Genomic DNA, 71472 nt, shown 5'->3' with positions numbered 1-71472 from the left:
TCCCTTCGTGAGAAGGTTATGTATGAATCCCATGCTCCTCCATATGTAGGGCATAAAGGTATTCAACCTACTCTCCGAGGAGTAGAGAAGTATTTCTATTGTCCTACCCTGAAAGTGGACATACAAGAGTATGTTTCAAAATGTGTAGTATGCCAAAAGACCAAGTATGATAGAGGGAAGCAACCTGGATTACTCCAGCCATTGCCTATTCCAAATTCGCCATGGGAGAGTATATCCATGGATTTCATCTTTGGATTACCCAAGTCTATCCATGGGAATACAGGAATATGGACAATAGTCGACACGTTTAGCAAGCAAGCACATTTTATTCCTGTCAAAAAGACTATTAAGGCACATCAAATGGCAACTCTCTTCATATCTCAGATTTTCAAGCACCATGGATTACCCACATCCATCGTGTCAGATAGAGATCCTAGAATGACCAGTAATTTCTGGAAAGGTCTCTTTGAAAATCTAGGAACAAGATTGAATTTCTCTTCGGCCTATCACCCACAAACGGATGGCCAAAGTGAGATAGCCAATCTTACGATACTCGATCTACTCAAGACTTATGTTATCGAAGTAGATCAACGCTCACAATGGGAAAAGTATTTACCTCTAGTAGAGTATGCCTACAATAATACTGTCCATACTTCTACGGGGAAAGCACCTTTCGAGATCATAGAGGGAAGACCTAAAAGTCCCTTGCTACTCAAAGTACATGGGAAGATCTTCGCCGCCGATGAGTATAGCCGTGACCTACAAGAATCTTTTCAAAAGATTAGGGAGGCTATAGCCATCTCTCAACAAAGGCAAAAAGATGCTGCTGGTAAGCACAGAAGAGCCTTAATGTTCAAAGAAAATGATTGGGTCTTACTCAAGTTTCCTAAGGCTCGATTAAGGCAAACGACGGGCAAAAATCCTACGGGCCATCAAAAGTATTATGCTAAACTAGCAGAAAGATACTATGGTCCTTTCCAAATCTTGAAGCCCATCAATGAGACGGCTTATCAATTCAAGTTTCCCAACCATTGGCTTATACACAATGCCTTTCATGTAAGCCTACTTAAGCCCTACAAAGGAGAGCCACCAAGTCAACCAATTATTGAAGACCCTCCCGAAGTTGAAGACCAAGAAGAGGTGCTACAACCCGAAGCTGTCCTTCGGCATGAAGACAAGGTACTACGACATGGTAAGATAATCCGACGGTATCTTATTAAGTTCAAAAATTATCCTTTTGAAGATGCTAAATGGATGCAAGGAGTACAACTTAAGGATAGTATGAACCTTGTCAATGCTTACAATGCTACATTAGAGTAAGCAAATGTACAACTCTCTTTTAAATGACTCATGTTTTTGTCTTATAAGACTAATCCTCTTTTTAATTGTGCACAAATTTAACTAGTATGCATGCTTAGAATCATGTTTGTGATGACGACGTCTCTCAAACACCAAGTAGAATTTGTCACTCTACTTTGGGAGAATGAAATGGACTAAAGAGTAGACATGCTTGCGGCAGCTATGTCTCCCAAGCACCAAATGGATTAGTCATCCATCTTGGAAAGATGTCGTAGGGTAAAAAAAAGGGATCCTCTACCCGCTAAGTACGATTGACTAATGACTAAGGCTTTATCTCTTCTACCTCATAGTCGAGGACGACTATGATTTCAAGAGAGAGGTAATGTCATAAAATCTAATATCTAACCAACCCAAATGATTTTCTCATATTAAATTGATCACTTAATGTGGGAGAATAAACGGGAACAAGTGTTAAGATATAGATATGTGCTTATAGATCTATCTCAACACGGGGCCAATAGTAAAAGGGCCCAAATGGGAGATGGTCTATCAAGAGCAAGGCTAACCAATGGAGCATAAGACCTTAGGGTTAGCTTCATTGAAGACCTCCAATAATGTGTGTAAAAGTCCTTTGACCTTAGGTAAGATAGGGTTGAGCTTAAGGTGGGAACCCGGCCCAAGCTCGAGGTGTTTGTCCTACTTGAGGTGCTTGATTAAGGTGCTTGAGGTGCTTGACTTACTCCATGCTTGAGGTGCTTGACTTGCCGCTTGATTAAGGTGCTTGAGGTGCCTTGACATGCTTGCCTGAGATGCTTGTGGGAGTACCCCCTAGTCCACCTAGTTTTGGATGTGAACTAGGATGAGGAGAGAGAGAGAGAGAGAGAGAGAGAGAGAGAGAGAGAGACGTCATGCTTGATGACTAAGGTGCTTGAGCTCCTAAAGTCAAAAGCATCCCTACAAGAGGGGGAGCGAGCCCTTTTCCTAGGGATTAGAGAGAGAACACACACTCACACTCACAAGGGAAGCCCCAGCTTGAAGAGGCAGCAAGGACACATGTCAGGTCCCTACCCATGTTACCTTCATGTGTTGCTTGAAGCCTATTGGCTAGGCTTCAAAGGGGTCCAATGATAAATTACTTGAATTATCTAATTGTTTTTTGCATTTATCAAGTCCTCTCTCTCAAAGGGGAAAGGGGGACACTTGTCCCAAGGCTACCCATGTTGCTTGTAATGGCTCCTGCTTGTGATTGGCTAGGCCTAGAGGGGTCCAATGAGCTTCAAGCATGAGCTACAAGGGGGGGTCGACCCAAGCAAGCTAGGGGGGTGCTTAGGGGGTATACTCACCCACACACACTCACAAACACTCTCATTGTGTACTATGCAAAGTGCAAGAGCTCCCTCTCCTTCTCCAAGCACGTAGAGGTTGAGAGCCTACCACTACAAGAGGTTGTGTGCTCTTGTGACGCTGTTAGCGACGGAAATACACTGGGTTTTTATAACCCTCGGCGTCGCTAAAACCGTCGCTACGAGAGCGTCGCTATATGCGTCGCTATATAGAGACGCTCATAGCGACGCTTATAGCGACGTTTACACTACAGACTATAGCGACGCTACAAAGCCATAAATAGCGACGGTTATAGCGACGTTGGAGAGAATTTTTTTTTGGTGGCAGGGCATTGAATGCCCTGCCACCCATCAACCATATTGTACTTGATTCACTTTTTAAAAAAAGTGCAAGGGTAGATAATAGACCCAAAATAGTCACCCACAAGACGCATTGTTTGCAAAATTGACAATTGTACACATCATAGGCAAAATGAATTGATTGGCAAATGTAATAATGACAATTGTACAACATCATAGGCATAAAGAATTGATTGGCAAAAGGAACTGCGGTGACAAATGTAATAATATACATGGTTCAAAAAGACGTATAAAATCCGTCTCATGATACATAAGCTATGAGAAACCCTAAACTAATGCTATCTAGCTATGGCTAAACTGACGTCGTCTAGTCAGACGTCTCATCGCGTCCAAGCGGCGTATCTGTCGGATTCTGCAAAAAAAGACAATAAGACAGCTTTCAGTAAGTATAAACATATAACGACATTTATAAAACAATACAAAAAATAAAAAAGAGTAAACCCTAATACTAACCATGCCGCCGTGAGAACTGAGAATGTCCATCAGGGCGTTTAAGCCCTTCCTGCCTGCGTACTCGCGCTCGTACGGTGTGGGATCACGTCCTGTCATCGACCACTGTCAAAACATACAAAGATTTCATTATGTTAGAATTAAAAAACTCATAAACCCTAAACTATCGAACATAAAGAGCAATGTGAAAACACTTACAAAATCGGCCTCAAATGATGCCCATCCACCGCTCCCCAAGTGGTGAGAGCTCCCTGCCTCTACTTGCGCTCTGGCTGCATCCTTTTGTTGCTTCCACTTGTCGGGATTCTCGCGCGCTGCTTTCTTCGCATTCTTCCAATCTTCTTTGGCCAGCCAATCTGGCCTGTTCCACCCATTCTTGATTGCTTTTTGCACTTCGGAACGCTTGTGTTTGCAGTATTCGCGCATTCGAATCTTCATCAGGTCTTCATTGAAGCGCTGATCCCGTGTTGGAATGGGAAACTCATCATGAAGTATGCTGATGACTCTGTTTTTTAAATCACTTGGTACTTCACTCCATTTGTTTAGTATGTAGTGTCTAAACAGCTGAGAGCAAAGACCACGCATGCGCGAGATCACCTTCTTGCCGTCATCATCCATGATGATGCCGCCGCTGAAGTCGATGGAGTAAGACAAGCCCTCTGGCCGGTGACGCGTGAACCTGGGTGTCCCGGCAGGGGTCTCTAGCGGCGTGTCGATGGGGGTACGGATGTCAGGTGTCTCCACCGGCGTCTGGGCCCCGAAGCGAGGAGTGTCGAGTGGAGTGGCTCCTGGCGGAGTAGGTAGAGGTGTGTAGCTTCTAGGAACAGTCAGCCGTGCAAAACCTGGAGTAGATGGCGATGCTGTGGCTGGTGTGGGGGCGGGCAAAGAAGGGGAGGGTAAAGAGCCTCGTCGAACACGAGGCGGTGTGGAGGCATCGGCAGCGGAATCCCCACAACAACCGCCACCGCCACCACTAGAGCGCCGGTGTCTAGACGAGTGTGAAGCTCGTCTCGTCGACGCCGAAGCTTCGGAGCGCGCCGAATGCTCCGAAAGAGAGGGAGATGCGGATGGAGTAGGAACGCGCGATGATGCGCCAGAGCGATGACGCTCCACGTACCACTGTCTCTGCTGCGGTGACAAAGAAGAAAGAAACTCCTCATCATCCATATCTGCATTAAACACACGAATATTTAAACTTAATATTGAATGAATAGAGTAGACAATGACGCAAAGACCATTAAATACAATGACGTAATGACGCATATAAATACAATGACGCAATGAATTGAGTGATAGAAGAGGCAAGTCGAAAACTCAGAATTTTCAATCAAAAGATGTGAGCGCGAGTAGAAAAGAGCGTTATACACCATGGAAGGTACTTAGAGAGCCAGAGCTTTTACAACACGGAGCAAAATTGTTCAAATACAATATTTGTGGCTTTAAGAGATCTCTCTCTCATCCTCGCATAACTCAGCATAGCTTCCTATATCTATATAGAGCTCTCCGTTTAAACACATATCCTCTGTTTCATTTTGTAGCTCCTTTGCATGCACCCCATATAGAGTAGTAGCATCTTGATGCTCATCTGGCACCACCGCAGCGGCTTCTGATTGAGCATCTTCTCTGATCTCCTCCATTGATGCCGTTGTGATTGGCACATGGTAGCCTTCATACATCCTTGCACTACGAGGGGCTACCTCTATGAGGTACCACCAGTTTGACGTAGACTTTGTAGGATGAAATATTACCTGCCAGAGCCACATAACTTACATGAGAGCTTTCAAGCACATAACTTGTAAAAGGGGGATGTTAACTATTTACATACTTACTTGTTCACAATGCTCGGGTAGTACGAAAGTGTCTCTTAGGTCAGTCCATTTCTTAGTAGAATCCACCTCAAGAAAACCAGACTCTCCTCTACGCACAGTAGCGTTGCGACCCTCCATGATTATCTTGAACCATTGCACGTCGAACAAGTCGACAAAAAATCCTCTGTAATCGATCCTCAAAATCTCTTGCAGCGTGCTGAAGTAAGTGAGTTCCGCCACCACAAGATCTGCATCAGAGGAACGTCGTCGACTAGACTGTTCAAATTTTGCCATGATTCCACAATCTTGAGTAAAACGCTTTTTGTCGATTCGTTCCACCCTAAAATGTCGACCTTTACACCATGCTGCTGTGTATGACTTATACTACAACGAACAAAGATTATGAGTGGCTGTTCAAACGTTTATAAATAAAGTCACTTGCTAGTCGTACATTGCAAACTTACCTTTGTCGCGCAACCCCGAGAGTACTCCCACTCTTCCTCAGTCACTTCGTCACCGTATTGTTGTGCACTTTTCAATTGGTTGTGCAACCATCTTAAGCTCATGAAGGTTGGTAGGCTCTCCAGAACCGTTGGATAGTGCATCGGTGGTTGTCTTCCCCGTCTCCACTCGATTCGTGCCCTTTGTCGCTCTTGCTTTGCATCCTCATATTGTGAAATCCACTTTTGCATCACTGGATTGTGAAGCATGCAAAATCCGTTGATTTTAGCCTCTAGATCTTCCGTCATCTTCTTCTCAACACCAAGATTGCACATGACAATCCCAGATATGCGCTCATCATCTACGGTTCGCCATAGCGTGTCCCGGGCTTTATCAAATCCGTCTAGCCACTCTCCAATGTACACTAGGGACTCTGATACCAACCAACCTTCTGCCATGCTACCCTCCGGACGTGCCTTTTGACGCACATATCCCTTAAGCGTTTTCATGAAACGTTCTAAGAAGAACATCCATCTGGAATGAACTGTGCCAGCTATTTCCACCTCATCAACTATGTGAACAATAAGATGCACCTGAATGGTTAGCATTGTAGTAGGAAAATGTTTCTCAAACATGCACACAAGCTCCGCAGCATTTAGTTTGGTGAATGGTATGGAGTCTACGTTGATCTCCTTTTGTGAGATCCATTGCACCAGCTTTGCAAGTTTGTAGATTGTGTTACGGATGTCGAGAGACAAACATCCCTCAATGGCAACCGGTAAAATAAACTGTAAAGTGCAGCAATGATATTAAAGTCCACATTTTATGCAATGATATTAAAGTCCACTATGAACGTACCTGACACATTTTATGCCAATCGTGTGACTTCAAACCGGTAAGCTTTCCTTCTTTAGTAAAACACGTTCGGAGCGAGTGCATTACGCCAGTGGGGGTCCGCAAAGATCGAATGGTCTCTTTTACTTTGCGTTCTTGGGCTCCTGTGAAAATCCATGGTGCTTTAGGGAGTTTTATCGATCCATCAAACGCTGTTTGCGGCCAATATTGCTCCATACGATCCACATTTCTAAGGTCAACTCTGGCTCCCAAAGTATCTTTCTTGCCGGCCAGATGGTCCCATAGTAGATTACCCACATTCTTGAATATGTGCATTGGATCGAGCAAGTGATTGATCATGAGTCGGGGCCAGTATGGTAACTCGTACCATAGAGATAGTCTCTTCATCCCTGGAGGCAATCCGTCATCGCACATCTCCTTCTGCTCTAACCATGCTTGTGCAGACATCCTTGGTGGCTCTCTTCCCAAAAAGCCGTCGCGTAACACATAATTCTCTGGAAGATACGCTTGATGACCTTCGTAGATTTGCTTCTTCAGTGAGGGTGCCCTACGTGCATTCAGTCTAGGTCCACATGTGACACATGCTCTGTATCCGCTTGTTTGAAGCCCTGCATGTATACACATGATAATAGATCAACTATGGGAAAAAACAAGATTTACAGTGTCTGAGTGAGGAGTGTCAATAGATCACCTGAGCATTCTGTTAGCCCGGGATAGTCATGCATGGTCCACATTAGAATGCCTCTGATCAAAGCATTCCGTCGTCCTGTGTGTCGGCTCATATCCACCACCTCTATGCCAATCCACAATTGTTGTAGCTCTTCCAATAGTGGACGAAGATACACATCCATATTCCCCACTTTATATCGCCCTGGCACAATCAAGCTTAGCCATAGGTGCCCCTTCTTCGTAGTCGACCACGGGGGAATGTTGTAGTTGACGATGACAACGGGCCATACACTGTAAGATGTTGATCTTTGACCAAATGGATTTACGCCATCCATAGCCAGGCCTAAGCGCAAATTTCGAGCTTCCCTGGCAAAATCCGACCATGTTCCATCTATATGTTTCCAGGCTGCGCAATCTGCAAGAATTCGTAGCACACCATCCGAAGATTTATTCTCCTCATGCCATGATGCTAGGGCGGCCATGGACTTACATTCGAAGAAATGCTTGATGCGAGGAAGCAGAGGAAAATGTCGCAAAACCTTTTGTGGAATTTTTGTCCCGTGGAGATCTACTCGATATCTTTCGGAATCACATTTCGGACACTTCTCCATGTCTATGTATTCCCCTCTGAAAAGAATGCAGTCATTAGGACAAGCGTGGATAGAATTGTAATCCATCCCCAAGTTTGCAAAATCTTTCTTGCTTCATCTCGGGAATCTGGCATCACATTGTCAGCTGGTAGTATGTGCTCTTTCAGCAATCTACACAACATAAAAATATGATACAGTCGTGTAAAAATCTATCAGATCATTATACATTTAGAGTTTTATTAAAGTAAACTAATTGTAATAGATCACCTGAAAAGCGCTGTGACGCTAGTGTCACTCCATCCAAATTTTGCCTGCATGTTGAGAAGAACCAGGAGTGCTTTCAATCTAGACATACGTGCTCCATTATACAATGGCGTATCGGCTTCACTTTTCATATCATCATAGATAAGCCTTTCTGAATCCATGATCGTCTCGATCATTTCATCAATCTCGGGCTCAAACATTGCCTCGTTGGGAATGTGCTCTGCATGATCATCCCCCGAGCTGTCAGAGGCTACACTTGTGGCCTCACATATGCTGCTTGACCAAAGCGCCTGCGAACACGTCTATTGGGTTGCAAGATTGCTACTTGTTGGCCAGCGTCAGAGTCCGACGAGTTATAATTGGCAACAACTCGATCTATAATAGATGGATCGAACTCGCCAAATTCGCGAACGTGCTGCAAAGAAACACGTCTTGTCCGTCGCACAGCATGCTTGCATTGATTACAAGGACATAAGACCCTCGTTGAGAGATAGGTGTTTCGGTTGGACGGTCCCACATCCTCGTCACTACTCATAATGAGGATAAAAAACTTATAACCTGGACAACAAATTTAATATTCTATTGGCATTCTTCGTCTTATCTCTCTCTCTTTCTCTCTCTCTCTCTCTCTCTCTCTCTCTCTCTCTCTCTCTCTCTCTCTTTACGTCACATTCTCTAGTCATGTCCAATCCCCGCACACCTCGGTCTAGAGGTGCACGGAGATCAGAACCACCGGGTTATAATCTCGTCTTTATTGGTCAATACCTATATTTGTGGGTACAAGAAATCTACACACCCACGTCTACATGATACTGCATATAGTGGACAAAACCCCTTTGCCTCTTCTCTAGCTGTAGCACTTCACAACATCTTAACATCTTTTCACAGTAGATCTTTTCACTGTTCGTCTAACTCTAAACCCTAAACCGTAAGTAATTCTTGCGTGGACTTGATCTAACGTAAATAAGCGTAAATCTAAATAAACGTAAATCTAACTAAAAATAAACCTAAATCTAATTTAACGTAAGTCTACATCTAACTTAATCTTTAACGTCTTTTGGGATAGTTTCCTACGACGTTAAAACTCTCTTCTTCTTGTGTGTGTGTGTGTGTGTGTGGGTAAACCTAAATAAACCTAAGTCTAATCTAATATAACATAAATCTAAATCTAACGTAAATTATGTTATATTAAAAACAAAGAACTAAACTAACAGGGATTATAAGAACCTTAAAACTGATTTAACACATAATTTTTCACATAACTCGGCAAGAGTTGGCATTCTCATCACTAAAGATGTGAGAGTTAACTTCCGGCGGTGACGCTGCCTCATCTCCATCCACATCTGACGACAGCAATTGGCCCTTTAGACCGTTCTTGCTCTTGTTACTAACTTTGAAGTTGCTGTTGAATGACTAGAGGTTGTCTAGATGGTCATTGTGTCGGGGATGTAGTGACTCTTGCCGCCCTGAAGATCCACCTTCTTCCCTATCTTCTGAAGACATTTCACCAGTACTTTTGGATCGACGAAGCCCACCATGAGTGAAGGCAGCAATACCCTATATTCCATTGAGGGCTTTCTTCACCCGCTTCATGCAGGCATCGCAGTCTATGGAGACCTAAATCTAATATAATATAACGTAAATCTAAATCTAGCGTAAATAAACGTAAATCTAGTTAAAAATAAATCTAAATCTAATTTAATGTAAGTCTACATATAACCTAATCTTTAACGTCTTTTAAGATAGTTTCCTACGACGTTATAACTCTCTTCTTCTTGTGTGTGTGCGCGTGTGTGGATGTGTGTGCCAATAAAAAGAGATAAATGGTATAACCTTTCTATCACCCATGCCAAGTATGATAGATTGATTATGCCATTTCCCTCTTGAATAATAGGTCTTGAGTTCAACTCCTCGTCGGCTAGATCTTTAGGTCTTTTAATTTTAATTAGTTTCCTACGACGTTAAATTAGTTTCTCTCTCTTTCTCTCTCAATGTGTGTGCGTTTTTTTGGATCGTATGCATGTTTTCTCTCTCTTTTCCTCTCTCAATGTGTGCGTTTTTTTTTTATGCATGTTCTCTCTCTCTTTTCCTCTCTCAATGCGTGCGTTTTTTGTTTATGCATGCTCTCTCTCTCTTTTCCTCTCTCAATGTGTGTGTGCATTCTTTGTTTATGTATGTGTGTGTGCGTTTTTGTTTTTGTTTGTACTCTCTCTCTCTCTCTCTCTCTCTCTCTCTCTCTCTCACTCAAAAACACTATGTGTGTGTGTGTATGTGTGTGTGTGAGAGAGAGAGAGAGGGAGAGAGAAAGAGGGGAAGAGAACATGAGAATGAGGAGAGGGAAGGAGCATACCTGGCTCTCCTTCCTCTCCTCGTGTGTGTGTGTGTGTGTGTGTGTGTGTGTGTGTGTGTGTGGAGAAGAAAAAGAGAGAGAGAGAGAGAGAGAGGGAGAGCATTACCTGCTCCTTGCTTGAGGGCGCCGAAAAACTCAGATCTGAGATCTGAGTTTTTGGGCGCGCTCGGTTATTTTTTTAGCCTAGCCGGCGTCGCTATGAGCGTCTCAAATTTCTTTGTAAATTTGCGACGCTCATAGCGACGCCGGGAATTTTTTTTTTAGCGTCGCTGTGTGAGCGCCGCTAATATGAATAGCCTCTTGTAGTGTACACCAACACTCTTGGCTATGGAGTGCAAATCCATCCAAGAGCCATGCTTCAATGCTTGAGCTTGCCATCTCCTTCTTCTTCATTACTATGCTATTATGTATGCTAGCAACAAGAGTATGATAAGTGAGGAACTAATTCTTTCTCTTACGAAATGTTTCTTCTTCCTCTTCCCTGCCCTCATTCCCTGCTAGCTCTCTCCACCTTTGAAGGTGTTTGAGGTCTTGGGACTGAGGCTTGGGATAGTTAAAGCTTTCTTCAAGTTTATGTTATGTTTGTGATGCATGAAGCCTTCCATCTTCATGGCATCACCTAGGTCACAAGGAACACAAAGACTGTATTGTAACAAGTCTCTCTTTATGGGAGAAATCATAATACAAATGCCTATTGGAGGGGGGACCGGCTCCACATAAATCCGGTCCTCAACTGTTGTCATGTTCTCTAAACTCTCTCTCTTGCAAAAGTATTGTCTATGCCAAGTTAACTAATTGCTATGATTATGTTGCTATCTTCAATTATGTCAATCCGCTATGCTCACAAAATCATTTCTTGAAAGTACTCTCATTAAATTCCGCTACTCTCAAATTGAATAGGCAAATTCCATTACAGTGTGTAAGTAGGATTACACTAAATCTAAGTTCTCTCGAGCGTTTAAAGACAAATTAGAATTTCTGAGGCAAATCTCAAAATTTTATAAGGGGGGTTACACTAAATCGAATTGAGGCATAGTGCTTTCTCCTAAAAACTTACAAAACTTGCATATGAGAAATTTTAAGGGTAATTTGATCATATTTGAAGGCTTTTACACTCAATTTCTCTATACTTTGTAGGTTTTCTCACCTTCAATGTATAATTTAGAGATAAATTTCAAAATGTACAATGGGATTACATCTATACTATATATGAAGCAGCTTAAAATTTTCAAGAAAGGAGAGACCCTCCATGTGTCACATTCTGCTTCATTTCAAAGAGAACCTTTAGAAAACATTTAATTGAAAATGAAAAAGTGAAGAATAAGTACTAGGATGGTAGATCCTCCCAACCTTAATTTATGCACACTTTGACCCCGAACATTTTTGCAAGTACACTATATTTCTATCAAGGACCCATCTTCTTCTTCTCAGCAAGACGCTTCCTCCTCCTTGATGAAAGCCATTTGCAATTAGAGATAAATCTCAAAAAATTTAGATGGGATTATACTAAACCTAAGTTTTTTCCTACAATCGTTGTGGGTGTCCTAACATTCAAATTAAATCTTACGAGTATGTGGCCCTTTCTATGAATGGAGAGAGAGAGAGAGAGAGCCTTTTCTTGGCACCCAATCCACTCTCTTTCTTTCTTTGCCTTGGTCCCCCCCCCCGGGCCTTCCAAGCCCTTTCCTTATGTGACATGGAAAGGGTCTCCAAGGTACATTAGAGATAATTGAGAAAATTTGTAGGTGGGATTATACTAGACCTAGGATTTTCTTGACCACTGGGGTACACAATAGATTCTGCCATTATTCAATAGTCCATTATCTATACTATTTATAATGGAGTTTGAAAAGTTAAAGGAAGGAGAGACCTCCACATGTTGCTTTTTGGTTGATTTGCATGGCCTGATGGATCAACACCAAAATTGATTTGTTGAGTCGTCCTCCTTACCATAAACACATTAAAGAGCCTTTGAAAATTGAGTGAAGTTGTTCAGATTCTATGTGATTCCATCATTTTTCAATGACCTGTAATTGTGAAAATTGTACGCATGACAACCTGTTGTCAGCCTCTGTGTGTGTGTGTGTGTGTGTGTGTGTGTGTGTGTGTGTGTGTGTGTGTGTGTGTGTGTGTGTGTGTGTGAGAGAGAGAGAGAGAGAGAGAGAGACCGAGACCACCAGACTATGAAATTCACCATTTTTCCACAATGTGCAGATTGTAGAAGTGTGTGTGTGTGTGTGTGTGTGTGTGTGTGAGAGAGAGAGAGAGAGAGAGAGAGAGAGAGAGAGAGAGAGAGAGAGAGCTCTACCACTAGCAAGTATACATAGAAAGAGAAAGAGTGAGGTGGGTTATTGGGACCAAGATCAAGACAAAGAACTTGATCACGATAGCTACTAATGATTATGTAGAGGTAAATAGGAGACAAGCACTGTCCATTGGTGGGGAGTGCTTGGTAGTAGAAGATGGGTGCTCAACGCAGTAGGTGTACATGGGTTTTCTTGAGCCATCAAGAGTTTGGTATGGTAGCAAGAGAGTCAAGAGATAATGGCATAGGTGGGAGCAGTTGTAGCCACAACTCGGACAGACTGTGTGTGTGTGTGTGTGTGTGTGTGTGTGTGTGTGTGTGTGTGTGTGTGTGTGTGTGTGTGTGTGTGTGTGTGAGAGAGAGAGAGAGAGAGAGAGAGAGAGAGAGAGAGAGATGTAGGAGCCCATTCCATTGACCAAACTTAGGGATGCATTCTTCTCCATGCTCTCTCTCACCCCGCCCATCGGCAACGATGGCACTTCCGTGTACATTAGAGCACTGTGGGCGTTGACATATTGAGAGATTTATTTGCAGGTTATGATGGTGATGTAATAATTGAAGCAAAAGGTTAAAATGGGTCCTTTTCTTGCAATGGTGAATACAAAACTACCTTTATTGGGGATGCAAGGATGCAGAGCATCTTAGGATTGGATGCATTTGGGCTTCTTCTATGGCTAGCAATGTTGTTTTAGCTTGTAGGATCCATTGCCACCGACTACTTTAGCTTCACATATTGGGAGAAGTTGTAGATGTTTAAATCTATCCCAAGGCATGTGTGTGTGTGTGTGTGTGTGTGTGTGTGTGTGTGTGTGAGAGAGAGAGAGAGAGAGAGAGAGAGAGAGAGAGAAAGAACATGATTTTAAATAACATAGGAACAATCCAAAAAAGGGATATTGATGTGTGTGGGTATGTGTGTATGTGTGTGCATGCCCACGTGTGAGGAGAATGAAATTGTAGTCCTTGGAATCACCCTAGGAAGATAACAATGCCTCTCTCTCTCTCTCTCTCTCTCTCTCTCTCTCTCTCTCTGACTTCGTGTGTGTGTGTGTGTGTGTGTGTGTGTGAGAGAGAGAGAGAGAGAGAGAGATCCAATAACCATGTTTTTTCTTGTCGTAGCAGCGCGTGGGTCACATACTAGTACACATTATGCCCCTTAGAAACTTAAGAGCATGAGCATCATACCCTACGTAAGTGCTCAAACTTTGATCACATCAAACTTGCTTTTCTTACATTTTAGCCCGCCAACCCATGGCCTACATTTCTTTCTCTTGCAGAAACTTCATGGATTCATTTTGTCGATTGTCACCATTATATCCATAGCCTTCAGGCATGCTACATATTGTATTTGGTCCCATAGGTCAATCTAACCTTTAAGGACGATGACTCTCTCTCTCTCTCTCTCTCTCTCTCTCTCTCTCTCTCTCTCTCTCGAACTTTGTGGTCATTGTGATTGTTTTTACAATATTAAAAATCCCACCCTCCTCTCCCTCCTTGAGAAAGTATGCAAACATGTAAGCACTTGCATTTAAGAAACAAAATTTATCGGCCACATATTTTAGGTCTCTTGTGTACTTCTTCTTCTTCTTCTCTCAATGCATGGACATGAGAGCTTTCTTCTTTCTCTCAATCTCTTTAAAGAAATACAAACTTGGATAAATCTCTAAATAAAAATATCAATATTGGTTTTAAAAAAAAACCTTTTGAGAAGATAAAGCCAAATATTTTTTCAAAAATATTTTTCTATTAAATAACTAAATCTCCATTAAAACCTCCTTTTTTTTTTAACGTGCATTTACACTCAATACATTTATTCTATCTAGAGTAGAAAGTCTTTTGACTTTACATTGTCAAAGGTTTTTCATTTCCTACAAACTTATGGTGACATCTGAGGTTTAAATCTTACCCTATTCTTGAAACCTACAAATGCTTCACTTTGACACAAAATCAATGACAATGTCCTTTTTCTCACTAGCTAGGGTAAAGGGGCCAATAAAAAACCACCCCCCTTTAGGAGGACTGTCGGGGCCAGTTTTTTTGTGCACTTTCGGCCCATTGTGAGACACAAATGGGTGAGAGTTGGGGTGGACAATGTAGCCAACTTGCAATCGTGGCCATTAGATCTTGGGTTCAAGCCTTGTTGGCACAATCGCTCTAAATGCCCCCCCATTCTGCTTTCCTATTTACACCCATTTTTTATACACATAAAAAATGTTGTGCGGGCGTTCTTCGCCTGTATAAATGCAACTTGATTCCAGATTTTTGCTGCTGGTAGAGACGATCTAGATCTTCATTTTGAGCATCTAAGCACTCGATTCTATTTAGCGTGCTTTCTGGAGTGTGTGTTTCCTCTTAGGTGGCCTTAAGTTGGCCCCTTTACCCTAGGAGAAAAGTTTTTGAAAGTTTTTGGTGAGCATTTTTTATGACTATCACGATATTCTAGGGTCGCAATGAGTCAGACAAGCCACGACATCAAGTAACACAACATTAAGGGGGCAGGGTGGGGGAGGGGATCAATGACCCGAAAGTGCACGCATGAAGGCCAAGGCGGATTGACCCGAAGCAATACAAAAATCATGGCAAAATTAAACCCTGGAAACTCAAAAAATGTCCCCTCTCATCATCTGGTTTTGAACCTAGGTCCTCACCGCCTAGGACTTGCGACACATGGGCTAGCCAACTAACCTACGTGCACATGTTGTACCCCTACCCATTTTTATAATCCTTTATTGTAAGCCAACATGTATTAGTTTTAAAAGCCATCTCACGTTTGTGATCTCCTTTGTCGTTGTGCATGGACTTCGCGACCCTTGATCCCCTTATCCCCCCCTCTTTAATGCTATGTGTCAACATCTGAGAGGTGGGAGACTTTTTTGGAGGGTGGTTGAACCACCCTACAATCAAGGGGCTCTTTTCATGTTGGGGGCCCTTGTTAGCAAGCCTAGAGGTTGATCTTTTTGAAATGGGGGATGTATGTGCCTAAGATTATGAAAAATGTCTTCATTAAAGAGAATCTAAGTGAGATCTTGTGTGGCCAACGATGAAATAACACTTGAAAGGAGAGGTGGGACCATGTGGACCGTCGAAAGGTAATTGAGAGATGTCAATGAACAAGGAGGCCTGCAGACAGCTCACGAGCGCTACAACGCAAAGACCACATACGTGGGAATTGGTTATTGTGCAGCAAGCATGCCGGGATAATCTTTTCTCATTACCATGGCTTGAACGTTGCAAATAAGCTGGAATTGCGGTTCATTTACACGAGACAGTGGTTATATATTGGGGTGCTTGCCCCCGTGGCAAAGCTGGTTGCTAGTCTAGCTGAGCAGACAATAGCCGGTTAACTAAACTGGAGGTCAATGCAGTGCTCATACGGCTCGATCTCGGCACCCAGGTGACAAGAGGTTGATGCTCTACCGCTACGCATGCAAGCACGCACATGCTGCATACCTTAGAGCTATTGTACATAAGGTAACTGAAGTGCTTGCCCCCACCAAAATGTGTGTGACCGACCCACTCGGTCACCTGCACCTACACGGGGGCAAGCACCCCAATATATAACTATTTCCGTTACACGAGTAGCAGAGAAAGCCTAACTTCACCAGGCTAAGTTTGATCCCTGCTTGAGGCACGTCACGCTCAGGGGCGAGTTTGATTCTTCTCCAAACCTTTTACAAGGTAAAGTCCTCATAGGGGGAGCGATGGGATTGGCAGGAATCTGTGTAGAAATGAATAAAATAAGGAAGTTGCTAGGCGCAGATGCTTTTTTGAGGGCACGAAGGCAGCCCTCAAAGCCTTCACACTATCTTGCACACGAATAACTTCAAACGGGATCGACGACTGAGGTGATTTGGGCCGTCAGATGCACATTTGTAAATTCGGGATATTTGGTAAAATCGGAGAGAAAAGTAAATTCAGGTAGGCTTGTAAATTCGGGTCAATCCGCACCCATGTCTTGAACCCCTGACCTCTCCACCATGAGCCATGTGCATTAACCACTATGCCCTCACGTGTACATTGAAATATAGGGAATTCGAGTATGTCATATCGTAAATGTGAGCCGATTAGTAAATTCGGGGCAACATCAGATCTGACGGCCCATGATTGACACGCCCCGTGTTTTCCTCCTCCACCATTGATCCCATTTGAGCATGCCCATGCAGCGTGAATACAACCCTAGTCATTGTCGACTAATGGGGTGATAGTCATAGCAGTGATAGCACCTGGGTGGCTCACCTCGACAGACGACTGGCTGCCCTATTGACATAAAGTGGACAAGGAGTGTTGGAACTGGAGCGGGGCGATCGGGGTTTGTTGTATTGATGAATTAAGTGCTGCGATAACCACCAGTTCCCGTTGGTTATCTAATGAAATGGAAGGTTCCTGCAAATTCAACGTTCTTCTAGCTCTGAGGGTTCTCTTCCTACCCATCACCCTCCTGGTAAGTTGCCTGCAACTCTTCAGATTCTAATATCTGTTCCTTGCTGCTATGTATTCAATTATCTGCTTGCTCCATCCATGGCTATTGCTTATGCAATGCAGGGGTCTGCAGCCTTGGTGGGCACCAACCCTAGCAATGGTTTACCTGAGACAACGGAAGTGGCCGCCCTTCTCACGTTCAAAACTCAATACATCTCCAAGCAAGCTCAGCGTCTCTTGCACTCGTTAACACCACTGCCATTTGTGATTCATGGCTGGGCATTGTCTGCTCCGAATCTCGCCGCCACATTCAGGAGATCAACCTATCTGGCGTTGGGCTCTCCGGCACCATCGCGCCACACATCGGCAACCTCAGCTCCTTGTCCACTCTTGATCTCTCCAATAACTCCTTCTCAGGTAGCATACCCCCCCAGCTCCAGGGCTGCTCCTCGCTCAAAGTGCTCGATCTTCGGATTAATTTGCTGCAAAGTCCCATCCCTCTATCCCTTGCCTCCATTCATTCTCTCCAATCGTTAAACCTGTGCAAAAACAGCTTCAAAGGCCCTATCCCACTTGCTTCCTTCATGAATGGCAATGTGACACGTCTGCAGTATTTGGGTCTTTGCCATAATGCATTCACAGGCTCTATGCCCGCCGATATGGGCTTGCACTTACCAGACCTACAGTTTCTGCTCCTATGGCAGAACAATCTCACAGGGAGCATTCCCCCGAGCTTGGGCAATTGTTCACAGCTGATACACATTCAAATCCATGCCAACAAGCTCAAAGGACCGATCCCTGTCCAGCTAGGGAGATTAAGCAAACTTGAGTCTCTCTACCTCTATGAGAACACACTTACAGGGGCCATACCTGCAAGCTTAGTCAATTGCACTGGCCTTACAGAGCTTTCACTGTCAAGCAATCATCTCACTGGTCGGATTCCTTCGCAATTGGGCTTACTGCCAAACTTGCGATATGTCGTCATGTTCATGAACAGGTTAGAAGGGTCTATTCCACCAAGCTTCGGCAATTGCACTGGCCTTACGGTGCTTTCCCTTCCAGAGAATCAACTCACAGGACATATTCCTGCCGAGCTTGGTTTGCTTCCCGAGCTCCAATTGCTGCTTCTGTGGGCCAACAATCTCACAGGGCCTATTCCATGGAGCTTAGGAAATTGCACTTACTTATCTAGTTTGCAACTTCACACAAATCAGCTCTCAGGTTCCATCCCAAGCCACCTCGGTTCGTTACGTAGAATCCAAGCCCTATACCTGCATGAGAACAACCTCACTGGAGAATTCCACCGAGCTTGGGAAACTGCACGAACATTACCAGCCTTCAACTCAGCTTTAACCAGCTGACAGGCCCCATCCCAGCCGAAATTCGGTTCATGACCCAGTTGAACTACCTTAATCTGCCCAAAAACCAGCTTTCTGGCGGCATTCCGCGGGGTCTTGGGAACTGCACACAGCTTGCTGTTATTGGGCTTGCCTTCAACCAGCTTTCTGGTTTCATCCCTGAAGAGCTCGGCAACGGGCTAAGTAAACTTCAGGCTTTGCATATATATGGAAACAACCTCACAGGAATGATACCATCCAGCTTGGGCAATTCCACCAAACTTCTTAGTGTTGATCTAGGTTTTAATCAGCTTAGTGGCACTATCCCTGCTGAGCTCAAGAGTTGGAGTCTGCTTGAAATGCTTAGCCTTCCGTGGAATTACCTGTCCGGCCCTTTAGAGATTCTTGATTTCAGAAACTTCACCCAACTCTATTCAGCAGAGCTACAATTCAATGAAATGAGCGGCTCCTTGTCGAAAATCGCCTTCACAAGATTACGACAGCTTCAATACTTGGATGTCGGCAGCAATCGCTTCACAGGTGAGATTCCATGGGACGCCATCAGTCTTTGTAAGTCTCTCTTTAATCTGTCACTGGCTAACAACCATCTCACTGGCAAAATTTCGATGGATTTGGAGAAGCTTGAGAACTTGAAGTACTTGTACCTGCAAGGGAACTTGCTCCATGGTGGGATTCCTGATCTCGGAGGCACCAAGTTAAAATTACTAGAACTAGATTTGTCTATGAATCAGCTGAATGGCTCGCTACCTTTGAACCTCGCTTCAGTTGTGAGTGAATTAGCAGGTGCTTTGTCTCATAATAGGTTCTCTGGTTTTTTACCTCTGTGGTTGGGGCAGCTAGTAATGGCTCAAAGCATTGATCTATCCAATAACCACTTTTCTGGTGCCATACCTGAGGGTTTGGGTGAGTGTATAGCACTCACCGTGCTTGATGTTTCTAGGAACCAGCTTAGTGGAGAGTTGCCCCTTCAATTAGGCAATTTGGATTATCTTGTTACCTTAAACATGGCCTTCAACAATCTTTCAGGGGAGTTGCCATCTTTCCTCAGCACCAAACTACCCCGCCTACGACACCTCAATGTATCATTCAACAATTTCACAGGCTTCATCCCTCAACATGAGAAAGGGGTCTTCAGGTATCTCAATGCCAGCTCCTTCTTAGGGAATCCAGGACTCTGTGGGCCATTGCTTAACAAGGAATGTAGCACTGTGTCTTTCACAAGAGATCGCCACCGCAGCGGTATTTGGCTCACCAACTGGAGGGGAATTTTTTTGATGACTCTTGCTTTATCCTTGGCCTTGGTATTCGTCCTGATCCTCCTCGTGGTAATATGCTATCGCAGATCTGCGCATGCGGAGACACAGCTTGTCGATCAAGATACAGAAATGTCTTACAAGTTCTCAGTCGGAAGTGTTGCGGCAAAGCGATTTTCAGCTCAAGAGCTCTTCAAAGCAACGCAGGGCTACTCTGAGGTTAACCTTCTGGGGCAAGGTGGGTCTAGTGTAGTGTTTAAGGGAGTACTTGAAGATGGGAATTCTGTGGCTGTGAAGGTGCTCAAGGATGTGGGCAAGGGCAGCTCTCATGAGGCATTCTTGCGAGAGACGCAAATTCTGAGTAGATTGAAGCATCGAAGCCTCGTCCGGATTCTGGGGTCTGTCCGCAACCTGGATGTTCAAGCGCTCGTGCTCGAATACATGGGAAATGGCAGTTTAGAAACCTACTTGGACATGCACCGGCAGCATATGAGTGCAGATGATTACATGATACTCAGAGGACCATTCACCTATTGGGAAGCACTGTCTGCAGTAGCCATGGATATTGCTGAAGCCTTGAACTACCTACATCATGACTATGGTGAACCCATCATTCATGGAGATGTAAAACCAAGCAACATTCTCTTCGACGCGGATCTGAAGCCTCGGCTTGCAGACTTTGGGCTTGCAAAACTGGTGAAGAGAGAAGAGGGAGCTCTCACGTTAAGCTCAAGTTTCAAAGGGTCCATCGGCTACATGGCACCAGGTCTGAGTATACTCTATGGATGTGTGAGTATACCCTGTGCATACATTTATGTGGGCTTCAAGAGGCACTTGCTGATGGGTCTTTTGTTTCGATGGCATGTTTTGCAGAATATGCATATGCGGCTCGGATCACAACGAAGGTCGATGTCTATGGCTATGGAGTTGTTCTCTTGAGGATGCTGACCGGGCTTAGCCCTACGCACAGCAGTCTAGATGGGCAGACTCTTCATGAGTGGGTCAAAATGAAGCTCCCGGTGGATCAGGACGGCATTGCAAACATTGATGCAGAGCTGCTAGATGCAGCTCTGGTGCAGGTTGCTAGTGACACATGCACAAAATTGGTAGACCAGCTTCTGAAAATAGGTTTGGCATGCACAGCTGATCGTCCTGAGGATCGTCCCACCATTCACCAAGTCCTGGATCTCATCACATCCTACCAGTACCAAAAGGATCTCTCTCATGTGAGAGACCAAAAGAGAATCAAAGCTTGAGGAGGTAATATGCAAAATCTATCCCATTGACTAGAGTAATTCTCTCTAGGCCTTCTCAAAGAGGAAAATTATAGAAAGTTGACCAATTTTTTTCACATTTTTAAAACTATTTTTATAGAATTCTAGGCGGATAATTCCCCTTTTCTCTTACTCCTTGAATCGGCCTTGTTGAAGTTTCAAGCGGCACAATTGTAAGCTGAGAGACTTTTCCCGAACACTCATTTCAGGTTAATGTCAAGGGGTTGAGGGCCTCCCTATGTGATGCATCATATGCCTTTCTTTTGTTGGCACTGCCTTTTGAGAGAAAGATAGTGACTATATCAGAGCCCATGCAAAGCAGATACCAAATTAAATCTTTTAATTTCTATTTGGTAAGATGCTGGTATAACCTGTCTATCATCCAAGTGTGGTAGATTGGTTATGCCATTTCCCTCTTGAATAACAGGTCTTGAGTTCAACTCTCCTTGTCGGGTAGATCTTTAAGGTCTCTTGGGATAGTTTCCTACGACGTTAAAATTCTCTTGTTCTTCTCTCTCTCTCTCTCTCTCTCTCTCTCTCTCTCTCTCTCATGGATTCTAGTAGTAGGAGTATTTTTGTTCTAGTTCTTTTGTACCCTGACATGGTATCAAATTCACTATTTTGTAACGGATTGGTCTCATAGGTCATTTTGGCCTTTTGAAGACATTAATATAACATTTCATCTCTCTCTCTCTCTCCAAATGGAAAGGCAATGCCACCATATTTGCCTTGTTTAAGCATGCAAAGGGTCCCTCTTAGATTTAATGGGCCATGTGAGTTTCTCATGTTCTAGAAGTCCCCACTCAAGGGTTCACCTTGTTCCGTTGTGCTTTGTGTTCCCTTAAACCTCAAAAGGACACAAGGCTCCCTTTGTTATTTCTCATGTTATAGAAGGCCCATGTTTTCCTTCCTAAACATTAGCTATGAAGCCAAATCAGTCGTCTTTAACTTAAGTTTATTATGAAAACATAAATGTGACAATTAAGCTAACTCTGATCAACATGAAATTAATGAATTTATAAACGCCGCTAGTGTATAAGAGGGTCAGATTTTTTGATGCAAGGAAACTTTCTTTATTCTTTTGTGGATCATAATTACAAGAATGAGAATCAGAGATTGTGAAACTCAAGTTTGGAGTCATCGAAAGCTCGAAGTCGCCGGTGATGAGCTCCTGGACATACCATCAGCTTGTCCATGGAGCAAGGCTTCCAATGTTTATTCACTGGCAAGATAAACGAGCAATTATTGATAAATATAACATAAGTTGCATATTTTAGTATTTACCAAATTTGGTCTCAACCACTCCTACTTCCCATGACTCTCACTTGTGAGGCTCAATTAGACCCTATGCAACATAGATTGATTTCCAACCTTAGTATTAAAATCAAGCCTTTTCCCCTTTTTTTTTAGTGCATAGAGAAATGTTTTTACTCAAAAGCTTTCGAAACTTCTTTACAAGGCTTTTCGCAGATACAGAGCATAGCCTACTAGTAGAAGCTTGTAAGCTAGCCTTGGATAACTACAACCTTTTCCCTTGCTCCTTGCCGTCACAGTCCAGGGGAGGGGGGCTGCAGATCGCGGCCGTCCGTTTAGTGGCAATTAAAATCCGTAATGTTTGCCTACAGCCGTTGGATGAGTTACACCTCAGCAGCCTGAATGCAATTTGCTTTTTACCAATCATTGGCACCCACATCAGCTCTCGTAATTTTAAACGTCGTTGTCAATTCCTGTAATCTGCCTGCAGTTGCTGTCAACATCGTATAATCTGTCTGCGGTCGCTTTCTTTGCCCGTAATGCTCACGCAGGTCGCTGTCTCTTGCCCCCCTCCCTTGGACGTGTGACGGCCGGGAATGGTCTCCTGGAGACCATTCCTCTGTAATAACAGTTCCCACAGTGGCTCCCGGCCTCCGCCGGTCGCCACGTGGTCACTGTTATTACAAGGAATGGTCTCCAGACCATTCCCTACACCTTATTTTTTGTTACACCATGTAAACTGTGCTTTGAATTGTGTGTGTGTGGGGGAGCAGGACCAATCACCATGCACAAGCTGTACACAAGGTCGCTCCAAGCACGGGCCAGCTGCTACCGACACACTGCACATATTGAGCTGATGAAAGACTGCACACAAGTTGGTGATAGTTGCATTTTCCAATTTTGTTGACATGCCAACCACTGATTGTCTAACAGTCTGTAAATTACTTTCGTTGGTGTGTCGGCTGCTCAGCTCGTTCCGTTCATTGACTCGGCATTCACAAGGAGCTTTGGACGGCTTACCATACGGCAAAAAATATATAATTGCTAGATATTTTACTAGTTTCAATACACACATCTAGTAAAAGTGCAAACTAGTAAGCGTGAGACAACTCCTAGATGCTTCAAGTAGCAATCCTCTTACCATATAGTAAGTTGAATAGCTACATGGTAAGATAATTGCTAGATGAATCAAGAGAGTTCAAGCTCACTTGCTAGTTTGAGGTGTATTATGAAACTAGTAATACATCTAGCAACTCGAATATGTAAAATAGTAATTCATCTAGTAACTTCAAGATGAAAAGTCCTAGCCCTACTCGGCGTGTCTCCCGAAATTACCTCAACCTACTTCTTGGTGAAAGTACTCATCATGCTACCTATGAAAATATATGAACTTTCAATAATCAATCAACCCACGGCATTTGGAACAATCCACAACAAGAGACTTGACTCACAAGTAACCCAAAACCCTACACACCCGCACAAAACTATAGCCAGATGTATTGTGCTTGGTTCACAATTACCTTACAAAGCATGACCTTACAAAATAATCTTCATATGATAAACATCAATCCAACATGACTGCCACAGGCAATAGTATAGATCTGCAAGAGATATCCCCATCGCATACATCAACCCACCATGTAAGCTGCAAGTTCCACCTGCTTCTCCACAATCAAACCACAAGGGGTTACCCTTGCCTTCAGTACAATTTGTTATGGTCTATCTTGGAGCAATGACTTATGCGAGTACTCCAAATTCAGCTTCACTATGCTGCTTCGCTCAGCACTTCACACTCATCCCTGCACTCTTGCAACCCTGCATCCATATATATAAGCAATCAAATAAACACAACGTAGAGAATCCATGATTATTTATTTACATAAGAACTTTGAAAACAAACTAGTTACATCTTTGTTGATAATCTCTCCAATACAATGTGATTCTTTCTAACGTTATCTCAGAAGTGGGATAACACACTATGATTTGCAGGAAGAGCAGCAAACATTCAAGTTGAGTGGTCTCACCTGGTAAGAGCCAACATCAAGTAGGAGTGCTTAATAGTAATGATTGTCACAAATTTTAGCTTAAATAATTAATTTCATTACATGACGATAATCACACATCTTTCAAGCTGTCCAAACAAAGAGATTCCAGCAAGGCTATTTTCTTCAGCTAGGGAACTGCAAGGAACCCACAGCAATGACGAAAAGAAATCCACCTAGGGCACCTCAAGAGGGAACCTAAGACACTGACGAAATGAAATGGTAATGGGTGGGTAGAGTACAGTATAAATAAGGGAACCCTTTGTAAGGATTTGCATCAGAAAGTCCACCACTGCCATCATATGATCTGGAAGGAAAATTTGTTGGATACAGTCAGCCATGCATCACCATGACAAAGCTATTCTTATATATGCTTATAAACCAAGCTGTGCCAGGGCCATAAAAATATATACTTATATGCACAAGAAATTAAAACCTCCTACGTACCGTTTCCATCTTTCCATCTTGCTCTAATTGCCTTCACTCCTTGTTGTGTTGTTGCATTGGGTTGTAGAACTTTACAGGCCTTGTCTCATCTAATGTAATTGAGGAGTAGTTTCATAAGGTAGAGGCATCTCCTCATGGTTACATCTTCCTATATATAATGTAGTTAAATTATGTCGAAGGTAAGCCTCAGAATTCATTGTGTAAACCCTTAGACACAATCACACGATCTACTGTCAAACTCAATCAATGCCTTACTTTCGTGGCTTCTGCATTAGAAGTGAATGTCATCATATGATCTATAAAGGGAATTTGTTGCATATGGAGAGCCATGCAACACCATGGCAAAGCTATTATTATATATGATTATAAACCAAGCTATGCCAGGGCCCTTCGAATTTGTGAAAATATATACTTATATGCGCAAGAAATTAAAAGCTCCTACATATCGTTTCCATCTTTCCCTCCTAATTGGTAGAAGCTGCTAGGTTTATTGTTAACCCAAAAACAGAAAAAAGTGACAATAGCCTACCGATCTTGGATATTTCTCCACAATCTCACAAGCAGCGTCATTGCTCAGTTTGTATATAAGCAAACTAGAGCTAGCACTATTTGGCAGAAGACGCAGCAGGAGCTTCCCACTCAACAGAAAACTTCTCAACAATACCCCCTCATACCATCTAGCATTTTTGCATATTCACCCATCCCTGGCGTTTTTGCATCTACACCCCAGCCTGGTGTTTTCTTTCCACAGCTTCAGCCATCGCCATTGGAATTCTCCCTTCTGGCCTTAGCACCCCAGCAGATCAGCATCAACCGTAGCGTTTTTTACCAACAGCAGCAGCGTTTTTGAGCCTTGGAAAGCCTGCACTTCTCAGCGTTTTTGCAGCCAACTACTAACGCTAGGATTGCTGCCATGCCAACATTTTTTATCAGCAAATTCAGCATTGAAGAAACGCAGGTACTCACCCTTTAGCGTTGGTGGCGTTTTTCCACAGCTTGGCACCACAGACTAGCAGCGTTTTCAGCAAGTATAACAGCCCATAAAAACGCAGCCTTGACTTAGATCCTCAACATTTTTAGCTTGCGAAAACAGCCCATAAAAACGCAGCCTTGATCCTGGTTGTTCCAACGTTATACTCAGCCCTAAGTCCGTCGCCAAAACACGGATTTTCAGCCGTGTGAAGCAACCCCAAGACCACTCAGAACCATCAGCAGTTTTCCGCCTTTGGACAGCAGATAGAAGTAGACCAATTCAGCCCTCAACAGTCCAAGAATACAGCAGATAGAAGACCACAGGTTTCAGCCATCGAGTCGTCCTCGTCGTCACTGTCGTCCTCATCACCGTTCTCGAGCTTCTGCAGTATTTAGATTCTCATCAATTTTGCTAAGTTAATATATAAGCAAACCCAAGTTAGCACTCTCTGGCAAAAGAGGCAGCAGGAGCTTCCCGCTCAACAAGTCACTTCTCAGCAGTACCCCCCCAGAGCCTAGCATTTTGGATAAAGACCTCAGCCAGCGAGTCCTCCTGCAGGACCGCGGCAACACCAGATCCCCCGCATCCTTCCCCCCTTGCATCATCGCCAAGACCATCAGCATTGTAGCGTTTTGGCTCACCAAACCTCAGCACCAACATCAGCATTTCAGCCTATGCACTAACGCCAACACACATCAGCCATCCAGCGTTTTGGTGGCGTTTTTCCACAGCTTGGCACCACAGACGAGCAGCGTTTTTCAGCAAGTATAACAGCCCATAAAAACGCAGCCTTGATCCTGGTTGTTCCAACGTTTTACTCAGCCCTAAGTCCATCGCCGAAACAGGGATTTTCAGCCGTGTGAAGCAACCCCAAGACCACTCAGAACCATCAGCAATTTTCTGCCTTTAGACAGCAGATAGAAGTAGACCAATTCAGCCCTGAACAGTCCAAGAATTCAGCAGATAGAAGACCACAGGTTTCAACCATCGAGTCGTCGTCGTCGTCGTCGTCACTGTCCTCGTCATCACCGTTCTCGAGCTTCTGCAGTATTTAGATTCTCATCAATTTTGCTAAGTTAATATACAAGCAAACCCAAGTTAGCACTTTCTGGCAGAAGAGGCAGCAAGAGCTTCCCGCTCAACACGTCACTTCTCAACAGTACCCCCCCAGAGCCTAGCGTTTTGGATAAAGACCTCAGCCGGCGAGTCCTCCTGTAGTACCGCGGCAACACCAGATCCCCCGCATGCTTCCCCCCTTGCATCATCGCCAAGACCATGAGCATTGTAGCGTTTTGGCTCACCAAACCTCAGCACCAACATCAGCATTTCAGCCTATGCACTAACGCCAGCACACATCAGCCATACAGCGTTTTGGTGGCGTTTTTCCTCAGCTTGGCACCACAGACTAGCAGCGTTTTTCAGCAACTATAACAGCCCATAAAAATGCAGCCTTGACTTAGATCCTCAACGTTTTTAGCTTGCGAAAACAGCCCATAAAAACGCAGCCTTGATCCTGGTTGTTCCAGCGTTTTACTCAACCCTAAGTCCCGGGATTTTCAGCCGTGTAAAGCAACCCCAAGACCATTGAGAACCATCAACAATTTTCCGCCTTTGGACAGCAGATAGAAGTAGACCAATTCAACCCTGTCCACGAATTCAGCAGATAGAAGACCACAGGTTTCAGCCATCGAGTCACCGTCATCGTCATCACCATTCTCGAGCTTCTGCAGTATTTAGATTCTCATCAATTTTGCTAAGTTAATATATAAGCAAACCCAAGTTAGCACTTTCTGGCAGAAGAGGCAGCAGGAGCTTCCCGCTCAACAGGTCACTTCTCAGCAGTACCCCCCCAGAGCCTAGCGTTTTGGATAAAGACCTCAGCCGGCGAGTCCTCCTGTAGTACCGCGGCAACACCAGATCCCCCGCATGCTTCCCCCCTTGCATCATCGCCAAGACCATGAGCATTGTAGCGTTTTGGCTCACCAAACCTCAGCACCAACATCAGCATTTCAGCCTATGCACTAACGCCAGCACACATCAGCCATACAGCGTTTTGGTGGCGTTTTTCCTCAGCTTGGCACCACAGACTAGCAGCGTTTTTCAGCAACTATAACAGCCCATAAAAATGCAGCCTTGACTTAGATCCTCAACGTTTTTAGCTTGCGAAAACAGCCCATAAAAACGCAGCCTTGATCCTGGTTGTTCCAGCGTTTTACTCAACCCTAAGTCCCGGGATTTTCAGCCGTGTAAAGCAACCCCAAGACCATTGAGAACCATCAACAGTTTTCCGCCTTTGGACAGCAGATAGAAGTAGACCAATTCAACCCTGTCCAGGAATTCAGCAGATAGAAGACCACAGGTTTCAGCCATCGAGTCACCGTCATCGTCATCACCATTCTCGAGCTTCTGCAGTATTTAGATTCTCATCAATTTTGCTAAGTTAATATATAAGCAAACCCAAGTTAGCACTTTCTGGCAGAAGAGGCAGCAGGAGCTTCCCGCTCAACAGGTCACTTCTCAGCAGTACCCCCCCAGAGCCTAGCATTTTGGATAAAGACCTCAGCCGGCGAGTCCTCCTGCAGTACCGCGGCAACACCAGATCCCCCGCATCCTTCCCCCCTTGCATCATCGCCAAGACCATGAGCATTGTAGCGTTTTGGCTCACCAAACCTCAGCACCAACATCAACATTTCAGCCTATGCACTAACGCCAGCACACATCAGCCATCCAGCGTTTTGGTGGCGTTTTTCCACAGCTTGGCACCACAGACTAGCAGCGTTTTTCAGCAAGTATAACAGCCCATAAAAACGCAGCCTTGACTTAGATCCTCAGTGTTTTTAGCTTGCGAAAACAGCCCATAAAAACGCAGCCTTGATCCTGGTTGTTCCAGCGTTTTACTCAGCCCTAAGTCCCTCGCCAAAACAGGGATTTTCAGCCATGTGAAGCAACCCCAAGACCACTCACAACCATCAGCAGTTTTCCGCCTTTGGACAGCAAATAGAAGTAGACCAATTCAGCCCTGAACGGTCCAAGAATTCAGCAGATAGAAGACCACATGTTTCAGCCATCGAGTCATAGTCGTCGTCATCACCGTTCTCGAGCTTCTGCAGTATTTAGATTCTCATCAATTTTGCTAAGTTAATATATAAGCAAAGCCAAGTTAGCACTTTCTGGCAAAAGAGGCAGCCAAAGCTTCCCGCTCAACAGGTCACTTCTCAGAAGTGACCCCCCCAGAGCCTAGCGTTTTGGATAAAGACCTCAGCCGGCGAGTCCTCCTGCAGTACCGCGGCAACACCAGATCCCCCGCATGCTTCCCCCCTTGCATCATCGCCAAGACCATCAGGATTGTAGCGTTTTGGCTCACCAAACCTCAGCACCAACATCAACATTTCAGCCTATGCACTAACGCGATCACACATCAGCCACCGTCCATCGTTTTGGTGGCGTTTTTCCACAGACTAGCAGCGTTTTTCAGCAAGTATAACAGCCCATAAAAACGCAGCCTTGACTTAGATCCTCAGCGTTTTTAGCTTGCAAAAACAGCTCATAAAAACGCAGCCTTGATCCTGGTTGTTCCATCGTTTTACTCAGCCCTAAGTCCCTCGCCAAAACAGGGATTTTCAGCCGTGTGAACAACCCCAAGACCACTCAGAACCATCAGCAGTTTTTTGCCTTTGGACAGTAGATAGAAGTAGACCAATTCAACCCTGAACAGTCCAAGAATTCAGCAGATAGAAGACCACAGGTTTCAGCCATCGAGTCGTCGTCATCGTCACTGTCGTCGTCATCACCATTCTCGAGCTTCTGCAGTATTTAGATTCTCATCAATTTTGCTAAGTTAATATATAAGCAAACCCAAGTTAGCACTTTCTGGCAGAAGAGGCAGCAGGAGCTTCCCGCTCAACAGGTCACTTCTCAGCAGTACCCCCCCGAAGCCTAGCGTTTTGGATAAAGACCTCAGCCGGCGAGTCCTCCTGCAGTACCGCGGCAACACCAGATCCCCCGCATCCTTCCCCCCTTGCATTGTCGCAAAGACCATCAGCATTGTAGCGTTTTGGCTCGCCAAACCTCAGCACCAACATCAGCATTTCAGCCTATGCACTAACGCCAGCACACATCAGCCATCCAGGGTTTTGGTGGCGTTTTTCCACAGCTTGGCACCACAGACTAGCAGCGTTTTTCAGCAAGTATAACAGCCCATAAAAACGCAGCCTTGACTTAGATCCTCAGCGTTTTTAGCTTGCGAAAACAGCCCATAAAAACGCAGCCTTGATCCTGGTTGTTCCAACGTTTTACTCAGCCCTAAGTCCCTCGCCGAAACAGGGATTTTCAGCCATGTGAAGCAACCCCAAGACCACTCAGAACCATCAGCAGTTTTCCGCCTTTGGACAGCAAATAGAAGTAGACCAATTCAGCCCTGAACAGTCCAAGAATTGAGCAGATAAAAGCATCTGCTGACTGTTAAACAAATAAATTGCTAATGAGACATTTTCTCACTCAACAACTAGCATTGTAACTACCTCTCACCTGTTATCATCAGTGTGGTCCTCGGCTATCTAGAAATCACCTCCTTTTCATCATATTCGAATTTTGAGCTTCAGATTCTTTTGAATGGCTCCACATCTGCCAGAGGCAAGGAGAATTGCAAAAGCATCATCAACGTCACAAGCTGGCTTGCGTACTACCACATATACATCTTTGAAGACGATCATGCGATCCCACTCACACACTCAGTAAGTACATAATCGGAAAGGCAATAGACCACTCCATCATCAATCAGCACCACAGCTTGGCGTTATCTCTTGCACAAGATGGTCGTCCATTGGCTCCTGCGTTGCTGAACTGTCCACCAACGTCATGAGCCGCCGCCTTGTCTACTCCTTGCCACCGAACTCGACAAAGGCGTTCAGGTTCTACCGCAGCTTGTTAAGGACATGGAGCAAGTGGCTTTCCCATTATTCGGTGACCTCATTTCCTGGCTGTCATGGCCTGACATACTTCCAAAGCGGCGCATGCGTTATCTCCAGCGTTGCGACTAGCATCATTGCCAAGCGCAAGCAAGCCATGATGAAGGATAATACTCCCAAAGATGACCTTCTCCATGCCCTGCTCAACAAAGAAAGCGAGGGCTTCATCACCATGGATGAGGTCAAGAGCATTGTAATGGTGCTCTTTGCTCCCATTATATGACAATGCATGTTGCCGCAAGATATGGCATCCATGATTGTTATGCACGCCGTCACAGTGAATTAAAACATCCCAAAGCTTCCTTGTATCAGCCATGGTGAGCATTTGCTACAATTTACAGGCTCCACATCAACAACCACAACTGTTTTCCTAAGGGCAAACAAAGGAAACGAAGGCAAAGCTAGGAGACAAGGGCCTCCTCCAGTGTTAATTCTAGATCGCTGCCATTGGAGGAATTCCCACCTCCACGGTCATCATCATCTTTGTTCAAAGAATAAAAGAGATAGTAGCCAACACCACCAATAGCCAGTATAAACAAAGCAATTGAGAACAAGGACTGCAGCAGATAAAAGGACCCCACAATGCCAAGGATTGCTACGTCTGCTTGCACCACAGGCCTTGGCACCGACTCCTACATTTACAAGGTACCAGCTTTGTTCCTGGAGATTTCTGAGCAACAATCCGATGAGAAGGAAGCGGCGTTCGTCTTGAGACCTGCTTGCATTGAGAAGACTTCCGAGCTCTACTCTGTAACGAAAGTGGTCACGACGGAGAACGAGATGGCAGAAGGGGGTAATGCAGTACGTGCGAGACACACCGGCTTGCAACCATTTTTTTATTGTAGACCTACATCTCTCTCTCTCTCTCTCTCTCTCTCTCTCTCTCTCTCTCTCTCTCTCTCTCTCTCTCTCTCTCTCATACACATACACACACACACAGACCATAATAGATTACAGTACTAGAGGGTTTGCGTGGTTGAAAACATCATGTGTGTTATACAAGGGAAGCAGGGTAGGAGACGGGAGGGTCAGGCAGCCACCAAGGACCGTAGCAGGGCCCGGCACCACCCCACAGCCCCCACCGCCCGTTTTTAGGCTGGAATGCAGCCATATTTTTGCAAATTCTGCTTACGCAACGACAATTTACCTGCACCGGATGCTTGACACACCTGCTTCGAAGCTGGCGATGACTCTTTGCAGTTGTGCTTGCTTGGGCCGCACCTTGCACGCCCGCTGATCTCCATCCATCGTGGCGGGATTTCTGGCCACAGAGCTTTTTGAAATTTTGTGCATAAATACCTTTACCTCCAAAGATTTTAAAATTTGAGATACACAGTTTAACCCTAGAGAAACATGGTGTAGAGAAACATGGTGTAAAAGCAACGATCCGCAAAAGGAGCGTGACCACAAGGCTAAAGCCCCTGTCACACTGGGACAGGGAATGAGCGGCCAATCTGAGGTGTCCGACAACATTGGCAAAACAAGAAGGCGAAAGATGGCCTTCAGCCCGTGTCTAAGGGGCGGCCTCACCCCATTGGCCAACTTTCCAAAATATGTGGCCAACTACAAAAGCGACATATGATTGAGGAGGAGTGGATTTGAGCTTTGACGACCAGCACCGAAAGCGGACACTCTACCACTTGGCTATGCACGATTTGTTGTCCATGTGACAGCTACTGCGTGGCCATGCTCAAAAAGCTAGGGGGACGGGCGCCCTAGTGTGATAGGGGCCTAAGTTGAAAGAAGAGGAACAACACAAAAGTAGCAGTGACGGTACACATGATAGAAGAAGTGAATGCCACAGTCGAGATGACGGCAAAAGTTAAGGAAGTGATGATAATGGAGATTGTAGCAGACATGATTACTATTGTAATAGATTGTAGCAGAATAACTCTCTCTCGGAGCTATTTTCAAAGTGAGTGCATCTCTCCAATGCATGTGCAACCACCACCTATGCTTGCATCTTGAAGGCATGTGGCATCTTGAACTTGAGCTATAGAATTTCACGAGTCATGGATCATGGCTGCTTTGTGCAACTTGGAGGCTTTCGTGATCAAAAGGAAAGAATTGTACCTGTGTCGCAAATTGCCACACTATGATTATTAATACAAAAGATGTTGTGAAGAGATCAAGAGGTATTAATTAAGGTTGTTTCTAGTCATTGCTCTAGAGATAAAGGGTAGAGTCGATCATAATGGAACCTAGCACTAAGCAAAATCATAAGACACAAAAAATTCATCTAGCATGGATGACATAGTATATGGACATTTAAACATAAAAAGAATTAAAACCTATCAAGTATCATGGTCTCTTCAACTACACCTTCTCATGTGTCAATCATGTCTTGTGCGATCTCCATCATCGTGTCAATCATATTTACTATGTCTAATTTTGCAGGACCATCTTTTAAAATCTTTTGATACACTCAATTGTCAATGTAGGTGATCAAAAAAACATGAAGCATAGCTCGGTGCATTGAAGAACTCTTGTGTGCACATTGTATGGTGCAAGTTGCATTGAAGAAATAGGTTGCAGAGCATGGAAATTTCCAAGGTCTTTTTGTCACTACCATCCACTTATTACATGGTTATATAGGTTGTGAAAAGCATGTGTAAGAAAAGTAGTAGGTTAATAAATCGATGGTCAACATTGTCATCATAAAAGAGTTGTACGAAAAACAAAAGCATATATTTACCAACAAAATATGGGACTAAGCGTGCTAAATGAGTAATAGGACTTATTTATAGGTGTTAGACTAGATCTCTTCCTGAATGTCCACTATATAGTTATTACCACAATAACTTGGCTTGATAATTACTAGTTCTTGCCCACTGCACTATTTTTCTGCTAGGGTCTATTTCCAATGTCTACAACCTATATTGAGTAACATTTGTAACTACAACCAACATTACCTATATTACCCATAAATGTACCTATATTGAGTAACATGCCTAGTTATATAGTCAATGCACAACCACTTTGTACAAAGTAAGCCTAAAATCTAAAGTAGGCCTGACTGTATGGTCTTGCACAAAGTAAGCTCCCTTAGGCATATCCTTACCATTTGGAATCCTAGATGTAAGCTCTGAGACAAGAAACTGAGTGAAGCTACTTTCAAACTCGGGGAGTTAATAAGGTATCTCATATTTCTACTCAAATATACACCATATCTTCTAGTGTGTCATCTTAGTGTACTTTTGTGTGTTATCTTGTAGTTTTGTGAGCTCCAAAGAAATTGAAATAGATGCTCTCTTTGCTGCACATTCGCTTGCCGTGGAAACTGTGTGTGCCATTTAGGAAGCATTTTCTCGATCCATTCTTCTTAGTCAAATCCACCTCTTGGTTCATGTTATAAAATCTAATAACTAACCAACCCAAATGATTTTCTCATATTAAAATGATCACTTAATGTGGGACAATAAACGGGAACAAGGATTAAGATATGTACATGTGCTTATAGGTCTATCTCTACATGGGGCCAATGTAAAGGGGCCCAAATGAGAGACGGTCTATCAAAGAGCAAGGATAACCAATGGAGCATAAGACCTTAGGGTTAGCTTCATTCAAGACCTCCAATAGTTAGTGTAAAAGTCCTTTTACCTTAGGTAAGCTAGGGCTGAGCTTGAGGTGGGAACCCGGGTGCTTGAGGTGCTTGTCATGCTTGATGACTAAGGTGCTTGATGATTGAGGTGCTTGAGATGCTTGAGGTGTTTGATGATTGGATTCTTGAGGTGCTTGAGATGCTAGGGCTGTACTTGAGGTAAGAACCCAGCCCAAGTTTGAAGTGCTTAAGGGCCAAGCTTGTGGTGGGAACTGGGCCTAAGCTTGAGGGGCTTGAGGTGTTAAAAGTCAAAGGTCCAATCCCCACAAGGAGGGGGTGAGCCCTACAAGGGGAGATGAGAGAGAACACCCACACACTCACACAAGGCATGCTTGGTACAAAGAAAGAAAAGGGAACACTTGTCAAGTTCCTCCTCATGTTGCCCTCATGGTGTGCCTGAAGCCTATTGGTTGGCCACCCAATGGGTCCAATGATAATTTAGGAGATTTAATTCATTGGTTTTTCATTTATCAAGTCCTCTCTCTCAAAGGGGAAAGGAGGACACTTATCCCAAGGCTACCCTTGTTGCTTGTAATGCCTCCTGCTTGTGATTGGCTAGGCCTGAAGGGGTCCAATGAGCTTCAAGCATGAGCTACAAGGGGGGGTCGACCAAAGCAATCTAGGGGGTTGCTTAGGGGGTATACTCACCCACACACACTCTCATTGTGTGCTATGCAAAGTGTAAGAGCTCCATCTCCTTCTCCGAGCTCCTTGAGAAGTTGAGAGCCTACACCAACACTCTTGGCTGTGGAATGCAAATCCAACCAAGAGCTATGCTTCAATGCTTAAGTTTTCCATCTTCCCCATCTTCATTACTATGCTATTATGTATGCTAAGCAAGAAGAGTGATGATAAGTGAGGAACAATTTCTTTCTCCTATGAAATACTTCTTCTTCCTCTTCCCTATCCTCATTCGCTGCTAGCTCTCTCCACCTTCGAAGGTGTCTGAGGTCTTGGGACTGAGGCTAAGGATAGTTAATGCTTTCTACAAGTTTATGTTATGCTTATTGCAAGAAGGCTTATGGATTATTGCAAGTAGATTAATTACTTAATGCAAGTAGATTAATTGTTATTGCAAAGTAGATTAATTGTTGCTTTGGGCACAAGTTGATGCATAAAAGTTTACATTTTTGTGCATTCGAATGATTTAGGAAACACAAGGGTTAATGGTGTTCACAAGTTCTTGATTGTTTTCAAGCTAAGATTGATTTTTGCTCTTAAGCAAAAGCTTGGTGTATGAAGCTTCCTTCTTCATACCGCCAAAGAGGTCTCAAGGAACACAAAAATTGTATTGTACCAAGTCTCCCTTAATGGGAGAATCTATAATACAAATGCCTATTGGAGGGGGGACCAGCTCCACATAAATCTGGTCCTCAACTGTTGTCATGTTCTCTAAACTCTGTCTCTCTTACAAAAGTATTGTTCATGCCTATTTAATCAAGTGTTATGATTAAGTTGCTACTACCAATTAAGTTCACCCTCTATGCTCTCAACGTAATCTCACAAAGTTGCTCACTCTAATTCTCTTAATTCCGCTATTCTACAAGTTATTAGTCCATTTCCATTACAGTTCTTGTGGTTGAGGAGACCGCTATATGTGGAGTAGTGAATGCTAAAGACTCTCAAAGATTTTGTGCGACTACGGGCCTAGCCAGAGGCATGCATGGCCGAAGGATGAATCGTGCAAGAGGCATTTGTTTACATTTTTGAGTATTTGGCACAAGTTGATCCCTCAATGCCTCGCATGTGGTCAAATGAGGAGGATTCAAGGATGACTGCATACCTATCAAGTAGAAAGGGGAAATCATTTAGCATGGGCATGGATCTACGTCGAGTCATCAACAACTTTTGCATCCTTAATGCAAAGGTTATGACCAAGGGGATTTGTGGAAAATTGCAAAGGCAAGGCGTTTGCAAGAGAGGGAAGCATGGAAGCAAGCTCATGGAGGTAGGAGGGCACTCCCAGTTCCTCGACACCTTGCATGTTTCCCAGATCTTATTAGTGCCGAGTGGATCCATGCAAGAGTGGCCGAAGCAAAGGCATGCAAAGAGGACATCACCAATAAAGAATGGGAATATGCACGAGGTTGTGTGTCAATGGTATATATAGTACTCATATATATCTATTTATCTACTTCTTTGCCCTTATTTGCTTGTAACATAATACCAATGTCACTCATTACTGTATATCCCATCAATCCATCAACCAAAAATTTGGTTCGTAGTTCTTGTAACACCTCGGGGAAGAACCATTTTTTCCACTAATGAAGTAGAGACGGTCTTCGATCCTCTCCCACCTACGTAACTTTGGATAAGGGTGAGACAGGGGACGGAGAGATTGATGATTTGAGTCCCAACTTCATCAAAATATCAGCGAGGATGATTGCCATGATGATGATGACATTGCCCCTAGGAAGCTCTACTTAGTCAATCATCAAAGTGGCCTGCACTTTTTCAAGAACCTTCCTCATTCTCTTGTAAATGGGAGGGGACATGGAAACCAACATTTCTTAGCTAATTAGCACTTGCAAGGAGCCCTTTGCCTTCATTGTCATATCCATCATGTTTTTACACTTTGCTATCATGAACTAGCCATTTAGACATGTGATCAAGGGCTAGGTTAATTGGAATTGACTCTCGATTTGTTAACTTGTTGTTGCACATTGTTGCAAGATAGAGCTTGAAGAAACTAACATACTTGCCACCATGTGGTAAAATATGGTCACATTTCACAGTCTATCTTGGAGGATGTAGGTAGAAAACGAGAGGTTCCACTTGTAAAACAGGCTTTGTCTATGTTTTGCTATAACAAGATGAATCGACTACTTCAATTCGTGAGAGCCAATCCAAAACATGATGGATGTCGATGTTGTGGAGGTCGCTCTTGTGGGCATATGCGAAATCCAAGAAAGTAGTGCCCATGCCTCGACAGAAGATGTCATCCATGTTGTACTTCTCATCTCTGACGGTGTATATATCTAGGTATATATATATATTCATCTAGGTATATATCTATATTTGCTTTGCATGTTGAGGCGCATGCAGAACTTTGAGATGGAGCTTCCTCTTCATATTTTCATGTTTATCCATCTACATAGCTATTGTTTCATGTTTTAATCTCATTTTTTTTTCATTTTTCAAAAAATTGAAATAATGTTCTCTATTCTTTTCATAAACAAAATAGTGGAAACTCAAAAATTTGAACGTTTAAGCGCAAAAGCGAGGTCAGTAATCAGAACGGCAATGTGTGCGGCAATATCTACACTATTTTCGCGGTAATATTTGCGGTATGTTCGTGGTAATATCCGCGGAAATACTTGAAATGGAAAAAATTGTGCTCCCGTCCCCCTCTCTCTTCTTTGATCGTCCCATTTTGGACTCTCTCTCTCTCTCTCTCTCTCTCTCTCTCTCTCTCTCTCTACAAAATGCGGTAAAAGGTCGCAGTAAACGTGTTGAGAATTTCATAGTGATTACTATATAGTAATTGCATTGGACTTAGGATTTGCTACTTCTAACTAGCAAGTCAACATAATTACTGTATAGTAATTGTGTTGGACTTGGGATTTACTACTTCTAACTAGCAACTCCATGTAGTTGCTATATAGTAATTGCATTAGACCAAGGATTTACTGCTTCTATGTAGCTACTCCACACACTTACTATATAGGAAATCTAGAGGTACTTGAAAGTTACTAGTTCCATCTAGCAATTATGGACCTATCGTATAGGAAGCTATGACTTTGCTAGTTCAATCTAGCAAAAACCTCCTTATTTCCTACTTAAATCTAGGAAGTACATGGAACCCAAAGCTAATTTCTATTTGGTAACATGTCAAAAGCTCCTTGTGATTGTATGAGTGGAGGTTGCAGCAGTCGGCCATTCTGGTTGCTGACGTGAGGCTTGTTGTAGCGGCATATTCTGCTAAGTAATGCAAGCGTGTTGGACAACTGAGATCTCCTGCCCTGCGACCCCCGACCCTGACGAAGCGAAAAAAGACGTTTATACTCAACCACGAAGTTTGTCAGCTAATGCTAATAGTTTTATTGGTGGCACATTTGCGCGCGCGCGCGTGCACACACACACACACACACAATTCAATGCAACTAACGAAGCACAGTTTACATGGTGTAACAAAAATAAGGCAAGGAGCAAGGGAAAAGGTTGTAGTTATCCAAGGCTAGCTTACAGGCTCCCCATGGCTCCCAGCATCCGTCGGTTTCACAATTAATTTTTTGTACTTCACTTTAGGGATTCATTCCCTCTATACCAATGCAGATATGTTGATTTGTGCAAGTCTCAACAAAACATTGTGCAATTAATACACACACACGATTATATCTACCCATCTGGTTTTTATAAGGATGATAAATGAACAAAAAATTCCTTCACCTCAACCTAGAAAATACACACATTTCTGTCTTTTCAACGAAATTGTCGAGACAAGAAAAATAAAAATAAAAATATCTATATATGTATGTATGTATGTATGTGTACCTACACACACACACATATATGTGTGTGTATACATATATATGTATATATGTGTGTGTGTGTGTGTGTGTGTTAGAGAGAGAGAGAGTGATCCATTTCTACTACTACTTCTTTGTGGAAGAATTTGATAGTTGTGTAATCATGCAAGGATAATTGTAAATATAAGCATGTAAAACAAATATGCACATTGTGTGTGCTCTGGCCGTTCATGTGATAATGTGATTATTCCCTAATGGGAAGGGCACGATCAACGATCATTATGTATTGTACCTTGCAAAGTATGTGTGCCAATGGTTTAATGAAAATACAAGTTGTAAGATTTTCTTAATGAGGTCATTGTTGTTGTATATTGTTCCATTCTTATGTATGAAAAAAGTAAAACATCCACGTTTCTTCACACTGGGGGAGTTTTCACGGTCCTCCCCAAATTTTTATAATATGTGGAAACGTGCCATTCCCAAGAGAGCATACAAATTTTAGCACATTCGTTCATTGTGTTCTTAGTTTTGAAGAGAAAAATATGGTAGTGTTTATTCACTACACATTCAGATGTGCCTCGTTGATACTCTCGTCTTTGATACCTTGTGTTTGTCTCGAGTCTTGAAAGAATATATTATCAATGTGGGAGTTTGTCATATTAATTGATACAAAAAAATTTCACAAGCATGTATTATTCTGCCAATGCAAAATTTGCCAAGAAAATTTTGATGTGCATTGAGATCGCAAGGGCAAGGTGCTAGTAGGCAAATGGCAATTGCAATGATCCACATAGATTAATTGTTATAATTTCCAAAGGAATTGTGCAAAAATGCTAGTTGGATCGCCAAAAGGGCAAGGGAATTTCTTGCAATTACAAAGGAATGCAAAAATGTTATAGCTGGCTCACCAAAAGGGCTGAGCCTAAGAGTGAAAAGGCATTCTACATTTCCTTTGTCATTTAATCAAATATTCATATTTGCTCTCCCCTTCATCTACCATCGGCTAAGGTGATCACATTGAAAAGGCCCTTCACAACCCACTCCCAGGACACGAGATAACAAGGTTCAATGGTAGTATCTTACGCTACAGAGTTGTTGCAAGACGTTGATGTGGGCCTAGTGGGAATCCTGTAGCAAACAAGGTTGACAACACTGTGATAGCATGCTTATCTTCGGCAATCCAACATGTAGCTACCATATGCAACACGAGAGAGAGAGAGAGAGAGAGAGAGAGAGAGAGAGAGAGAGAGATGAAATGTTATATTAACAGACCCATGAGACCAGAGAGTTACATCATGGTGAATCCGCAACATGAGAGAGAGAGGGAGAGAGATGAAATGTTATATTAATAGACCTATGAGACCAGAGAGTTACATCACGGTGAATTTGATAGAAGGTCTGGATAAAAAGAAAGAAAGAAACTTACTAGGGTAAGTGTACCAGTAAGGAGGCATGCATGAATGGCCAAGTGTGTTAGGCCCATTAGTAAGCACTAGCTTGCGCGACCCGCCTACCGGCGGGTCTCGCTCTCTCTTACTATGACACAAATTAAATTAATGACACACATGGTATTCATAAGTTCATGGTACGCACACACACACACACACACACACACACACACACACACACACACACGCAAAGAGTGCAACATGGTTTTCATTCCAAATAGGAGCCAATAGTTTTGTTGCAAAAAAGAGGCTTCTTGATAAGAGAGTAATCATCACAAATATAAGGGATAAAACATAAGGAATCCCAACCCCAAAAAGAGATCACCATCAAACCAAACCCATTGTAGAAGGCATCATTTAGGTTGAAAGCGAATCTTGCGATAGACACGGGTTCGTACCTGTAACACCCAGGGCCCAATGTATCACACACTTTGTCCAAGCTGTCTTGGAGTATCATCGACAACAAACATTCTCACTTTCCAATTCTCTGCTTCAAATCCAAAGGAAGGTAGTTAATTTATGGGCCGTTGATACCCTATCTCTCTAAGAGAGACATGACCCCGTCCTGGTGCCTTGTCTAGCTCTAAGGCAACATGATAGTATCCGACATTTCAACACTCCCCCTCGAGCTCTGCATGTCGCAGAGTCCAAGCATAGTCCAGAAACGTCGAAGCTTCTTAGCTCCGAGGACCTTGGTAAAGATATCCGCTATCTGCTCCTCTGTGTTGACGTAGACCAAGTCGATGTCACCTGTCAACACTCGCTCTCAAACGTAGTGGTAATGGAACTCTATGTGCTTGGTCCTGGCATGGAACATGGGTTCCTAGCCAACTGCATGCTGCTGAGGTTGTCACAATGGATGACAATCTGCTGGTCCACCTGCACTCCCAAGTCCTCAAGTAATGTGTGTAGCCAAGCTACCTCGCACGCCGCAACTGCTGCACCTCTTTACTAGGCCTCTATGCTCGATAAAGCAACCATAGGCTTATTTTTTGCTGCTCCAAGTAACAATAGCACTCCCAAAAGAGAACATGAATCCACTCGTAGATCTCCTATCAACAATGCTACCTGCCCAATCTGCATCTGTATACCCATACAATGCTAATGGCGCATCTGCTGCATAGAACAATGCGTAGTCAAGATTCCCTTGCACATACCAAAGTGTGCGTCGTACTCCATCCAAATGTGGCTTCCTCGAAAGCTGCATGAAATGACTCTCCAAGCCTACTGTGTAGCTCAAGTCTGGCCTCGTGATAGTTAAGTAGATTAGACTACTCACAATCTTCCTGTACATCTTGACATCCTCAACAACATCACCCTTCTCTGCACTTAGCTTTGCATTCACATCCAAGGGAATAGAAATTGGCTTACAATCAGCCATACCATACTTTGACAACATCTCCAAAGCATATTGTCTCTGTGAGACAGCCATACACCCTCTAGAGTCCTGATCACCTCAATGCCAAGAAAGTAGCGCAACTCACCCAAATCTTTCATTTCAAACTCCTGTTTGAGAAGACCCTTCACATGGTCAATCTCCATAGCATTGTCTCCCACAATAATAAGGTCATCTACATATATGGTAATGACCACAATCCCCATATCACTCTCACGTACATAGAGTGAATGATCAACATGAGCTCTCCTAAAACCAATACTGACAAGATACGTGGAAATCCTGTCATACCATGCTCTAGAGCCCTGCTTCAAACCATACAAAGCTTTGAGAAGCCTGCATACATAATCTGGGTAACCTGGATCGACATAACCACGTGGCTGATCCATATACACTTCCTCTTGCAACTCACCATTCAAGAAGGCATTCTTTACATCCATTTGATGCATAATCCATCCTCTAGATGCAGCCACTGCTATGACATCTCTCACAGTCGTCATCTTTGCCACTGGAGCAAAGGTCTCCTCATAGTCTATGCCATACGTCTGTGCATAACCCTTTGCGACCAGCCTTGCCTTGTGACGTTCAATGTTACCATTAGCCTTATGCTTGGTTTTATACACCCATTTACAGCCAATAGCTTTCTTGCCACTTGGCAAATTATAATTCAAAAGCCATACCTTATGACATCAAAGTCTTCTAAGATATGGACAACATCATTTCAGGTATGGGTCCCCTCCAAAAAAGTGGATCTATGCTTCATACAACACGATTAGTATGCTTTAATCATTCACACATTAAAGTGAGGTTCATTTTTTTTGTAAAGTTTCAACAAATTACCTCGAATATATTCAGATACCCTATCCATTGTGTATTTGACTGTAGATCGGTTGGCCATCTATAAACAACGACAAAAATTAGGATTAATATAAAACTTCATTTAACAAAAAGTTAATGACAAAGAGTAATGCATGGATGAAAGATAGTGTGATACCTTAAACATTTCTGACCTCTAGCACTTCTTTGTAGACAATGTTTGGGCTGCAAGCCATTGGATTTGCATTTGAAATTGCTATCGATGTTTGACTACCATCTATCAAAATCTTTATGGCAGTAGAAGAACGCACGCAAGACATTGCTACATAGAGTTGACCATGAGTAAAAACAGGTGTAGCAAGGTACAAACCTAAGAATCCAAGTGTTTGACCTTGTGCCTTGTTGATGGTCATTCCAAATGCAAGTTTCATAGGAAATTGTCTGCACTTCATTTCAAAAGGTAATCCTTGAGAACCTCCTATGATAAAGTCGATCCTTGGTATGAACACATTGTCTCCAACATGAGAACCTGTGATTACTTCCGCCTCAATGAGCCTGTGATGAAAATGCTTACATATCAATCTTGTCCCATTGCATAAACCACGCCTTGGATCCAGGTTGCAAAGGAGCATGATTGGAGCATTCTCTTTCAGGTGCAAGCAGTGTGGTGGGAAGCCACCACCAAGATCCAATGAGTTTAAAAACTCTATTGGATATAACCCACCATTACAATCTGATGTACAAAGGGAATCTGCACTCAAGTATTTTTTGTCAAGTCCTCTCATTTTATGCATAGCCAAGTCATTGATTATGGAAACATCCTTACTGCGTTGTGCAAGAATACCTCTATCCCTAAAGAAGTTTGCATGTCTTTGGACATTTTGTAAGTCACCATATATACCGTGAATTAGGCCTTGAACATTGTTATCTTTGAGTATCATACTACTTGAAAAAGCTACAGTATCAAGTAAATCCCCATGACATACATTCCCATTGCCAATGTCTAGTACCCATTTTGCAAAGTCTCTCTCAACCAAGTCATTGGAACAATGAAGTACACGCATATTCTCTATTAGCTTCAGAGTCTTCACATGTTTCCATACATAAGATATGCACAAAGAGGCATCAACAATATCTGCTCGACTTCCTTTGGGCACAACTGGTAAAATTTGTCTAAAATTACCCCCAAGGAGAAACACCTGTCCCCCAAACAATGCATCACTTTGCATAACATCTCTCAATGTCCTGTCCAAGGCCTCAAAAGCATAACGATGGACCATGGGAGCCTCATCTCAGATGGTCAATGATGCTAATCTCAAAAGCTCGGCAAGTTGACTATTTACTTTGGAGTTAGGTCTTTGAGTGAGCTCAATGGAGCGAGCTTTGGCGTGAGATTTTTTTTCTTTTTTTTTGGAGTGCTGCCCTCCCTACCTCCCCTTCCTCCTCTTGCCGCCCATGTGCTTCCTCCTCTTCCCTTCCTCCTCCTCCTCAGCCTCCTCCTCCAAAATCCTTCCTCTCCTCCACCTCCTCTCTCCATCTACTCCTCTAACCACCTTCCCTTCCTCCAGCTCCTCCTCTAGAAACCACCATCCCTTCCCTAGAGTCCTCCTATCTCCTACTCCCTTCTTCCTCTCTCTTTCATTAGTCACTCTATAACCCCTCACCCCCCCCCCCCCCTCTCTCTCTCTCTCTCTCTCTCTCTCTCTCTCTCTCTCTCTCTCTCTCTCTCTCTCTCCACCCCTCTCTCGTGATGTCTTCCCTTTGTGCGTGTGTCTCACTCTCGCCTGCCACCCCTCTCTCTCGTTGTCTCCCCCTCCCACCCCCTACCCCCACTTGCCTTCCCTCCCTTCCTAGAGTGAGCTCCGCCCCTCTCTCCCCCATGTCTCTTCTCTCTCTCTCTCTCTCTCTCTCTCTCTCTCTCTCTCTCTCTCTCTCACACACACACACACACACACACACACACACACACACACACACACACACTCTAGGATGAAAGGGAAGGGTGGCAAGGGTAGAATCTCTCTCTCCCTCTCTCTCACTCTCTCTCACACACACACTAGGACGAGAGGGAAGGGTGGAGAGAGAGAGAGAGAGAGAGAGAGAGAGAGAGAGAGAGAGAGAGAGAGGGGTGTGTGTGGAGAGAGCTATTTTAAAAAAACAAAGCACTAGCAGTATCTCTAGTGCCTCCCTTTTTTTTGTAAAAGATCGAGGGAGAGAGGGGGAGAGAAAGAGAGAGTGATAGAGGGAGAGGAAGAGAGAGGGAGGGCATTGGGAGGGAGAGAGAGATAAAGAGAAGAGGGGTGGAAGGTGGAGAGAGAGTAGGAGACTGGGAGAGAGAAAGAGAGGGAGCGACGGGGGGGAGGGGGTGTGTACAAGGTGAGCCCATCTTTCTTAAAAAAAAAAGAATACACTTCACCTCTTTCCCTCAAAATTCTCTCTCTCTCTCTCTCTCTCTCTCTCTCTCTCTCTCTCTCTCTCTCTCCCCCACTGCATCTTCCTTTTTTCTTTCTTTGCATCCTATCACACTGTCGATTGAGTCCCTCCAATCCCAATGAGAAATGAAATGAAATGCTATGTTAAATGTCTTCGAAAGGCCAAAATGACCCATACAACCAAACTGATACATTCTTGATGGATCTAATACAATGTCTGGGTACAAAATAAAATGAGAGAGAAGGGGGGAGAGAGAGAGAGAGAGAGAGAGAGAGAGAGAGAGAGAGAGAGAGAGAAGGGGGGAGAGGGGTCCGCAAGGGAAGGGCAGGGTTGGGCACGCGAGGGGGGGGGGGGGGGGGGGGATTGTGAGAGGGGGAGAGTGGAGTGTAGTTTTTTATTTTTAAAAGGGAAAGAAAGGGAGTGTAAGGGGTGCTTAGGCCACAAAAAGAAAAACAAGAGAAAAAACAGTGATAAAATCACGAGGCGTGCAATGGAGAGAGAGAGAGAGAGAGAGAGAGAGAGACTCAATATTGATGATCAAACTATGAGATCGAGCCTGGGGTAAGTTCACAAACGTAGCTTGTGAGAAGCACGAAGGAGAGAAAACCTCTTTGCAATGAATATCTTCTATGTGCTCAACCAATAAAAAATTATGCATTTTTAACAAGTGATAAATCACGAGTCCTACCACCAAGAAGACGAGACTATAGTAAAACTTAGGACAAATTGTCAAAATACTCCTCTAATTTGTGGAAATTCCTGAAGTGCCCTTGAAATTCTAAAAATATGCTACTTAAATATTGAGTGAATACCATTACTTGGAGTAGGGCTACATCTGTAAAATACTTGCCCAAAAAGAGTAGCGTCGTAGGGTTTGCTACGACCCTTTACCCACACTTCTTGATTGTAAAGGCGGGCTAAGTGTTGAGATGTCGAGCTCTACATCTTGAGCTGGCATCCACTACGGGTCTTGGCCGCTTACGACATTTACTCACTGGCGCGTTAGGTGACCGACATGGAGGATCTCTGCAAGTGATTCTACAGCTGGACTACACTTATAGTGCCAGCCTAGTACGCTTCTAGCGAGTTCACACTTAGTGACTGCATGTACATATGTGCTACTTTTCGGCTTTAGCACTTAGTCATTTTGTACTCTCTTTTCTTAGCAAAGAAGAAGAAGAAGCTTTCAATCTCTGTGTGGTTAGTCCTTGTCTTGTGTAGCTCTCTTGCATCCTTATTCTTTACATGGTATCAGAGCCTGGTGCAGGCAAGAGAGCAAGAGAATCACAATCTCTTCGTTCGAAATCCACGTACCAGATGCCAAACAGTTTTTCGTACAAGTTTCTGAACAGTTCTCCAAAGTGCAGTATACAGAGATTTACTGTACAAGTACAGTGGTTGTATGTATGCTTGATTGTGGACACTCGTTGAGTGTAGAAAGTGTTACAGGTACCACAATAGCAGGTTCAACAGATTTGCAGGTTTTTGCAGATTGCAGCTATTTTGTCTTAGTGCTTCAAGATGTCTGACGGTTTCAGTCAGATTGTCATTGAGAAGATTGGGAAAAAAACCTACCCTGCATAGAAGTTCATAATAACTAATTTCCTAAAAGGGAAAGGTTATTGGGACTATGTAGAAGGAGACAATGAAAAGGAACCAGAGATTCCTGAGGCAAATGCTACGGCAGAGCAAAGAAAAGCCTTGAGGAACTAACAAGGCCAGAGCAAAGTGATGTATTGGCTTTCTATGAGCATCACAGATGGCATGATGGGCTATCTACAGGATGCTGAAACCCCCGCCATTGCATGGAAAAACTTAGGCAGAGTGTTCGAGGTGAACACCAAGGCCAGGAAGCTTCAACTAAAGTCGGAGCTAAATTAGGTTAAGAGGAACAACCTCTCCATCAATGATTATGCCTTGAAGATCAAGAGTATCATTGAGGCTCTTGGATCTATTAAAGTCTCATGAGTGGAAGACAATGACATTGTCCGTGCATGCTTGGATGGTCTAGGAGATGAGTATGTATGAATACAAGAGACGACATCCTCGTGTTCCAAGCTTTGATTTCTATGCTTATTCTTGAGAAGAAGAACCTTGGTCTTAACATATCTTCTTCTCGTGGAAGAAATAGGTCTGAACAGGCCTTCTATTCTAACTCCAACAGAGGTAGAGGTCGTGGTCAAGGCCCAAGTGGTTGCAGGGGCCAATCTCGAGAAGGTCAATCAAATCAAAACAATACAGGTGGCAGGGGAAACCGGTCTCAAGGCAGGGGGAGTCAAAGAGGTCGTGGTGCAGGATCAAGCAAGCAGCAACATACTGCAGATACAAGAGAATGTTGGACTTGTGGTGAAAAAGGTCACATGTCACGTGACTATCCAAAGGGAAAATCAAGTGGAAAGAGAGAACATGGCAACTATGCATCTACTAGTAGAGATGCAGATGACAGCAGAAGCGAGCGCATGTTTGTTATGCAGCATGTAATGAATACAATGAGTGCAGAGAATTCCACCCAAGATGATGTTTGGTATGTGGATTCAGGTGCCTCTAATCACATGATGTCTCGTGGAGAGTGGTTTACAGATATGCGCAAACCAGATGTGTCAGGCTATGTGCAGACAGAAGATGACACAGCTCACCCCATTGCTCATGTAGGAGATATACCTCTAAATACAAAGAGTGGGAAATCAAAGTACTTAGCAGATGTACTTCATTTCCCAAACATTACAAAGAATCTTGTTTCTGTTGGACATATGGTTGAGCAGGGTTTGCAGGTTCGCTTCAATCCAAATGGCTGTTATGTAGAAGATTTCCAGAATGGCTGTAAGCTGATCACAGAGGGCAAATGTGTGGGCAGAATGTTTACGCTGAATGTAGACATGCCTGAGGTAAAAGCTGCATTATTTGCACAGGGCACAGGTGTTGTGGCTGATGTTGACATTTGGCACAAATGCATTGGCCGTGTCAACGAGCAGAGATTGCGTAGCATGCAATCAAAACAGATTGTAAAAGGTTTGCCCAAATTCAAGGTGGATGGTATGCATAAAGTGTGTGCAGCATGCCAGTTTGGAAAACAGTCAAAGGGCTCATTTCCACATGAGCGCAATGTATGTAAAAAGCCACTTGAGGTGGTGCACACAGATGTTTGGGGTGCAACTGATACTGCAAGTATACATGGTTGCAGGTATTATGTCTCTTTCATTGATGACCATACAAGGAAAGCATGGGTCTACTTCATGCGTAACAAAAGTGAAGTGTTTGGTCACTTTCAGGACTTCAAAGTCATGATTGAGAAGGAGACAGATATGCAAATCAAGACATTGAGGTCAAATAGAGGGGGAGAGTACTTCTCCAATGATTTTTCAGATTTTCTACGAATGCATGGTATACGCAGGCAGTTTACATGCAGATATACTCCACAGCAGAATGGGGTCGCAGAAAGGAAAAACATGCACATTGCAGAGGTTGCACGGGCATTGATGAATGATAAGAACATGCCTCATCATTTCTGGGCTGAAGCTGTAAATACAGTTGTGTACATTATGAACAGGACACCTATGAAGGAGGTCGGGGAGCACCACAAACGAAGAGTGAGAGAGAGAGAGAAGGAGACACACAACACGATGTGGGTGGGGAGACTCAAAGAGTGAGCAGCCCCCTATACACTTATGCTATGTATAAGGTATACAAGTCAGTGGGCGCACAGACTCTGGGCGGCCGGGCAAGGCACAGGCGCCTATACCCCAACAACCTCCCACTTAAAGGCGATTATGTCTTTAAGCAAGGGAACCTAGTCTAAAGACTAAAAAAGGTGAGAGAAAACCGCTCTCAACCGATGCCCACTCGCTGGCTGTGATCGTGTGCATCCGGCTGTCCTGCTCTCGTGTAAGTCCATACACCACCAGACGTACCACACACGTACTGCAAGTATGTACGCAATACCTGCATATCTCCCTCGTGCACTATGCCATCATCAGTCAACAAACGACTAACAACCCCAACTGCAAATGCTCTCACTGCAGCTGCGATATCCGGTCTCAAGATCAGCATCTCATACATGAGACCACCGAATGCCGATGCAATGCTAGCGGGCCCTGCTAGCTCTACGGAGCATGCATCAACATATATATCCCTGGCAATAGGCATATCTGACTGACAAGGCGTGTCAGCCACATGCATCTCCTGACTGTCCACAAAAGACGCATCAACCTGTCGTGCAACCTCAGAGAAAACCAGCTGCTCTAGGTGTCTGCTGGAAGACATATCCTGCACAACTATATCCCCATGCTCACTGTCGAGCATAGAAAGGAATGACTGCATAATCGCTTACATCTCAGCCTCCTCTGCAATCATCCACTGCAAACATGACCACTCAATCTGCTGTGACTCACTAGAGCTCTCATGCTCTAACTCCGTATGCATAGACTCTTGCACAATGTCCTCCTGTCGTGACTCACTAGAGCAAAACCGCTCTACTTGTCTATCCTGCATAGAAGTATCTCGCACAACTGACTCTCTGCTTTGCTCAGTCACTAGCAAAGCATGCATGTATGACTCTGTCACCTCTCTGTGTGATTGCTCAAGTCGTGCCTCAACTGTGTGCACAACGAGCTCACTACCCTGCAACCCATGAGCAAAAGAGACTCGCCTGCTCTCTCGCTCTCTACCTGGTTGTGTGATCACAGAGACAACACCGTCTCTCTCGTGATCCACATGCAATGGGTAACCTGTACCACTCCTGGCACCTCTCGCAATCAATAGCGAACCCAAATGCATCACAAAATCTCGCTCTCGTAGCGAAATCTGACATCCACAATCTCTAAGCTGACCAATCGAGATCAAACTCACTGTCAAATCTGGTACATAACGCACATGTCGTAACAAGTAAGATGTACCACTCGGTAATGACAGTCTCACATCTCTTGCACCTGCTATCGCATACACCGATCCATCGGTCAAATGTACACTGCCAAGCATCCCGCTAGAATAGCTACAAAACCATGCACGATGCGGCGTGACATGAAACATAGCATCTGCGTCTAGTAACCATTGCGAAGGGAGTGCACTATCCACATGTATAGCATCTTGTGCATAGCTCGAGGTAAAAGTGACATCCCCGTCACTAGTATACTCCGACACTACATGTGCCTCAATTGTCAAAGCAACTGAGTCCATGGCATCACTACATACATCTCTGAGACTGCCATGTCTCCTACGATGTCGCATACGACGAAAACAACGCCGTCTAACGTGTCCAGAATGACCACAATACCAACATGTCACCTGTCGGCGTGCCCGTGAATGTACATGTCTCACACGAGTCCATGATGACTCATATCTATCATACATATCGTGTAATCTGCGCCAAAGTGCTCTCGAAGTAGTCTCATACATAACAAGAGCATATACAGATTCCGCAAGGTGCAAAGAGAGTGTAGATAGTGCCATCTCCTCTAGCTCCTGCCATTGATCGTCAGACATGTTTGAAGGTCTACCTGCATCACCACTCAATGGTCGATGCAACCCTCGCTGTGTCAATGCGTCAAGCATACACTCTCTCCATGCCGCAAAGTCCGACCCATCAAACACGCGCATCTGTGAGAGGTCACAATCTGATCAATCACCTGTCTCTGCCATGAGCACAATGTAGCAAACTAGAATGCAAAACCACCTCACCAACAACACCTGGAAACTGTCTACCAATATGGCCAGAAACACAATGTAAAACCTGTGAGACACACTCCAAAATAGAGCTCCCGCAATGTCAATACAAGCCTCGCATGCTCTAGTATCACACTGCAATCTGTGAGCTAATCACCAAGCCCACACTGTGGGGTATCGCTGCATACACACGCACAAATCTCCCACCTGCAGAGAACACCGCACGCAAATGCTGAGTGCAACCCGCAATCTCTACCTAGATCGCATAAATGATACGCATAAAACTCCTGGGAAAATTTTGCCAGAGTTTTGTCAGTAAAATGGCCACAAAACCAGTAACCAAACTGACTACACGCTCAAAACCATGAGCAACCAAAGCATATCAAACCGCACTCCAATTGCATGCACCAATCTCCACACTTTGCATACATAATTGTAAACACCTGCAAATCTAGTACACAAATATCTGCTCTACCTGTGACTGCCAAAAAACATGCTCGAGGCATACATTGCCGAGCTCAAAATGCAATCACATTAGTCTCCCTGAGCATCAAACCACATAAGGCATACATCGTATCCTCCCACCTGTGAGGAAACTTGCAGCAAATGTCACTCTCACATCTGAGAGCAAACCATGTGTGGAATCCTCGACACACAATAAACAACTGCTGCTGCAGAAAATTCAGCGTTCAAAATTTGAAAATTCTGATATGACGAGCGCGTCCGGAGCGTGCCAAAACCCCAAGGTAGACTCCTGGATCACATGTATCCGAGTCCGGGTGTGAAAGCTATGCCAAAAAACCTCCGTTTCGACCCACAAACGCAGCATAAACTGCCAAAAAGAGGGCTGAAAATGCAGCTCCTCAATCGTAGCTCGAATGAAGTTTTTGATGGCTCGAATGGCTTCGAAAGGGGGGTAAAACGCCAGAACACCTGGTGGAAACACTCTCGAAGAGCTGAATTTGCCGATGCCGAAGTCGAAACCTTGTTTGCACTCTTGAAAGTGCGCGCGCGGACGCGATTTCGGGAATGAAACTGACTCTCCGCTGCCGTCGTGACTGTGCACACACGCGCTCCCTCCGCACCTACGCTCTGATACCAATTGAAGGGGATCGGGGAGCACCACAGATGAAGAGTGAGAGAGAGAGAGAGAGAGAGAGAGAGAGAGAAGAGAGAGAGAGAGAGAGAGAGAGAGAGAGAGAGAAGGAGACACACAACACGATATGGGTGGGGAGACTCAAAGAGTGAGCAGTCCCCTATACACTTATGCTATGTATAAGGTATACAAGTCAGTGGGCGCCCAGACTCTGGGCGGCCGGGCAAGGCACAGGCGCCTATACCCCAACAACCTACAGCTGCGGTGTATGATGTAACACCTGAGGAAAAGTTTACGGGTACAAAACTTGATTTGGCACACTTGAAAGTGTTTGGCTGCATAGCTTACGTGCATGTACTAGATGAGTTGCGTAGGAAATTGGATCCTAAAGCAGAGAAATGTATTCTTGTGGGATATTCCCTTGAACAAAAGGGGTACAGGTGCTACAATCCTACTACACGAGAATTACGAGTGAGCAGAGATGTAGTCTTTGATGAGATGAGTAGCTGGTACAGTAATGCACATGGCACTATTGGGGCTGAAGTACAAGATGATGTGGTTGTACAAAATGTGAGGCCACAGTCACAGGTTTTGAGTGGACCACAAGAGTCCTCTTCTCGTGGCTCTGTTGAGAAGCCATGGAATGGTAGACTACATACGCAGGTTACTCCATGTCGAGCTCTACATCTTGAGCTAGCATCCACTACGGGTCTTGGCCGCTTATGGCATTTACTCACTGGCGTGTTAGGTGACCGACACGGAGGATCTCTGCCAGTGATTCTACAGCTGGACTACACTTATAGTGCCAGCCTAGTACGCTTCTAGAGAGTTCACACTTAGTGACCGCATGTACATATGTGCTACTTTTCAGCTTTAGCACTTAGTCATTTTGTACTCTCTTTTCTTAGCAAAGAAGAAGAAGAAGCTTTCAATCTCTGTGTGGCTAGTGCTTGTCTTGTGTAGCTCTCTTGCATCCTTATTCTTTACACGAAGTGGTCTCGCAGGCTTCGACACAAAGTGGACTTGCCGCTCCCTGGAAGTCCATAGAGACCCAATACACAAGTAAATCTAAACAAAGTGGGCGAGGTTAATGAATCATGTGGATTGTGGACTTGCGACTCTAATTCCTTCATCTCCTCATACTTACCTGAAATAATATGTGCAGCAGAGAGACACAATTAATATATATTGAGAGATGTGACAATGAGAAGGAATTTTAATATTTAAGGCTGATATGGTGTGAAAGACTACTTTCCTTACAGAGGCGATCTCTGCCTTTCAGGTAGCTAGTCTCAAACATTTTGCGTGGAGCGAGCGGCCCTTGAGAGCTGAGAATGTTGTTCACAATCCTTTCAATGTATGTGAGCTCTCCCTCTTGGGCGCCGGTAGCACCGTAAGCAAGCCCATGTAGCGAGCGTAGAGACTGGACAGCCTTTTCCCACTCCATCACACTGATCCGTTTATCCTGCTTTGCAATGGCTCTCCATTTGCTGTGACACTTCTTGAGGTTGCACTTCCTCTTGAGGTCGTCAGGGAGGAGGCGAAAGAAGAGGGGCAAGATCTTGACAGACGGTGTAGCATGCATAAAGGCACAAAGCTCAATCATCGGCCACTTGGAAGACATATACTCATCAGACAAGACAACGAGAGCCAACTTACAAGCGGAAGCTGCAGTTAGGATGTGACGAGGGAAGTCTTCACCTAGGGGTAAGCTAATCCGATTCTGATAAAAAAAGGTGGAAAAGCCATGGCTGGTGAGTGTTCGATACAGATCCTTGGCGAAGCCCTTCTCAGCGCCACTATGAGAAAGGGAAATGTCCGACACAGTTGCTGGATTGCTGCATGCTTATCTATGCGCAAATTGGGAGATCTCTCTCTCTCTCTCTCCCCCCCCCCCCCCCCCCCCCCGTCTACGGAGAGCAGTTTCCCCATGCTCCATTGGCGTACTACCCCAGCTTATACAAAAATTAGGTTTAGGTATTTCCTGTTATAAAACCTGCAAGCTCAGCCCTTGAGTGAATCGTCATGAAGTATGCTCGCAGAGTGTAAGATCGAGGTCAACACCTGCACAACAGTATAGACACGAGTCTGCGATAGCAAGTAATTCGGCTTCTGTCTTGCTAATAAACTTAACACTCATTATAGTACGCCTTCAGCTATGGATCATTCCTGCTCTGTGACCCCCTTGCGAACCATTTACCACCACATTGCCTAGTGCTCCTGCATGCACAGCTCCATTTGCTGCTAATTTGCTCCTACTCGTGCTTTGCGATGGCGCAAACTACTCAACGCGAGAGAGAGCACCGTGCACCTCAACACGAGATTAAAGATTAAGGATTTTCCTCTCTAATGGGAAACAGTCTGTCCCTCCTCCTCGGGACTAATTGCTGCCCCCCTCCATCATTCGCTCGAGTCTCGACACGAGAAAAGAGGGGCCAGACTCTAATTCCGAGCACATTCAATAATATAATCTTGGACAATATCTTATCTCAATATCTTTTGTCATCCACTTACTGCCACTAGTAACCTTTTCATGAGTACCCACTACATCACTAACCAATCAAACATTTTCATCCTTTATTTTAATTTTTAAATTACATGAGATTTTTCACTAAGAAAAAAGGGAACACATCATTATGGCCTTTGCCCTTTGGGCGGGCCAAAAAAAAGCCATCCAAAGCAATAGGGATATCGCTATTGCTTTGGATGGATTTTTTTTTCTTTTTGTGGCCTAAGCACCCCTTGCACTCCCTTTCTTTCCTCTTTTAAAAAAAAAACTACACTCCACTCTCTCCCTCTCACAATCTCCCCCCCCCCCCCCCCCCCCCGCTCTCTCTCTCTCTCTCTCTCTCTCTCTCTCTCCCCCCCCCCCCCCCCCCCTTTCACTTCAAGTTCGAGAGTCTGAGTACCACACACTTCTAGAGTGCTCAACTTTTGGTCACATGCAAACTTACTTCCTTCACATTTGTAGCCATGACCTAGATCTACACACTTTCCTCTCCTAGCCATAGTGTGGGCTCTCCATTGCTACTCTCATCACCACAATTTTGGACTATCAAGAATCACTCATCAACGACACAAATACTACATCACATGTAAATTTGGTCCCATATGTCATATTTGACGTCTGAGGACGATAATAAAATCTATATATCTACCTCTCCCTCCCCCGCTGGCCCCTCCCTTCCCTCTCTCTCTCTCTCTCTCTCTCTCTCTCTCTCTCTCCCCTCTTTCTCTCTCATTTTCCTTTGTACCCATGCATTGTATTATATCCACCAAGACTGTATGAGTTTGGTCTCATATGTCATTTTTACCTTATGAAAATTCTTAATATAGCATTTCATTCCATTTTAGCTAATATAACAATTCATTCCGTTTCGTTTCATTTCTCTCTAGGGTTGGAGGGACTCGAGGGGTGATGTGGTGGGAGTAAAGAGAGAGAAAGGGAATAGGGGGTGGGGAGAGGGGTGGTAAGTGGAGGGGGGCACACACACACACACACACACACAGAAGGGGGGGGGGGGGGGGATCGGAGCTAGGGAAGAGGGAGGAATGGACGTAGAGCAAGAGGTGGGGGACAGAGAGAGGAAAGAGGTGGGCTAGAGAGAGAGAGAGAGAGAGAGAGAGAGAGAGAGAGAGAGAGAGAGAAACAGGGGGCAAGAGAGGGAATGGGTTGGAGGGATCATGAGAGGGAGAGAAGGGGAGTGGTGAGAGGGTCTGATTTTAAAAAAAGAACCAAAGAAATTAGCAAAGTCACTAATTTTTTTAGGTTTTTTTAGAGAGACAGAGAGAAAGAGAGGAGAATTTTAACGTTATTGAAAAGTAGAGAGAGAGAGAGAGAGAGAGAGAGAGAGAGAGAGAGAGAGAGGACGTGGGGGAGAGCGGGGTGGAGCTCACTCCAGGAAGGGAGGGAAGGGAAGAGAGAGAGAGAGAGAGAGAGAGAGGTAGGGGGTGTGAGGGGAAGACAACGAGAGAGAGAGAGGGGTGGCGGGTGAGAGAGAGACACACACACAAAGGGAAGACAACAGAGAGAGGGGAGGGGAGGGGAGGGGAGAGAGAGAGAGAGAGAGAGAGAGAGAGAGAGAGAGGAGATCCTTGGCTACTCCACTGGAGGGAGGGGCAGCAATTGGCGGTGGTTGTAGGAGTAGGGGTGGCACATGGTGGTAGTAAGTTAGAACCACTAACCACCAGTGGTGGGCTAGGGTGGTGGATGTTCGGTGTAGCACACTGGGCGCTTTTGCGTGTCTGTAGAATATCACACTATTATTTACCTCCCTTTCCCTGGACGGAGCTTTTCACGCCAAGGGGCATTGTCGTATGTTCGGCTTGGGTTGCCTGGTGTAATTTTCGGAGTACATTACGGTAGGATCTTTTACCTATACAGGCCAGCAAATCCTTGACCTCTAAGGCTATGCTCCACTTATATTTTCTATCGAAGTCAATCCCTATAAAAAAAAGTTTACTTAGGTAATCCCTGGGTTGCGCGTTTGGTAGTTAACTCACCGTTTGGTATTGCACTACGTACATAGAATCTGTTCGTTACAGCTACTTTTGAAGGGTTAGTCGCACATGAATAATAGCTTTCGGACTCAAGCGCCTCCATTCCACTTGGGTGGGGAAAGTTACTTTGCTCCTGTTGCGTACGACAAGCCCTGCGGCAAACAGATAGTCCCTATGCTATGGTTTTCGGCAGCGGTCCGACTTTTGCTTACCGGTTAGGGAGTCTATTCAAGAGATAGGTTTTAACCTCCGCATCCCAAAATGTGCCTTCCTAGGCACATAACACTAAGTAAACCAAGCCAACCTACATTACATACTAGCAATAGATAATCATATTATTTAAAAGTACTAAACAAAACTCCATAAATAAGCAAAGTAATAGTCGCGTTAACTGGAAAGATCTCTAAGAGAAGCGCAAAGAAATCATGCTCAAATATTCCGGTTTCAAAAGACGAAGCAATTTCAAATACTTCAGCAGCTAGCCCGTAAACCCAATACATCATTTTTTCTTTTCTTCATTCTGTGGTTCCTAATACCAATATTCATGGCTGTTTTTTGTGTTTTGTGATTGTGAAGTCGAAGTTTTAATTTTCTTAAGAAGGCTAAAGATGCTTTTCCTTGACAACGGAGCTGTAGTACCGTATTCCATCCCAGTTTCACCAAATCGACGTTTTCAGTATTAATTGACTCAAAGCTCTTCCCTGACTGTTTCGCAATCACGCTGCATTACGTAATCTTTTGGGAGTTGGGCAATTAAACAATTATTTGGTCCCGTCTCAGAGAATGAATTGAGCATATCATAATGTTAAAAGAATGGGGCAAAAATCGAATCAAAGACTTTTGCTTGTTTTTTGTTCTCTATAATTGAGCGGAAAAGAAAAAACAAATTAAATTATGACACAATCTATACGTATGGAACACTAGATTATTTTTACCCATATTATTTAGAGGTCGAGCATGATAAACTCAATGTTGTGGTATTTTCTGAACCTCACCATAATTATCTGAAACATCCCTATAGGGATGAAATAAATAAACACTGTCTTCTTTAATTCCTAAGAGGTAGGGTCTTCCCCGACCCAATGCGAAACAAAATCTACAGTTGTACCAATAGGGTTATGTCCAAGCACTCGAAGCTAAGCTCCGCAGCCAGGTAGCCGAGTCTACAAAAGAGTTTGCATTCGCCGAGTGAACCAATGATTCATGGAAAAGATTATGATTTTGATAGTGAACTTGAAACAACATTTTCATGAAAGGCAAAGGTAGAGGAAGAGAATAAATGCTTTCAAATCACGTTCTCTTTTAAGCATCATTTTAATCCTAAGTGGCCTCGTGTGACTATTGCATTTCCAGCTTAAGTCTTTTGTGCCTCTAACAAGGTTATGTGAACACCATATTAGAGAGTTTGAGACTTTAGATTCACTTTAGGAATCATGTGACTATTGCATTTCCAGCTTAAGTCTTTTGTGCCTCTAGCAAGGTTATGTGAACACCATATTAGAGAGTTTGAGACTTTAGATTCACTTTAGGAATCAGAAATGTCTTAGATATTTTTCCATATGGACAAATCTCAAACTATTTTTGAAGGCCAACTCCTTCCACAAGGTAGTACTTGAAAAGAAAGTTCAAGCCTCGCTTTTAAAACTTTGGCTAAGATTTGTCCATGTGCTCAAATCTTAAGCTCATTTTGAAAATGGGAATTGGGAAATTCCCAAATTCACTAATATGGTGTTTGTGCTTGCTTTTGCAGAAAGATAGAGTTTGCATGCCTATCTTACCTTTCACATTGGATGTCTGACGATAACTACGACATAACGTATAATAACATAACCACTAACGTATTAAATGAGTTAGCTAAGGTGCAAAGATGTAGTCGTTAAACACGTCATGTCAGCCAAGGTAAAGGGGCAAGCAACCCTGAGGAGAACTATTATGTGCTTGCTCTTTTATGTATGTAATAACCATTCCTTGTTTTTTTTCTTTTTATCAAAATAAATCAATGTCTCAGATGGTGTTGCTGTACTTGTAATTTATAGAAAGCGTCGTGCTCTTTATACATTGCCAATAGGCTTCTATTTCCCTTGAAAGAGTTAGCTTCTTTGTTTGCTTTAATGTAAATTTTATAACTTAGCTAACAGCTAAGGGCCGCGGCTCCCGCAGCTAGGACCGCTAAAGCAATTGTTTCAACTTCCGGATGCTTGTAAATCCAATGCATCATTTTTTCTTTTCTTCGTTCAATTTGATATTTTATCTAAAGCTTCATAAGACATGATAACGCCAATTAAAAAGAGCCACATGCAAAGGAATGGATGAAAACAATTATGACAGCACTGTGCTAGCAAGAAACTAAGCTCATTTCAAAGAATTAAAACGTAACAACCTTAACGAAAAGCCGCCTTGGAGTGTAAGGTATCCAGTCTTCCATCTATTTGCATGACTTTGCTAACTTCAATGAACGGGGGCAAACAACGGGGATAGGGATGATTTAATAAAAATGCCCTGCCCTGATAATGGTATGGTAAACAACCAATTCTTGCTTGCTTGCTTACACCCTGACGCAAACTTAAGGTATACTTAAACTGTGCGTGTTAAACATTTTTTTAATCCTTTTTATCGCCAACCTTGCTTGAAAGCTAGCTTACTTGATGACTTTCGAATTCAAGGAACAAATAGCGTAATTAGAATTGAAACAGCGCTATACTTGCTAGCACTTTCGTTTCATACACCTATATGATAGTGAAAACTGCTAGAGACAGACGACGACGACGTTTAGTTTTCTTTACTTATCACTATACTTTTTTAAATAAAGGTAGTGCTTAAGCATTTAATTATTGTCTCTATTGACAATCTACACCTATCAGTTAACTCTATATGTGATAGGGTCACTAGAATGTAGTAACAAAGACTGCTTTTACTTGGTTGCTTTGGGACTACTAATGCAAACGATACTAGGATAAAGAAAAAAACCAAGTGGCATGGCAAAACAGACTTTAAGCATTATATTGGCTAGGTTTTCTTTAAAAGTCAGAGTTGATGATATCGATGAAAAGGAAGCCTGACTACCTTTGCCCTCCAAGTAGAGCATGTAGCTTGCGTCCATTAACAATATTTACTAATAAGTAAAGTAAAAGACGTAGATAACAACAATAGTGGATCTAGTAATAGTGAAAGCAAAAGTGGCATTTGTGCGAATAAAGTAATGAATTAGTTGAATTAATTTTGCCAGCCCTACGTTCGTGAAGTAACCAGTTGGCCCCCTGGGAGTGTCAATTAGTCGTTAACTCGCCGTATCGTCAAGGTAGAAAAATTGGTTTATTTGGAGTTAAGAAGACGGTTCTTATCATGGAATCGATCAATAATATTGCGAAAGCTCATGGCATAAAGGTGTATCTATATCTGGTGGGGTAGGAAAATGTAAACGTAAAAGTAATGACCTCTACATGGCATGGAAACAAGGGAATCAAAATTTATTAATGTTGGAATCATTATTTAAGAAGCTATAGATGCTTTTATTGATAGTGGTATACGCGTTATGAGAGATATTAATAACAGGCCAGGCTCTATAAGTCATTTTCTTAGGGCAAGCAAGAAGGGACAAATGATTTTGAATTGAAAGGGTCGATTGCAACGGTCGTTTCGTTATTGTCGTAGGTTCATTTCTTTTATTACATAAATGTGGATTGATAAATGTCAATTAAACTAAGCCTTTCGCCATTCGTAACTTGATTGAATGACACTGTAATAGCTCGTAATTGTAGAGCTGCTAAGAGCATAATACGAAAGAGAGACCCCATTATATGGTATGGAAAGTTCGAAGTTATGCAAAATCATCCCATGTTGTACCTACTTTGCATAGGTTGAGTATACAGACTTTTGTTTTAGCCCACCTTAATAGAAGGATGCGCCATTTGTTTGCGTCCATTGGTTCGTGGGAGGCGCAGATCTTTAGGAGATTAGATGGCCTGTCTGCCTTTCTCTTTTGAAGCTTAGATTGAAGCTTGTTTCTTTATGTGAGGTAAGGTTTTTGCATAACAATTTATTATCCCTTGCCCCGCGTAGGGCGATTCTGTATCTTTACTGAGTTAAGACATGCTTCTTAGTCTTTATAGACTATACTAACAATTAAAAGTAAGCAAGGCAACTACTGTTTCGCCTCTTGCTTGCAGCAGTTCAACTTGGGATTAGCGCAGCGGTTCGATTTCCTTGCGCATTTGTCAAAATGGTTGGATCTTGGTCTATCAAACCATAAGTAGCAGATTTGACTACTTTGGCCCTTGCTGTCCTCGGAATCAGGAATAAGGCTACCTAGCATGCATCTAGGGCTGCTTGCAGCTCTTAGATTTAAGACAAAAATGAATCCTGAGCCAATTGAGTCTCCAATTTTTAGTTCATCAAACAATAAAGACGCAGCCACAGGTTGAGTGTTGCACGATTGTAAATCGAACACTCATTAAGATTTTGTACCGTGTTCGGTAGGTTCAATTCCTACAGCATCGAAAAGAATTCATTGGATGGATGCCTGGGCATTGAGAAAAAAGGACGCTTTAAAAGGCGAAAGCCCATGGGGAGATACTGTCTGTGATCCATGGGTTTCCAATCGGGAAACCGTATCCAAGCTTGCCGGGCATGCCGTGTGCTGCGGCTCTACCTCGGACTTGAGAGACTTAGTGAACTGAAACATCATTGTAGCTAAAGGAAAGGAAATCAACTGAGACTCCGTTAGTAGCAGCGAGCGAAAGCGGATTAGGCAAAAAAAGGGGAAGGGGCCCCGAGAAAGGGACCTTCGCTTTCCGCGGCCTTGTGCAGGGGAGAACTTGTAGTAGGGGGAAGGCGAAGACACCCGGTGTCTGCGCCCCTTCCTCAAGGAATTATGAAAAGGTTGGAAGATCTGGCCAAAGAAGGTGATAGCCCCGTAACTCCTTCCTAACAAGTTTGATTCCTATTGCAAAACGCGAATACCGTGTTTGAATAATGATCGCTTTAAGGAGGACCACCCTCGCGGCCTAAGTATTCCTCAATGACCAATAGCGTACCACAAGTACCGTGAGGGAAAGGTGAAAAGACCCCACCATATGCCGGGAGTGCAATAGAAAACCTGAAATCCGATGCAAACTATCAATCGTAAGAGCAAAGCTTTGAAAACAAAAAGCAAAGCCACTAATGTTTAATGAAACGCATATGCGAAGCTAAGAAAGCGGTGTAGCCAGGCAAAGCCACTAATGTTTGCCTTGAGCGAACCCTTGAGCGAAGCTTCGCGTTGTCGGCTCTTGCTTGGCGTACTTTCCACTTTAACGGCGTACCTTTTGCATAATGGGTCAGCGAGTAAATGGGAACAGCGGCTTAAGTTACATGAGTTTTAGTTACATACAAGTCTCACTTAAAAAAACTCACTCACAAGTACTTACAACAGCTTGACAGCTGTCACTAGACTAGTAACTTGCAGTGCATGTACATGTGCTTGCTAAAGCAAGATAAAAACCCCACAAAAAGAAAGCCCATACAAACTTTTGACATCCGGCCTCGTGTCCGTATGTACAAATTTACAAAAACGGGGTTCTCAAAATGCGCGCAACAACGTATGTGGCAAAATACGGGGATGACTTGTGGCTAGGGGTGAATCAAAGAGCTACGACTCCAAAAAGTGCCTTTGTTGAAGTCCTTTGGACCATAAGAACCTATAGGCAAGAAAAGGAGTCCTCCTTTGGCCTTTCGCCCCACAAGCGTGCGAATGCTTTTTCAATAACTGGCTGATAACGGTGAAACGAATTGTTTCTGGAAGTAATGGCCACACCGTGGGACGTCATGAAAGCTTCTCCCCCTTTGTTGCTTGCGGTTGAGTGCCCTGTTTTGCCCTCAACAAAAGATAAATTTGTTTTGAAAAATCACCTTGTTTTGTAGTTAGGGAATCCCTCTTTTCTTTTCTTTTCTCTACGCTACAAGCTAGCTCACTGACCCCGTAACGACTGATTTAAAAGATGAGAGCATGATTGTTAATGCTAACACGCCGGTTCTCATCCCGGCCGAATTTCTCTCGAACCTTTGGTTCTCTGGCCATATGCACGGGCGTATTGAGAGCTAAAAGAAAAAAAACTAAACAAAAGACCAACCACGAAAAGTTCACTAGCATCTTTTCTATACGATATCCTAACGAGGCACGTTGTCAACAACGATGGTGTCAAGGCCACAAACAATGGTTACGAGGTTGATAATGATGGCGTTAAGGCCAATAACGATGATAGACAGGAAGTGAAATATGATGGATCAAGTGAAAAATCATTTCTAACAGGCAAATGCGTAAATCATGAGAACGATTACGTAAGTGATGTTAAAAAAATATCAACGACAATCCCGATTATTCCTACGAAGATGATGCGGTTAATGCTTGAAATAAGAGAAATGATAGTTTGCCTTACTCGTTCGTTGCTGAGGAAAGGAAACAAAAGAACTTTTTTGCATTGTTTCATGGCTTCATGAAACCGGTGAGGGTTTCAGTTAGTAGCATAAGCTAGACAATTGCTAGCGGCGGATTGACGTAGCCGCAGTCATCCGACCTCTCCATGCTATCTGAGTGGATGCTTCCACTGGGCGGGGATTGGACCAATGTAATCTCGCCTTAACGTTGGCGGTTCCGGGATTTCACCCATGCCCTCCAACTAGCAGGTCTCAGGGGCGGCCTTCCTGCCCCTGTTCGTTACTCAAGATTGTTTGTTCTGTTCGGGCATTATAGTAAGCGCGGAACACCCGATCCCATTCCGACCTCGATATGTGAAAAGCGTTTTTGGCCATATGTACTGATAGTTTTCGGGAGATGTGGTTGACAACCCGGACCCTAAAGCGATAGCAAAAGCTAGACAATTGAAGAATGATGTGGCTGCAGTCATTCTAAACAATTACTAGCGGCGGATTGACGTGGCTGCAGTCATCCGACCTCCCCTTGCTATTCGCTTCCATCGAATGGTGGAAGACAAAACGGGGACTGGACCAATTTGATCTCGCCTTGACATTGGCGGTCCAGCTTACTGTTGTTAGCCTAGGCTAATGACTTACCAAGAGATCCGAAACATTGATTCACATTGCCATGAATATCGGCCGGGTAGCAAAAGCTAGGCAATTGTTTGGTTACTTTGGCGGCAAAAGAAAAAGAGCAGGCAACATTATTTCCAAACCTTAGGAACCGTGTGAATCAACACGTTAAGGTAAAGCTACTACTTTGCGGTGATCAGCAATGACAGGTAACGCTACATAGCAAGTTAATTAACAACGACAGGTTTGGCGCCATGCCATTAGGAACTGCCATAAATGTAGGATACTACCCTAGCTACGCGAACACCAAGGCAAGGGAATCAACGAAAACATTCAATTAAATAATGCAAAAGAAATCATCGCAACAGTAGGTATAGGTATTGGAAACATATTTAGTTCTTTGACGGTAAGAAAGTTGCAATACAAGAAAGTTTAGTGGAATGGCCGGGCTACTAGAGGTCCAATCAACTTTTCTTGTTTGTTATCGTGCACTGATTGAAGCATAATTCTGTCCATTCTTCACGCACATATTTCCTCTTAAGCTTTCTTCAGAGATCCTCACGTCTGTTCCTTGTCTCGAAGAAGAAAGCACGCGATGATGAAAACTGGACCGGTAAAATGGCATGAGCTAGCTAAAGCACGCTACTAACCAAGTAACAAAATAATCAACAACACGCCTTTACAGAGATGCGAAAGGCTCAATTATGCAAAGGAAATTAGCCGAGAGAGATCAATTGCGGGGTGGAGTAAATGGCCAACTCGTCAGGCTAATGACTTGAAGACTATGGGTTCGAACCCTACCCCCGCACTACATATTGTCAGCAGGCCCTATGTTGTTGTGCGCCTAACGCTTCTCCTTATCGATGCGTTGTAGGTAGTATAGTGGCTGAACTCAGTGCGTGGAGAAACTCGCTCCAATCCTGGATTAGTGTTATTGGCGTCCTTCAACGAGCACACAGCTTGCTATCGGTGACCTAGCCTCTTAGTTTGGTGGTTTGCGTGGTAAATAATGCCGTTGTCGCCGTGCAAACGCTATGACAAGGATTCTCATGTAATAATCAAACGATTGAAAAAGCGTGGCTTTGTGCAGCAAGTGCTAAGCAACCTGTGCACCACGTTTCTGTTCTGCAAATCAGCCACTATCGCTACCTAGCTTACTTGGATCATTCCACGTTACAAATTATCATATAATAAACGCTTATGTAGCTTCTACCTTTGGATAGAGCATTCCCACGTGAAACGGCACCGGTTCAAGTCCGGGGAAGTCGTGAGTGAAACTAGATCGGAGTATCTATCATTCAGTTGGGCACTGCTCTGTCGATCTGAGATTATTGGGGTTCCCTCTCAGGCCCCAATCCCGGGACGTAGGATGATCCGCCTTGCCGATGGCCGTTCCGCTCATGGTTATTGGCGAGAGCCGGTAACCAACCAAGAGATCATCAACGAATTGTCAAAGATTGACCTTTAGCCTTATTTTACGTACTTATGCTGAGAAAGCTTTCCGAGTAGGCATGGCCCGATGAAACTGGTGAGGGTTTCAGTTAGTAGCATAAGCTAGACAATTGCTAGCGGCGGATTGATGTGGCGGCAGTCATCCGACCTCCCCTTGCTATTTGAGTGGATGCACCTCATCCTTCCACTGGGCTAACGGGGACCGGACCAATGTGATCTCGCCTTGACGTTGGCGGTCCGGCTTACGGTTGTTAGCCTAGGCTAATGACTTACCGAGAGATCATCAACGAAACATTGATTCACAAAACCATGGCATATACATTCAAAACAAATAACACAAAAGGTTGGTAGCGATTGAACGATCCTTGTACCAGCTGTATGTGCACTTTCTCCGGCAGGTGCTTTTGTCGTTAGCACTCTTTTGTTCATCAATCAAGCGTGTTCGTTCCGTCCGGGCATCCTAGTAAAACGCGGAACACCCGATCCCACTCCAACCTCGATATGTGAAAAGCGTTTTCTGCCATATGTACTGAGAATTCTCGGGAGACGTGGTTGATAGCCTGAACCCACAAATCGTATATGCCATTGCGATTGCCTTCAGATGCGAATCTGGTATCAGCCAGAAACAATGCAATGAAAGAGCTACGCCATTCATATTACTTTAGACAAGGAGCGAAGGGTTCAAATCCCATTTCCTCCTAATTGCGATTACCTGTTTGGTTAACGGTGACATAGGTTGGCTCATCAAAGCTTTGAAGAGGAAATACCTTGAAGAGGGTGTGTTTCGCTCGATTTCTGCCATCCTAGGACTCCATGTTTTGTGAAGGCAAAGAGGACTTGAACCTCTGGCAGCCCCGGTGCTATCGCCTCGCTTCTCCGCTCGCATTTTGAGGATCGGAAAGGAAACAAGTGACACCAAACAAATCACGGCTCTTTTGGTTTGGTTGAGATAATATTCTTCATCCTCAGACAAGTGAAAGCAAAGTTCTCATTTTTCTTTCCTACTAGCCCATGACCGGACTCGAACCGGTGCCGTTTCCTAGTACATAGAAAGGCTCTATCCAAAGGTAGCAGCTACATTACATGAGCCGAAATAGCATAGCCGGCTCTTTTCGTTTTGTTTGGATAAAGGATATGCTAACTTTAGCAGCTTGGAGTGGCTCGCGCTCTCACGTGGGTAGCATTCCTTCCGAGCTGGGTCTCAGGGCCGGAATCAACCATCTGCATCTTAATAACAATTCACTGTCTGGCACAATTCCTCCCACACTGGGGGACTGTAAGTATCTGGTGTGGGTGGATCTCAGCAGCAATGAACTGGAGGGCACCATCCCTAAGAGCTTACCAAGCAAGCACGGAAGGTGATAGAAGGGACACCAACTTGCATTTAGCCTTCTTTAAGCATCTTTAGGCGATCAATGCACAAAGTATGGCTTGGGATCAGTGCTTACTAGTTCGCCCAGCTTAGAAGAATTCCTTCCAAAGGTACAACCTTAGCGTCTCTACTCGAATATCGTGGACCATGCACGTAAACGAATTTGTACAGGCAATGAGCGTGGGATACTTGAGTAAGAGCATAGGATCGAATGCAACACAAGTAAAAAACTTGAAAAAGAGCTACAATTCGTGCGTGAACAAAAGGAGAGACTATTTGACAGAATTAAAGCTTTAGAGCTACGGATAGCAAATGCAAAGGACGACGGCTCCTTTGTTCATGACTTACGCAAAATGCCTAGTTGCTCTACACCCGATTTGTTAGCCTTACGCCAACCTTCGAATCGTTGCGAAACGAATAACGAGAACTGGGGGAAAAAGGAGGCGTAGTAGATTTACACTCAACGGAAGGAGGAAGATGGCCAGAGGCATCGACAAATGAAAGATGGCGCGTTGCGAAACTAAAGTAGCAAACCGAAGACAGACTCTAACGGGTCAAATCCAAGACCGAACCACGATAAATCGAAGTTTTACCATCCATTACAACGTGAAACACCGATTCCCTGCAAGTCAAAGGATGGAACAAATAAGATATTTTACCATCGCTGATTTTGTACGCTTTGAGGCCGGAGTGGTCGCTGATTTTGTACGCGTATGCTTTGAGGCTGTATGCGGAGTGGTCACTGATTCTGTACGCTTTGAGAGCGAGGGATAAGAGAATAATTAAGTTACTGGCACTGCAATGCCGGTGGTATCGAGCCAACTCCTAATGAGAGGATATGTCTGCTTCAGAATAAAAAGTTATGGATACGACGCACGGAGAAAGAAAAAGGCTTAAAACCACTCCACTAGTAAAGCTCCAATTTATTTCATGCGTAGAAATCAATTCAAACACCTTTGGCAAAGACACCCTGCTAGAGCAACACTGACACTGAGAGATGAAAGCGGGGAGAGAATGGGATTAGATACCCCTGTCCTAGCTGCAAACGATGGAGACTAATCACTGCGCGTATCAACCCTTAAGTGCTGTAGCTAACGTAGCGTTAAGTATCCCGCCTGGGGAGTATCGTTCCCCTTAGATCTTTAGGTACTAGGCTAACGTAACCTCTCGCGACCGATTGTAGGCTAGGTGGTCCCTCTGTTGGTGGGCAACCAATCCCAAACGCCAAGGCCAAGATTGCGGGGTGGAGTAAATGGCCAACTCGTCAGGCTCATGACCTGAAGACTGCAAGTTCGAATCCTGCCCCCGCACTACATGTTGTCAGCAGTTTTAAAGCAAAGAAAAACACCATTTAAAAGAAAAGGAAAGCAAGCTGTAAGCAAAGAAAAAGATGTGATAGAGAAAGCAAACAAGCGAAAGCAGAAAAAGATGCATTTGATTTAAAAGAAAGCAAAATCGAAGCAAAGCAATCTTTGCCGGCCAACTTCTTTACTCCGTTCGACATTAGCTTTTTTGCGTGCTAGCTACACTACATAAAAGCATTTATGAAAATACGTAAAAACAGATGTTAGAAGAAAAGCATTAATTGCACCATGCTCTTGTTTGGTTTAGGTTTCGTTGCGGGGCTTTCCGTAAGCGAAAGCTGTTTTTTTGTTTCTTTTGTGCGGGGCATGCTTTTGGAATTGGAGAGGCTCTGAAACCTTGCGGATTTGTATCGAGCACAGTTCAACTTTCTTTATTCACAAAACCAAGTAGGATAAAATCTCTTACTAAGACTGCACAGAGCAGCTATGGCGTTAATTCAGTCTTCTTCTTTGGCTAACACGCTGCATAGGCATATAGAATTAGCTTTGCTGGAGCGCCCGCCCTGAAGCCAAACTATCCCTCAAGGATCCCGGACCAAGCGCAAGTGGGGACTTCTCAACATCGCAAGTCCCCTCTTGATGATCTGTCCATTAACCACACAAATAGTTACATTTGATTATTATAGTTTGACTATTATACGAGAACGCTAGAGAATCTTTGTCTTTAGGCTTTAGCCATCCTTTACGTAACAAACCACTAAACTAAGAGTCCAGGTCGTTGATAGAAAGCTGTGTACTTGTCGGCTATCAATCATAAGGTGGAGTGAAATTGGATAGCCAGAGTGTTTTTGGGCACTCAACAAAAAGAGAGGCGCACAAGCGACAAAGTAACAGGGGGCTTGGGGTTGTTGGGCTTCCCCGTTTGGCTCACGTAGCTTAAGGGATAGAGCATTCCTATGTACCAGGAAAGGAAACGGCACCGGTTCAAGTCCGGTCGCTTTCTTGGATCGGAAAGGTCGCGGTAGTATCTATTATTTAGTTGAGCACTGCTTTGTTGATCTGAGATTATGCTTAACCCCCGCTCGGCCCCAATCCCGGGACGTAGGATGATTCGCCTTGCCGATGGCCATTCCGCTTACGGTTATTGGCAAGAGCTGGTAACTAACCAAGAGATCATCAACGACAAAGATTGACCTTTTTTAACCAAAAAACCGAGTTTGATCCTGGCTCAGAATGAACGCTGGCGATATGCTTAACACATGCAAGTTGAACGTTGTTTCATGTTTATAGAACAGTTGAAGACAAAGTGGCAAACGGGTGCGTAACGCGTGGGAATCTGCCAAACAGTTTGGGCCGAATCCCAAACAAACGAAAGCAAAAAACCAAGCTTCGATAAAGCTAAAAAGCGCTATTTGATGAGCCTGCATAGTATTAGGTAGTTGGTTGGGTAAAGGCTGACCAAGACGCAGATGCTTAGCTGATCTTTTCGGATGATCAGCTACACTGGGACTGAGACACAGCCCAGACTCCATAGGGAGGCAGCAGTGGGGAATATTGGACAATGGGCAAAAGCCTGATCCAGCAATATCGCGTGAGTGAGTGAAAAACGTCGCGTTAGCGAGGAAGGGAAATGCCGCTTGTAAAGCTCTTTTGTCGAGTGACGATTATGACAAGACTCGAAAAAGAAGCCCCGGCTAATTTCGTGCCAGCAGCTGCGGTAGGACGGGAGGGGCTAGTGTTATTCGGAATGACTGGGCGTAAAGGGCACGTAGGCAGTGAATCAGGTTGAAAGGTAAAGGCGCCAGCTTAACTGGCGGAATGCTTTCAAAACCAATTCACTTGAGTGGGATAGAGGGGAGTGGAATTTCGTGTGCTAGGGATAAAATCCGGAGATATACGAAAGAACGCCGAAGTAGCGAAGGCAGCTTTCTGGGTTTCTTCTGACACTAGGGTGCGAAAGCTTGGGGAGCAAACATGATTAGATACCCTGGTAGTCCATGCCGTAAACGATGAGTGTTCGTCCTTGGTCCGCGGATCGGGGGCTCAGATAACGCATTAAACACTCCGCCTGGGGAGTACGGTCGCAAGACTAAAACTCAAAGGAATTGACGGGGGCTTGCACAAGCGGTGGAGCATGTGGTTTAATTCGATACAATGCGCAAAACCTTACCAGCCCTTGACATATGAACAAGTGTGCTTGTCCTTAATGGGATGAAACGAAAATTCATACAGGTGCTGCATGGCTGTCGTCAGCTCGTGTCGTGAGACGTTTTTGGTTAACTCCTATAACGAGCAAAACCCTTGTTTTTTGTTGCTAAGACATGCTTCTCTCAAAGAATCAATGTCATTATTTACTTGTCAGCGGGGCGGTACGGGATTGATGACACTTCCTCTGTGCCGATGTGGCACTCACAGGAGACTGCCTATAGTTCTACTATGGAGGAAGGTGGGGATGACGTCAAGTCCGCATGGCCCTTATGGGCTGGGTACACACGTGCTACAATGGCAATTACAATAGGAAGCAGGGCCGTAAGGCGGAGCGAATCCATAAAGATTGCCTCAGTTTGGATTGTTCTCTACAACTCGAGAACATGAAGTTGGAATCGCTAGTAATCGCGGATTAGCATGCCGCGGTGAATACGTACCCGGGCCCCGTACACACCGCTCGTCACACCTTGGGAATTGGTTTCGCCCAAAGCATCGACCAGAGATCACCTATTGCTAAAGTGTTTCATGCCGGCGTTGAGTGTGGCCCATTTTGGTATGGGTGGTCTCCTTGGCGCATATCACGGTTGGGTCTGTGACTGGGGTGAAGTCGTAACATGGTAGTCGTAGGGGAACCTATGGCTAGAGGGAATCTTAAAGGGAGGCGCTAGCTTCCTTTGTTTAATTGTACGTGAGTTGATAAAGTCAATTCGTTCGGGTAAGCTAATTGTGAGAGGGGGAAGTGTGGGGTTCTTAGCGATTAAATAATCAAAGGCTTGTACTACTGTATTTGCATTTTCTCTGGCAGGTGCTTTTGTCGTTAGCACTTTTTTGTTTCTTAATCAAGCGTGTTTGTTTTGTCTGGGCATCCTAGTAAAACGCAGAACACCTGATCCCATTCCGACCTCGATATGTGAAAAGCGTTTTCCGCTATATGTACTGAGAATTGTCTGGAGACATAGTTGACAGCCTGGACCCACTAAAGATGCGAAGAGGAGAAGAGAAAGGAACGCCATAACGGATAGCAAAAGCTAGGCAATTCTTAGAATTAACTGCAGTAATTCGACCACCAAAGCGATGACGTGGCTGCAGTCATTCTAAACAATTGCTAGCGGCAGATGCTGCAGTCATCTGACCTTTCCTTGCTATCTGAGTGGATGCTTCCATTGGGCGGGGACTGGACGAATGTGATCTCACCTTGACGTTGGCAGTCCGGCTTATGGAGAAGAGACCAAGGCCTTCTTTGACCAAGAGTCACACCTTTATGAAAATATTGCATCAGCACTTGTACCCTAACGTTGACCTTAAATTAGAGATGAGAAAAATGTATTGTCTAATCTCAATCAAGAGATAGAGCGGCTTGGAAAGGCCGTGCGACTTGAGGAGCATAAGGCAATGGTTATGGAAGCCGCCAAACTCAAGACCAACGTTGTACTTACCGGCACTTTCCTTTCGGGAGCCTAAGGTCCCTCTCTTCCGGCGGGCACGGTAAGTGCTTGCAGCGCCCCCTTTTGCCGGGGGAAGTGCCTAACGGCACTACCTCTTTCTCAACATTCCATTCTTTTCAAATCGAAAAGAGAAAACTGTTTGAAAAGAAATGGCTAGCTGAAATGAGATTCCGCAGAATGCAAAATTGCTTGCGTTAGGGCACACTGGGCGCTTTTGCGTGTCTGTAGAATATCACACTATTATTTACCTCCCTTTCCCTGGCCGGAGCTTTTCACGCCAAGGGGCATTGTCGTATGTTCGGCTTGGGTTGCTTGGTGTAATTTCCGGAGTACATTACGGTAGGATCTTTTACCTGTACAGGCCAGCAAAGCCTTGACCTCTAAAGCTATGCTCCACTTATATTTTCTATCGAAGTCAATCCCTATAAAAAAAAGTTTACTTAGGTAATCCCTGGGTTGCGCGTTTGGTAGTTAACTCGCCGTTTGGCATTAGGGCCAAAAACGTCTAAAAAAGGGCTGTTTGGTAATCCACG

The 71472-nt window shown here is 44.0% G+C and overlaps 4 protein-coding genes and 1 pseudogene across 6 annotated transcripts; 3 read left to right on the top strand and 2 right to left on the bottom strand.

Annotated features, from left to right (window-relative positions):
- Positions 1 to 16954: 16954 nt before the first annotated feature.
- LOC147452373 (uncharacterized) lies at positions 16955 to 18511 on the top strand. Its single transcript, XM_086518087.1, has 3 exons — positions 16955 to 17172; positions 17274 to 17567; positions 17762 to 18511. The coding sequence occupies exons 1-3, from the start codon at positions 17104 to 17106 to the stop codon at positions 18509 to 18511; spliced, it is 1113 nt and encodes a 370-aa protein (XP_086374213.1). The 5' UTR covers positions 16955 to 17103.
- A 29-nt stretch (positions 18512 to 18540) lies between these two features.
- Positions 18541 to 21478, top strand: LOC147452372 (uncharacterized). Of its 2 annotated transcripts, none has more exons than XM_086518085.1 (2): positions 18541 to 20527; positions 20635 to 21478. In XM_086518085.1, exons 1-2 carry the CDS (start codon positions 18541 to 18543, stop codon positions 21015 to 21017), a joined length of 2370 nt encoding a protein of 789 aa, XP_086374211.1. In that variant the 3' UTR covers positions 21018 to 21478. The 2 variants fall into 2 exon arrangements, with proteins under 2 accessions (XP_086374211.1, XP_086374212.1); XM_086518086.1 differs by having other exon boundaries at positions 18541 to 20550; positions 20635 to 20839.
- Positions 21479 to 23762: 2284 nt separating this feature from the next.
- On the bottom strand, positions 23763 to 32312 carry LOC147452371 (uncharacterized). 2 transcript variants are annotated; one of them, XM_086518084.1, is made up of 3 exons: positions 31888 to 32312; positions 24197 to 24313; positions 23763 to 24104 (listed from the first exon to the last, which is right to left on the bottom strand). In XM_086518084.1, the coding sequence occupies exons 1-3, from the start codon at positions 32189 to 32191 to the stop codon at positions 24055 to 24057; spliced, it is 471 nt and encodes a 156-aa protein (XP_086374210.1). In that variant the 5' UTR covers positions 32192 to 32312; the 3' UTR covers positions 23763 to 24054. The 2 variants fall into 2 exon arrangements, 1 of the variants encoding a protein (XP_086374210.1); XR_015188893.1 differs by lacking the exon at positions 24197 to 24313 and having other exon boundaries at positions 31866 to 32030.
- A 10315-nt stretch (positions 32313 to 42627) lies between these two features.
- On the bottom strand, positions 42628 to 43728 carry LOC147452370 (uncharacterized). Its single transcript, XM_086519244.1, has one exon. It carries the CDS (start codon positions 43726 to 43728, stop codon positions 42628 to 42630), a length of 1101 nt encoding a protein of 366 aa, XP_086375370.1.
- A 24768-nt stretch (positions 43729 to 68496) lies between these two features.
- Positions 68497 to 70138, top strand: LOC147452369 (18S ribosomal RNA; annotated as a pseudogene).
- Positions 70139 to 71472: the final 1334 nt, after the last annotated feature.

Source organism: Adiantum capillus-veneris, chromosome 8 (genome assembly GCF_014529385.1).
Source record: "Adiantum capillus-veneris isolate H3 chromosome 8, ASM1452938v2, whole genome shotgun sequence".
NCBI classification, from domain to species: Eukaryota; Viridiplantae; Streptophyta; class Polypodiopsida; order Polypodiales; family Pteridaceae; genus Adiantum; species Adiantum capillus-veneris.
Note: the sequence above shows the minus strand (reverse complement) of the source record. Positions and strands in the feature narration are given on the sequence as shown.

Bases quoted from the DNA above. Each gene is read 5' to 3' on its own strand.
- LOC147452373 (XM_086518087.1), top strand. From the start codon at position 17,104: ATGGAAGGTTCCTGCAAATTCAACGTTCTTCTAGCTCTGAGGGTTCTC. The intron at 17,173-17,273 runs GTAAGTTGCCTG...TATGCAATGCAG, and splicing joins TCCTACCCATCACCCTCCTG to GGGTCTGCAGCCTTGGTGGG. The intron at 17,568-17,761 runs GTAGCATACCCC...ACACGTCTGCAG, and splicing joins CTCCAATAACTCCTTCTCAG to TATTTGGGTCTTTGCCATAA.
- LOC147452372 (XM_086518085.1), top strand. From the start codon at position 18,541: ATGACCCAGTTGAACTACCTTAATCTGCCCAAAAACCAGCTTTCTGGC. The intron at 20,528-20,634 runs GTCTGAGTATAC...CATGTTTTGCAG, and splicing joins CATCGGCTACATGGCACCAG to AATATGCATATGCGGCTCGG.
- LOC147452371 (XM_086518084.1), bottom strand. From the start codon at position 32,191: ATGTTGTCGGACACCTCAGATTGGCCGCTCATTCCCTGTCCCAGTGTG. The intron at 24,314-31,887 runs GTGTGTCAAGCA...GGCTCTTACCAG, and splicing joins CATCGCCAGCTTCGAAGCAG to GTGAGACCACTCAACTTGAA. The intron at 24,105-24,196 runs GTAACTAGTTTG...ATATGGATGCAG, and splicing joins GAGAGATTATCAACAAAGAT to GGTTGCAAGAGTGCAGGGAT.
- LOC147452370 (XM_086519244.1), bottom strand. From the start codon at position 43,728: ATGGTCCATCGTTATGCTTTTGAGGCCTTGGACAGGACATTGAGAGAT.